The 70,810-nt window shown below is 48.2% G+C and overlaps 1 protein-coding gene and 1 non-coding gene across 5 annotated transcripts; one reads left to right on the top strand and one right to left on the bottom strand.

Moving 5' to 3' along the window:
* Window positions 1-37,072: 37,072 nt before the first annotated feature.
* LOC132319139 (U6atac minor spliceosomal RNA) lies at window positions 37,073-37,200 on the top strand. The gene has a single exon (XR_009484455.1). It is a non-coding gene; the product is annotated as a U6atac minor spliceosomal RNA (small nuclear RNA).
* Window positions 37,201-38,647: 1,447 nt separating this feature from the next.
* Window positions 38,648-51,601, bottom strand: WDR5 (WD repeat domain 5). 4 transcript variants are annotated; one of them, XM_009813091.2, is made up of 13 exons: window positions 51,419-51,601; window positions 50,410-50,518; window positions 48,972-49,045; window positions 47,938-48,027; window positions 47,182-47,271; window positions 45,874-45,957; window positions 44,769-44,824; window positions 44,576-44,622; window positions 43,682-43,757; window positions 42,261-42,294; window positions 41,413-41,487; window positions 40,721-40,808; window positions 38,648-39,735 (listed from the first exon to the last, which is right to left on the bottom strand). In XM_009813091.2, the coding sequence occupies exons 1-13, from the start codon at window positions 51,497-51,499 to the stop codon at window positions 39,635-39,637; spliced, it is 1,005 nt and encodes a 334-aa protein (XP_009811393.1). In that variant the 5' UTR covers window positions 51,500-51,601; the 3' UTR covers window positions 38,648-39,634. The 4 variants fall into 4 exon arrangements, with proteins under 4 accessions (XP_009811393.1, XP_059684755.1, XP_059684756.1 ...); XM_059828772.1 differs by having other exon boundaries at window positions 45,877-45,957; XM_059828773.1 differs by having other exon boundaries at window positions 47,947-48,027.
* Window positions 51,602-70,810: the final 19,209 nt, after the last annotated feature.

Genomic DNA, 70,810 nt, shown 5'->3' with positions numbered 1-70,810 from the left:
ATCAGCCAGGCAAGATGTTGTGATGGGGAGACAGAAGGGGCGAAAGGAGGGCATGGACTCGGTACAGAAACCACCACGCTGAGAAACCCAGCTGTGGCACAGAGCTAGAACATGCCCAGAGGTGAAGCCAGATGATATCAAGCGATTGGGACTGTTCGCTTCATATTACTGCCATCCTTCACCCATTACTTGTCCTAGGAAAGGGGGCAGAAGCTTCTAAAAATGTACTAATGCTATTGCTTGTGATTGCCTGACCTGCTCCTAGTCTGACAGCCCGGAGCAGACTGATCCATGGTGTGACCGTACACCCCATGCTCTGCTCTGGATATCTGGATATTGCACCGGGAAGATGACTCGATCTCACCTAGGCACTGAGGACGAACTCAGGTTGAATTACTTTGAAAGATGATTTATTTTTTCATGGGGTCCATCAGCGTGATTGCTCCCACATCACACACTCTCTCTGCCGTTTCCCCACTCCCCTCGGCACTTCCAGAAGCAGCAAGATGAAAGCAGATGTTGGCAGTTTGCAAGACTTTTCTTTCTGAGCCAAGCAAAAGTGACTTTGATTTTCCATGCTGTTCCAGCAGACTTTTCTGAGTGAGTGCATGAGTGAATATGGCTAATGGTGAATTTACCAAATGAGTTGGGAGCTATAGAGTCGTACATATATATGGATATCAAATGCCTGATTCAAACAAATATCCCATGACTGTTCTTCATAAAACCAAGAATTTATACATGAAAAAATGTTAACATCACTATGTTTCGTACAAAGAGAAAGTTTCATAGAGGTTGGGTTTCGTGGGCGTACGTTGCCTACATTTCAAAATCTGCCCACAAATGTTTTCCGTCTTAAACACATCAAAAACTTCCCAGCAAAAAGTGACAGAGTGTATCTCTCTGCAGTCTGAAACGTGATTGCATCATGTGTAGACATATCCAGGCTAGCTTTAAGCTAATTAGCTGCGATCCCAATAGCAGCATTGCTTGAACAAAGCTGTAAGAGACCCAGGGCATGTATCCTGGTAGTTTCATTATGGGGAGGTCCATGCCTCAGAGGCTGGGGTTCCCTGGAAGGCCACGCTGCTGCCACCTTGAACATTTCCATGTACGTCAGGGAAAATTCTTCCAGTTCCCCAAACATTAAAATATCAGTTGGGAAAATATTCCAAATCTCTTTTCAAAAGTGAAAAAAATAATTAAAAAATAAAATCTGGAATGTCTTCCTAAATAAAAAATAAGAGCTTTAAATTTTATTTTATTTTAGGGGATGTCTCAATTTAGTATTTTTTTACATTATTTGATGACATGACAGAAATTGTAGTGCATAATGGAAGTGTCGTTGCTAACGAACGTGTCATGGCATAATGTGGCATGTCAATCTGTGATAGAATAGGTGGAAGCTTAATACTCAGGGCGCTGCTGCCTGGTGCTGGCTGAAGCCTCCTACCCCAGCTTCCTCGCAAAGCGTGGGTTAATGACAAGGCAAGAGCCTGCAGACCGGGTCCTGCGGCACCGCAAGCTGCAGCTGGAGGTTCATGGTGTCAACGGCTGATGAAGACGCTCTGAAGATGCTGCTACGTGCAGGGAGTTGTGCTGGACCTGAGTATGAAATCCAGTGCAGCAGCAGCCTCCAAGTGCTTTGTTACATGGTTAATATGAATGAAAAACTCCTGCTGTCTCCAGCCAATTGTAGTTCAATTGTAAAAAATTTGCTCCAGGTGGCAATTTGGCATCTGCTTTCATTTCACCCCTGCACTGAGGGATTGCAGGCAACGCTAACGAGTGGCTAATTTTGCACACAGTGGGCCAGATCCTCAGCTCCTACAAACCAGAGGAAGCACCATTAAAAGTGAAGCAACTCCGTCAGCTTACACCAGCCGAGGAACTGAGCCCTGCGTGTCCGTCCTTCCAGCCAACCGCTCTCGGTGGAAACAGCTGCTTAAAGCCGCGAGTTTTGGGCTGTAGCCTGGGACAGGTCGCGGGGTTGCTGTTTGCATCCGCAGCCCCTTTAAACGTCTGCTCTCGTGCGGTGTTATCGCTCTGGCATTCCAGAGCGCTGAGCCCTGGCCTCAAGCAGCCGGAGGAATTTGCTCCCCGAGCACTAATTCCTTTTTTTACCCCAGAAGAAGCTCATGGGACGGCTCCTGTTGTGCAATGAGGATGGGCTGGTCTCCTGCCAGTCTCCAGATCCAGGCTCTGGGCTCGGTCCCCCCGCTGCATCCAGCTCCGCAGCATGAGCTAGGTGATGGGACCATCATGCTGCAGCCATGGTGGGACTGGGACAAGCCCAGGGTGAAGAAGGGCTGCAGGACTGGGCGCTGCTGGAGGCCAGCAGCCTCCTCCACCCCTTTCACCCCACGGGTTTGCATCAGCTCATCCAGAGGCAGAATTGGGACCTGGTCTGGGGGAGATGTGTCACGTCTCAGGTCCTCGCTCCTACTATTCCCACTGATTTTGAGGACAAAAGGGAAGGTTTCTCCGCGCAGAGGGTAGCTCAGCTGCGGGACTCCTCACCACAGGGCGAAGCTGCCGCAGAGTTTCAGCGTGGACTGAATTCACAAGGGATAATAAGAAACTGTACACATAGGGAGCAATAGTTTAAAAAATAAAGATGTGGGGAAGAGATAGAAAAGCTTCAGCACAAAAACCAGGCTAATTGCTTGGGTTAGGAGGAGGCTCAACCACATCTGCTTACTGCAGGGTTTTTTTTGCAGCTTCTTCTGCTGCAGTCGCTGTTGGTGGAGGGAGGCTTTGGGACTAACCAAGCTCTGGGGCTGGTGAATCATCCCGGGCGAGCTCCGAAGGAGCCAGCGAGCTTTTCCAGAGTCTTTTTGTTGACAAGAACATTGTGCTGACAAAACAGCCCATTTTCCCCAGTCTAACCTCCTCCTTATCAGCCATTCGTTACAGGAGTGTTGGCTGACACGAGATCGTGGCAGACGCAGATTATTAAGTTGTTGACAGAAAGCTCATCCACTTTGAACAGTTATCATCGCAGGGAGCATCCACCACGCAGGCTGCTCCTGACAGACTCTCTCATCAGCCAGATGCCATGTGTCGGGGAGACTCCTTGAGATGCACACCCCCATTTTCCCTCTTAATGTATTTAAATGAGTTTCCCAGCAGTGTCACGGTTGATTAGCCCTGCAGAGCAATTTATGAGGGGACACAGCGATGAATAGACCTGGAAACGCTTCTTACCTGTCCCTCCGGATGAGTATATCTCTGCAAGGGAATAGTTACGGAGGTAGGAGGGGGCATTAATTCGGGTGAATACTGTTGTGACTGTTGTCCTAATGAAACAGGGAGAGGAAGGAGTGCTGGACCGTGCCTTCACGGATGGGGAAATCCCACCAGGCCAGATCTATGCCTTGCCAAGACCTACATTGCTTTACTGATTTTGGTATAAGTCTACTGATTGCACTAAGTGGCTGAAAGCCATGCCAAAAGCTGGGATTAGAAAGCCAAAGCACTGTTTGGTGCTTTTTTTCCTGACCCCACTATATCTGTCCCCTCCTGGAAAGAGTGCTCAATGATAACAGGTTTACTGGATGGGCTCGGCTGTCTGGGCAACCTCTCAGAGCAGGGTAGGAAGGAAGGAGGCGGGAAGGATAGAAAAGAGCAGGGCAGGAGGAGGAAGACTTTGGTGAAATGTCCTCATTCCTGCTCCTCTGCCTGCTGGGCCACAGCGCTCCCGCCCCGCTGCTTTGCCATCCGGGCAGCTCATCTGCTAATCACAAGGAAACAGCAAGAACACCCCAAGCCCATGATGCAGCGCTGGAAAACTCAAGGTTTCACTTTGATGTCTGCCTGAAAGATGAAAAGTCTTAATCAAAGCCAAGAGCATGTGAAACAGCAGACTCTAAAATAATTGGGCACTTCAGCCTTCTTAGGTAAGTGCAAATGGGAGGATTATTGTGGCATGGCTAGTCAAACATGTATAAGTTTTAATCTAACTGGAATAGGACACAGGCAGTGAGAGCATGGTGATGCAGGCTTGAGCACACACCGTACAAGACTTGCCAGAAAGTACTATGGTCTCTCGCCTGCCCGGGGATCGTGCTGCTCTTTGCTCTTCCCCCTGTGCTGGCTGCATTAAAGCTGCCTGGGGCAGGGCTGCCAGGTTTGGCCAGCGCTTTGTTTGCAAGCCCCAGAAATAGCTGGTTTTGCAGAGGGGATTTGTCTACCTGGGGAGTCCAAGTCCTTTGCTTCATTTCCCTATGTTAAAGGGTTTCAGAAGACTTTTAAAAGGCTTTAAACTGGTCATTGCTGGTGAGATGAGGACAAGACTGGACATGGGTTTCATAAGAGAATTGTCTTCCCATTGCTCTTAGGACAATGTGGCAGGGAACAAGGGACAACCGCCACGTCCAGATGGGCCAGACCAGTGCAAAGGGCTGCAGAAATCAGGAGGGATGGAGAGGAGAGGGCTTGCTGCAGGCTGAGCTCTCGTTGGGCTCCAGTGATGCGCTTGCTCCTTGCACTCGGCGCTTGAAGAGAAAGCATCAGAGCTGGCTTGGCAGAGGGTGGCCTGGGCCACTGTTTCAGGTGATGATGTGGGGCTGCTGGAGCAGAACCCAAACATGCCCATTTCTCGTCGCAGCATTTGTGTCACGTTGGCTCCCAGCACTCCACAACCACGCTCCATGTGCAATGATGTGCACACGTGAACAAGCGCTTTTGGTGCGGGGAGGTTTCTGCCATTGAAATGGTGCTTTTTCCCTGATTGGAAAAGTTAATTAGTAATTAAAGAGGAAGGAGCATCACATCAACTAGATTTGCAGGTTCTTTTCTAGCCCATCAGGTTTGCAGAGAGCAAAGGGGCAGCTTCTGCGAGCCGGCAGAGGGGACGGGGGGGATGGACAAAGAAGAGTCTTTAAGAATGAAGAGACATGAGACAAAATGTTCTTGCTCAATGTTGTAAACAACCCTAAAGTGTTTTGAAAGACTCTGTCAATATAAATTACTGAGAAACAAGACACTGGAATTGCAAAAGAGGAACCCAGCTGGAGAAAGGCTGCTTGCAGAGTGCCTCGCCGCCATCCACCTCAGACACTCAACGGTGCTGGCACCGCTCTCCTCTGCCCTCACACATTCTTCTCTATTCTTCCCCCTCTCACATGGAGGAGATGCATCAAGTGCTCTGCGCAAGATGAGTGCATTAAAGCATCCTTCAGTCCCAGCTCCTGTGGCCTTGCGAGGAGTGGGAGAGCTCTTTGCGCAGCGCTTTTCTGGTGCAAATGTTTCGGGATAATTCCCTGTGCAAGCCCTCCCCGTGTACAGCCACATGAGCACGCTGCCGTGGGCTGCACCCAGGGTGTAGGTTTGCGAGGTTTGTGAGGTTTGCTCGGCAGTGTCTGTGTCCTGCTCCTTCCCCGCGGGCAGCTCATCCCCATCCCCGCTGGGCAGCCGATCACGGAGCTCTTTGCATTCACCATGGGGTAAACGTGCACTCAGACCACGGCCAGGGAGCAGCTGCTGTGCCGTAAATTCACACCCTGGGTTACCTCGTGTTAACTTTCTCGTGTGGCCGTACCTTCTCCTGGGACAGCAGCCAGAGCTCTGCGAGAAACAGCCATGGCAGCGCCTGCCTGACTCAGCTCGGGTAGCAGACAGCCCAGGCAGTAGCACTGGCAAAAAAAGCCCAAACCAGAGCAATGCGGTCCTTTTAACCGTGGCCTGGAATGATCTGAGCTTGCAGGAAATGTGGTGCACACTCCCCGAGTGCATTGGGATGCAGTGATGGGGTGAAGAGTGGTCGCACCCACACAAGCCATGCTTTGGTACAGGTTGGGGCCAAAAGTCCTTCTTTTGGGGTGTGTTAACCGTCTCCTAAAGAGATCAATGGGAAAAAACCCTTGCAGGGGCTGTCAGTGCGGTGAGCTCCCAGTCCAGCCCCAGCACCAGTCCTCTTCCCATCAGGGCTCTGGTGGTAAATCTCAGGAGGATTTTAACTATACCAGTGGGACTTACATTTTCAAAACCTCTCTGGATCTGAGCTTAAATTACCAAAGCAAAGGCTCCAAAGCCCACTGCAGTCCCTCAAATTGTCTGTTTGCACCTCTGATGTTTAAATCTGGTACCTAATGAGTAAGAAAGATGAAACAGATGAAAACCAGGAACTTCTGCACCCAGAGACTTTCTACCAATTCCCAATACCACCCCATGAATGGCATGCATTAAGGCTCTGCACTTTTTCTTTGCTGTTTAAAGCCCAGTCGTCTAAGTAAAGCGCCAGGAAGAGAGCTCTGCCTGGTGCAGAGCCATGGCATGCACACGGTGGTGGTTTAAAGCCATGTGGGATTTCCACCGGGCTCTACTGCACTTGGGCCCCGAGTTCAGAGCAAGGGGAGTCCTGCCGTGTTCCTTGTCTGGAGGGGCGGCTTTACCAGCTACATAAATAAACTGGAGCATCTTCATCCACCACTGAAATACAAACACGGCCGGGATGGCAGCAAGCCAAGCAGAGAGATAATATTTTTCTTAGATATTAGCCTAGTATGAAATCAGAGCAGAAGTATACTCAAAGAAAGTCTTGACGGGTACTAATGAGAGTTTCAGGTGGGCTTTTAAAATTTAACTAAAAAGCTGAGAAAATGATGAATTCTAACAATCCTCCCTATGATTAAAGGGTCTCAGCGCTACCCCCCCGGAGTGGCACTGGTAGGAAGTGCTTTTCAGAAGGATTTAGTGGTTATCTCTGCTTCTGCTTACATTATGGGAGGCTCCAGGAGAGCCAGCCACGCGGCGCCCGGAGCTCACCAGTCCTTTAGCAGCGGTGAGCCCAGCTCTGCCAACGGCACCAGTGCCCACCGAGCCCTGTCCCGGCACAGAGGTCACCGTGGGGCTGGGAGAGCGTTGGATTTCTCCAAGGAGGAGAAATCAAAGCCATTCCAGGATTCAAGCAAGAACCAGAGAGAAGGTCTTATCCATGTGCATATTGCTGTCGCTCAGTTGTCTCTGCCTCCCCTTGGGACTAAAAATACCTCACCGAGACACCAACGGGGATCCTAGAGCAGAGCTGAGGCAACAGCCTGACCGGGGACGAGGAGCTGGGGGAGGCAAAGGGGAAAACAGAGAGAAACCATGCGTTTTCGCTTCCACCGAGATACTAGCAATGATCCCGTGCAGGGGTATTGCTCCGCAGCCAGCCTGCGAGGAGCGTTTTGGCTGCCGTCTCTCCCTGTCAGCCTTCAGAAACATGAGACGATGGACGGTTCGCAGGAGCAGAACTAACAAGCCAACAAATCAGGCCGCTGCCATCTCCTCCACCCCTCTCTGTCTGGTTCAATAACAGCCGATGGGGGAGGCTCCCAGAACTGCTGAATGGCTCGATAACCGGGAGCCAAAAACATTCAAAACCACACGTCTAAATTAATTCATCCCAAAGCATCCGCAGACAGCAAAGGGGAGGGGGGGTGGGGAGGGAGGAGGTGGAGAAAAAGAAACAGAAGAAGGAGAAATGACTTGGCCTCTTTTCAAGCCCTTTCTAAAAATGCTGAAAGAGTTTGGCAATACTAATAAAAACCCTGTACAGCAGTTGCCCTAATTTCTCCAAGCAACATCACCAAGATGCAGGCGACAGGATGGCTGTGGCATGTAAAATAATGGCTGAAAAGGATGAGAAATGGGTTTGGAGGTGCTGGATGTCAAAATGACGGTGGCATGCTGGAGTCAGCAGGATAGAGGGAGAGACCGAGGGCGGCCGAGCCGCTGGAGCCCCACTCGGATGACTCCCGGCTCCGTCTCTGGTCCTCCACAGCTCACCCCAAACCCCCTCCCGGGTTTTCATGCCGTAAACCACTCTCCATGCACGTGGCTCAGCCCAGCACGCTCAGCTGACCAATTCGAGAATGACAGAGGTGGATTTTAACATCATATAAAAGAAGCCTACGATGTAAGACTATCTGCTGGAATGAAATTCAACAGAGTTTCAACGAGAGGCCAGCGAGCACAAAAGCAAGGCGTTAGTATTCAGAGCAAGGGAGCCCAGCAGCCAGGCAGACTGCTTGCCCATAATGTGGTGTGGAGAGTATTTTTTCTTTGACCAGCATGAAATCCGTACAGGAGAAAAGTTTGAGACCACGCCAACTCAGCCTTCAAACCCCCTCCTAGGGAGGCGAGGGCTAAGGAAGCACTTTAAGATTCCTGCAGGCATGGGCTGAGTGGCCAAGGTTTTGGGAAGCGCCACCAAAGCTGCATTTTAGGCTTAATTTCTATGACAAAATGTCTGTCACTCCAGAGCAGCGCCGGTAGCATGCCGTGTGGTCATACCCAGCTCGTCATGGCCAAAGCAGGATGCTTTGGGGTGCCTTTGAAGTTGACTTCATCTATTAGAAGCTCTGGAAGCAAGGTCTCTTAGAAATTTCGAGCTCGATAACTTATATTTTAGGTTTCCAACATTAAACATTATGTTAGTAAGGGAGTTTAGATGACTGCATTCCTAGAGGTGCAATCTCAGACTGCCGGCTGGTTTTCCCAGATGGCTTTTCTAGGACAGTGGTAGACCCAGGTACGTGTTAGAGGTTGATAATTTGAAAGGCTAGCGCTGATGTTAGCAACACAACATTTAAGGACTGTAGCCCATCAAACCATCAGAACAACCAAGGTCAAAACCATTTTTGAGTCATCCTGTCAAGTCTTACAGGGATATATATAAATAATTGTACAGGCTAAAGCTAATGACTGAATGCAAACACTTCCACTGCTGCAGAACTTGGTGACATTCAGCCAAAAGGTCAGTTTTCTCATGATGGTATTTGCATTCTCCATCTACATACTTTAGAAGGAAAGCAAAGAAACTGAAAGAGGCAGATGAATGGCCTAGAAATGATGACACATCTCTGGTTTGAATAGGGCCTTGCATTTATTTTCATCCCTTTAACTATTAAGGCTGAGCAACAAAGCACCTCCTGGCATGTTGGGTCCTTTACTCCCCCTGACCAAGAGCCCCTTAGGGTGAGGACAACGGACCTGTGTGGGGCCAGGAGCCCCAGGAGAGCAAGCTGGGAGATTGAGGCTACTATATAAGACCATGCCCTGCTCCAGCTGGGGCTTGCTTTCTGGGAAGATGCTGGGGGCTCTTGTAGGGACCAGTAGAGAATGGGACAGCTCAATAAGGGCTACTTCAACTCAAGAGAGGGGAATCTGGAAGAAGAAAACTGTGAACTCAAGCTCTATTAGGGTATGTAGCATTTTTAGGATGCCCCTCATCTCAGTAGTAGTTGAGGGCAATTAAAGATTGCAGAGGGAAACTCACAGCCTTTGGGCAGGGGACCACTGAATCCCCATCTGACTCCAGGCCAGCTGTCTCCAGTCAGGACGAGCAAGAAACAGGGCTTTTCTGTCTTTCAGAGCTGCTGTTTGTTATCTGGGGAGTGCGGGGAGGGAAGAGGTGTTAGGAAATCTCTCTGACTCAGTCTTAAAACTTGCTCAACCGAAATGTCCACTGCAATGCAGTGTGCTACATCTGAGGGATTTCTTCCTCTGAGCCCTTCCCGAGTTGCAGAAGGAGGTATGGCTCCAAAAGTTTAAACCTCCAGCTAATTGTAGACGGACTGTCCTATTAGTCTCCAAGCTTGCATCAGTTAAACCTTGTTTCTCTGTGATATGGGACATAGGAGACATCTGTACCAGTGAAGATAGACTTAGTCAGAGCATTTCTGAAGCCTGAGGCTTGCTGTACTAAATGGCTGTTCTTAATGCAGTTTCTGCTGGTGTCTGAGGCATCTCAGACAGCAGAATGTATCTTTTTAATCAAAAAGAAAAAGGCTGCAGCATACATGAACCTTGTGAACCATGTCCTCAAAGTCTGATGAAGGATCAAAGTCGGGTAACCCTCCTCCTTGTTCCCCAGACCAGGCTGGTACGCTGGCTTGTTGCACCACCTATACCTGAATTTAAGTCCCAGTTAGGATTTTAACCACAGCAGATGGTTGAGAAGAAAGCAAAGACCCTCCAGAGCAGCCAAACCTGGAATATGGGCTGGACTATAATAGAGTAGACCGATGGTGCGGTCTGGCTTGCTCCGCTCACAGGTACCGGAGGTTTTGAAGCGTGTCCTAATGCATCTTTATGAGACTGTGTGCATGGGGAAGACATCCCGCCCCGGCTTTGGGAGGCGTCCGCTCTAAGCCCTTGGCTAGGGGAAACCATCAATAAAGACTCAAAATAGGAAATGCCTTAAAAAAAAATAGGGGGAAAACTAGTCTTTGCTGATCTTATCAGAGGGGAAACGGGAATCAGGCTTTTGGGAGGAGACATTTCCCACCCCTGAGGGCTGCCAAGCACCCTGTGCTGCAGCAGAGCCCTGGCAGTGGTGGTGTGCAGGATGCAGGAGAAGGCCTCTGCGACATTTCTTTCAAAAATAGAGCAGGGGTTACCCTTTCTTTCAAAACTCCTCCCGGGAAGGAGCCGCCCTCTCCCCAGTGCCGCGCCGTCCAGTTGCTCTGTGCGGGTTAACCCCAGGCTCAGCCCCGCTGGAGGGCTCAGCTTGGCTCTTCCCCACACATTGGGGCTGTATTCACTAGGAAATTCTGGGGGGCAGGTCCCACTTCTCCTGCTGATGGTTTCCTATATGGCCCCAAAAATTTCAGGATAACACCAGGGGAAAGTGGGGATGTGACCACCTAGCTTAATAACGGGCGCTCCTCCATGCTGCAGCCCCCAGCAGGGCTGTAAGCCAGCCAAGCAGGAGAGCGTCCAGAGCTTATGGTGGAAGAGGAGCTACAGCAGAAATTTTAGGAAAAACACCAGAGCCCTGCAAGTCATCAGCATGAGACAGCCCCATGCTGCTCAGCTCTTTCAAGACAGATGTTTCCAGGTGTGGCCAGCCCAGACCATCAGACAGCTGGGCTACCTTAGAGTCAAAAGGATGACACTTTCAGAGTTTTGGTGCCCAGAGGGTTACACACCAGTTCAGCAGGGAGATGAAGGGTGGTGATTTGGCAGATTACAAGTGGCAAAGTCCCACGAGTCCCCTTTAACGGGCTGAAGATCGTTTTGTGGATCCAGGCCATCTCTGCTCCTGGGTTCGCGCCTGTTTAAAAATCAATAAAATAATACCGGGCTGCTGGAGGGTGTTGTGACACTCCGTGGATGTGGCTGGAGTGTTTTTAAGTAAGTTCCTTCTCTGCGAAGAGCTCTGCAAGTGCAAATTGAAATTACTATTAACCTTTTCTTGGGTTGTGTACAGACCAGTTTCGCTCTAGCATCCAGGGGCTTCAAGCTAAGAACTTCTGCACAGTAACAAAACATAGCCAAAGGCCATGTTCAGATGGATTTGTCACCCAAACAAAAAGGAAACGGGGAAAGAAGAAATCACGAGCATCCCTATGGAATGGGTGAGGGGATGGGAGAATGAGCCAAACTGCAGCCAGAGAAGGAGCTGAGATTTTACCTCTGCTCTCTGGAGTCCCAGCCCAGAGCTCTGCTCTCTTGAGCATCCCTCCTCGGTGCTGCCGACACTCCTCTCGCTGTGGGAGGGATTGCATCTACTGCGGCTGCATTACCTGCAGGGCATGCAGGCTAATTACCAGCCGCATGCTCCAGCAAATGGCTCTGCCATAGGAAAGTGTTATTGACTGAATAAGAGTGCAGGAAAATGGCCCGATCTCTGCTAAGGTAACCTCCTTTTTCTAAATGGTTAATCTCCAACATTAGAGCTAGTGTGTTAAAGGAGGTTTAGGACAATTTAATAGCTCATAAAACTTTATGGTCCCAGTTGAAATTGGAGTGATAACTCTGGAGTGTAAAGCTATACTTTGCTAAATGTCTCCCTTAGATTTTTTATTTTATTTTATTATTGGAAACTTAACATCTGCTACAGCAAAATAAAATGGAACAATTTTCACTGTTGAGAGACGTGAGCATTCTGCTCCTCTTCATTCTGTTTGTATGTTTATTGCTTAAAACTTTGGCATTGATATTATCCTTGATTATTAAGATTTCAATCACTTCAAGGAAGGGAGAGATAAAATAAGCCAAAATGGACCCATGATCAATTTAACCTGTGAGCAGAATAGAAACCAAGAGGATGTTAAATCATAGAAATCAATATTGTCTGGAGTCCTTTTACATTTCAATTAATGATATGGTTCCTTGGCCAAATTTTATCTGTAACAGTGCTACATAAAGAAACATGCAAATCATCATAAAAAGGGAAATGGGGAGGATCTGGAAGGTGTTTGACCTCTAACAGTCTTGGTACGAGGTGTGGCAGTGCCTCAGTTTCCCCAGATGTCAAATGACTCTTCTCCTCCCGAGTAGAGACCTACAGCTGAAAGGCTCATCCCAAAGTTTAGGTGTCATTGCTGCCCTGGGCAGTAAAGCTGGCCGTGGTAAATCCTTATATCTTTGGCAGAACATGCTCTTCGTGAGTCCCAGCATTGGGGGGCTCTCTATAATGCCCAAAGTATTATTTTTTCCTCCAACAAGTACCTATTTGCTATTCTTTCCCAATTCTTTTCAGCATAAATCTCAGTTCACACTTTCAGGCCACATGTTTAAGGGGAAAAATATGTTTCTAAAAGAGCCGTATGAGAAATGAACCGGTGACATACGAAGCCAGAACAGCCAGAGCGTGAGCAGCAATTCACACGGAAAATGAAACGAAAATGTTAGTGAACTCCAGCAAAGGGTGCTCCAGCGGGGAGAGGGTCGGCGCAGCCCAGCTCAGGCTCCTGCGCGGCTGATCTTTGGTCCCTGGGGCGTATTAAAAGAAATTTGGGATTTATTCAAAGGCTCTGGTGTAGAAGCCAGCTTAACTCGGTCCGAGTCCCAAAGCAGGGCTGCTGAGAGCCTGGAGGTCTGGTTTAAGCCCGGCTCTTACCTGGTGTCCCTTGCTCAGCACGTCGCCCAGTGCTTCATTACCCGGGGTCACTGGTAATGACTGGGTGCTCCTGGAGCGCAGAGTGGCAAGCTTTCCCCCTGTTGCCAGTGGTCCCCCAAAGAGGCTTCTCTATAATTTTGTGCATTTAATTGCCACTTGGAACATAAGGAAACTGTTTTGGCACGGACCTGACAAGAGCAGGACATCGTGTACAGGCTTGAAAAGGCTCGTTCCTCCCCGACAAGCCCCAGCTCTGGTATGTCCCCGTACGGGCTGGACGCCGCGGTCGGTCGGGCTGTGCGGCTGGGCTCAGCGTGGGAGGACACGAGTGGGTGACCCGCTTGTCTTGAAGAGTCGGTTCCTCCACTTTCCCCTGACGTGCTCTCCCAGGCGGATGGTGACATGCACAGATGTCCCCATTCCTTTTAATTCCTCCCCAATTTCTCCTCGCGCAGAAGCCCGCAGCTTCCCTGCCTCTCAGCTGCTTCCCGTGTGCAGGGCAGCTTTGCACGGGTGCTTTCCCAGATAGTCCATGATTCAGCAAATGCTAGGGCAGTGGATGAAGAGTTAAAGAGCCTCTTGCTAAGCTGCCCCCAGGGATCCCTTCCCAAGCTTCAGTCTTGGCCTTTGCTGAAAGATTTCCTCCTTCCATGAGATGTCATTTAGGCCATTAGGGGATCTTTTGCAGGGAATAATGCCTATCCCTTACATGTGGTCCCCTTAATTAGTAATTAGGATAATGCAATATTGAAAAAGCAAGGCACAAATTTAATTAGTTGTGTTTTATTAGAGTAACTAAGGAGAAGGCCCCCGGACTCGGCTGGAGGAAAGAGATCAATACTGAACATCTATTTTCACTAGAAAACAATTGCAGCTGACGGCTGTCTGCGGAGCCTGGCGTGGTGTGATGGAGCGGCTGCCCACCGCAGCGGTCCCTGCCCACCGAAGGGGAAGGGGAAGTGCAGGGCCTGGTAAATAAATGATCGATACCTCCAGAGAGTATCTGTGTATTCTCAGCTAACGTTACAGAGCAGCTAATAGGAGCTGACACATAGCTATAGGGAGATGGCTTCCATTGCTCAATTAACTAATTATCTTTTAAGCTGTTCTGACTCAAATGGGAAATAATGGCAGAGGAGCTCGGCTTTTGCATCTATTTTCCTTTTTGGTGAGTTGGTTGGTCTGTTTTGCAAGCAAAGCCCTTCTCACGGTCGCCCTCTCGTCCTCCAGCTCGCCCAGCACGGAGCCACGCGATGGCACCGACCCAGCGTGGCTGTGCCACGGCACCTTCATGCATGCGCGGTGTCAGCCCGCACGTCTGCTGGGAGCAGCCACCGTGTTCCTCCCGTGCCGGTCCTCCCCGCTCCCTCCGCAGAGGCTCGCCGCACGCCTCGGTGCGGGCTGCGGGGGGGCTTGGCGTGTCTCCGTGCTACTGAGATGAAATAACACGTTTGTTTGCTCTGCAAACCCTTCTCGTGGAGATATGGTGAGAGACGTTTCCTCCTTGGCAGGGCTGGTGTGCACACAAGCTTGCCTTTATTTACGCGCTTTCTTCTTGCTATGAAAACCTCCCATCTGGGCACACGTACGCCACGTTATAGCAGTGCCAATGAGTCAATAAGTGCCATATCTCTGCACGACTTAATAAAGCCACCAGACAGCTTCCAGCCTACCTTTTCCTACCTCTGCCTCTGTTCCATAATTGTTAGCTAGTCTTTCTGCCTTTCGTCAAGCACCAAGAGCGGGGCCCTGCTGTGCTCGGAACTGTACAAGTACGTGGTAAGATAAAGGGACTGCATGCAGGCACTTGTAGCTCAGATAGGAAGATAAGGGCTGGAAGAAAAGAATGATTCTTGTGTAGTTTAGTCGAGGGAGAAATAAAAGGATTGCTGAGGGTTGCAGAGAGCAGTGATGGCCACCGCTCCGAGGGTCCCAGGCCAGCGCGGTGGCCACGAGGGCAGCCGAGAGCCGGCAGCACGATGGCGAGGTGGGCAAAAAATTAGACTCGAAACTACAGGGGCTTGAATGGAGGTCAGGCTTCAAAAAAACCCAGTGGCAAAAATAAAAGGTGAACTCACACCAATCTCTCAGCCCGGCTGATTGAATCACCCCAGCCGATGCTGCCCCGGTCCTTGCCGGAGAGGGGAGGCAGCGACACAAAGGGAGATGGGCTGTGAACCCAACCTCCCCGCAGACCAGTGGAAGCGGAGCCTTTCACGATATTTAATGCTCTCCGGTGCGATTTCGTATATAGAGATCAGTCAGGCTTTGATAAGATCATATCAGGAGGACAGGAGGAAATTGCAGTCTTGCCCAATGCTTGATCTTATGCTGCTGAACTTGCTGTATCTGGGACATTATAGTCCAGCCCTAATAGCATCATATTAAGCTGAGACAATGCAGCCCTGTGACCTTGTGATGCTCGATAGCCATATGTGCTATTTTAATGAAAAATTGGGTCTTAAGTAAATGGCCGCCCATCGGCAGAGGGCTGTTAACGGGATCTCGCTCTGAGCGAAGCCCAGGCCAGGGGGAGGGCAGGGGAAGGGAATTGGGATGTAATAGCCATAATCATCCCTCAGTGAATGACCTTCAGCCTCCTCTGATCATGGTCCATGATGCTCATAGAGATCCAACCCCAACAGGACCGCTACCCCCCGGGGCTGGACCTGGGCTCTGCCTTCGGCGTGCACCCGAATTTGGTGATGGGCCTCAGTTTCCCCCCACCGGAGCCGAACAAGCTGCCGCTGCCACAGGATTTGGATGCATTAAGGACAAATCGCAACGGGATTCCCAGCCATTCCCCCTTGCTCCGCTCCAGCCTCCCCTGTGCCATCACCCACCGCCAGCAAGCAGGGACTCGGGGCGGACACCCCTTCCAGGCACACGCACTGGTTTCCTCCCCCAACAAATTGAAGCTGTAAATATTGATAGCCTTCTCTTCCAGGGCTTTTTAATGCCCTCTGATAGTTAGAAACTATTAAGCGCACCCATCATTACTAACCTGCGAAGTAAATGCGTCCTAATGGGCAGGCGAGCTACGCTGGCCCCAACAAATCATTTCTAATGAATAGCACCTGGCACATCCATCACCCTTAAATGCCAAAGCAAATCCATCTGCGTTAGCCGCTGAAAAGAGCCAGGCAGATCTCGCCCTCCCTTTCTTCCCAAGGTAGGGGAGGGTTTGGCTTGTAACACGTAAGTGTGACTGTTTCCAATCTTTTCCCATTCCTGCAGTCAGGATCTTCAAGGCGCGCTTCTCAATAGCCGGGCTGCTCCCGCACACAATGGCGAGAGGTCTCCGGCAGTGGGATGAAAGGTTTTAAATAGAAACCAGCGTTTCTCCCTCGCGCACACACAATGCTTCCCTGACCCTTTCCCGACCTCACCCTCAAATCTGGGGTTCACAGCCCCAGCCTTGAACCCGGCTCTGTTTTTTCATGTTTGGCCTCTCTATTTCCTGAGGTCAGGCAGCCCACCGCTCCATTAGCATGAAGCAACTCAGGGCTCATTTGCCAAAACTGACATCCTGGGAAAGTCCTGATGAATTTATGAGTTAGAGGCTACAGATGCCAGTGAAGGAATTAAGGACGTATTTATTTATATATCTTTTTTTTTAATTATTTGCAGGAAATCAGCTGGGATGCTGCTGTTTTCTTTCTCTGAAAAGCGCCGTCAGCCTTGAGCGTTGCGAAGGCTGTGTCAGCAGCAGTCTTCTTTTAAAGAGGAAAAAACACATTTTTAAAGGTCTGTTGGTTTTTTGGTTGCTCTTTTTTGTTTGTTTTTTTAAAGGAAGGGCCAGAGGAAGAAAGTTCGGCGAGCAGGAGGGCGAGGTAGCCGACACGGCGTCCCCGCAGGGTGAGGTGCTCTCACCTTGCAGAACGTAGCGATTGCAACACCGAAGCAAAGAGGTAAAATTTATATCCCATAAATCACATGTCAAGTGCCTGCAAGGAGAGGTCATTAAACAGATGTATGAGGCAAGAGGCAAAGTCCATCCATTTCAGAAGACGCTCCCACAGTCAGCAGCTCTCCAGAAGCCTCCAGAGGCAGGGATCCAACCAGCGCCGCAGAAGCTTTCCTGATGGTCTTATTTATTTCCTCCTCTATTTATTTGATTGCATTTTCTTTATTGGAATAACTTCCTGGGCTTTCCCCTGTCAGAGCCGCCCGATGCGGGGGATGCGGAATGGGAGAGCGGAGGGTAGCACATCAAACAGCTCGGGAGGCACGGAGGGATGGAGTGATGGATGGAGGCCGCCCTGTGATTAATAATCAAACCGAGAGCTTTTACTGGGAGTCATGTGGAAAATGTGGCTTTGGAAACATTTGTCTTCATCCCACAAACAACAAGTGGTGTTTCTCTCCCTTTCTTTGTTTCTCACCCCCCTTTCCTCCCTCCCTCTCCCTCTTTTGGCTTTTCTTGCCCAGATTCACTGATTAAAATCTTTTCCATCCTTTACCTGCTCCAAGTGGCTCCTGTTCTGGTTTGATTTATGCTTTGCTTATCTCAGGCTTCACTGGAAAAATAATGACCAGATAATAAAGAGCACTAAGTAGCTTTTCAAATGACATGGCATCCGCTGCTCGGGACAGGGTTTTGCAGGAGCAGGGAGGGAAACGCTGCGATGGCTTTGGGCCAAAGCGGAGGGAGGATAACGGAGAGAAGCTCTGCTCCCACGGCGGCCGTGGTCCTGCAGCATCTCACCGGGTGAAAGCCAGGGGCATCTTCCAGCGGGGCCTCAGCCAGCCCCTCCGCGACGTGCCGAGGGTCAGGTTAGAGGAGAGCAGACTCTGCATTTCACTTGGCAAATTGATGTTGTGATTTTTTCGGGGGCTTCTGGCAGTATTGCAGCAGCTGTTGGTCCTCCTGGGGAGCCACAGGGATACACGTGGTCCAGGACACCACTTTCTCTCCAGCAGACTCACCAGGATGCTCTTTCCCACCTCCTTGTTCATCTCCTGGACAAACCCTGCCAGCGAGAGCGGAGAGCCCCAGCTCCATCCTTCGGCTGGCCCGGGGTGCCCAAACCCCGCTGCTTCCTGCAGCCTTTGGGTCTTGCTGCTCCTGATGGACCCGCAAGGGCTCCAGATCCATCGGGCTTCACCCACAGCAGTAGGGATCAGACTTTACTATAGGGTTGGGACCTATAGGTTTCCCTGCTTTATTCCTTGCCGTCTGCAGGGACACACAGCTTCACTGTTGCAGCCTTCCCTGTCCCCAGCCCCTGCACCAGTGTCATCTGGTTAAAGAATTGCCATTAATTTTAGGGTGGGAAAGACCCATTGTTTACCGTGCGATCAAGGAAAAGGGAATGTTTTTGTTGCCAATAAACTATTTTTAATTGTAATGTAGATCCAGTATGGCCAGCAAAGTAGCTGCTGCGTGGGAATAGCGGGTTGTTTGCAGAACAAGTTGGGTGGCAGACTGCAGGGAGAAGCTTTGCAGGGACAAACGCTGCTCATCGTCCCGCAGCAAAACCTCGAGACGCCTGCCCTGCGCAAGCGTGCAGCCAGCGCGCGGTCATGCACCGCCGCGCTCGCTCGGACCGGCGGGCAGCGGTAGCCAGCCCTGTCCCTTCCACTACACGCTTCCAACAAATCATCCCCAAAAATGCGCTGCTGGGTTCAATTGAAAGGGGAGAAGAGATGCAAGCCAGCGCAGGACTTGCAGCATGGAATTACTGTAGAGGAAGGATAGCAGAGGTCCCTTCTGGCTTTAAATAACCCTAAAAAATAGATGTCTCTGGATTGCTTCCTGGCTCCTTCCAAGAGTAAGGGGTGCGTGTGTGAGTTCGTTGGGAAAGGGGAGGGATGCCTGTTTATTTACCACTCTCCTCTGGCAGGGAGCCAGCAGCTTACACCTAAGGCAGCACCGGAGCCCACTCCGCCGAGCATACATTCCCCGCACTGTATGCTCTATAAATACGTGTGCATGACAGATTTGGCACCGCATATTCCTGTAAGTGATGTAATCTTTGGGAAGTTACTTAGCAACCATGGAAAATGTTTTGGAGGCTCTAATTTTTCAGTATGGTAAAATCGTATATTTATGCAGTGCAGCTAATCAGCTTGCTGGCAAGTCAGTGACGATGATCTCATTTTCTTCATCATTATTTTATGTGAATTGGGCTTTTAGCACTAAAGAGACCACAAAGATTTAATTCAAAAATGTGATTGCTTTATGTTTCCAGGGTATCATTAACATGGCATCCACGCAAATAACCATGGTAACAAACTGGTAATTAGTACATATATGGCACTTATTATTAATACAGAAACAGGACAAGTTCCAAATCAGCGCAGATTACAGTACATTATTACCATAGTAATTACCTGCAGTAACACACACAAATTGAACTAAATGGCCAATTGAACTAGAGTGAATGGCTTTTTATTCCAGTCCCTAAATAATGTGCATTCTTGGCTCAGTAGTTCAAGGTAAATAAAACTGTTTTAAATTTATTGCCAGCTTTTTTTTTTTCCTTTGGTGGGGAAGGGCTGGGAATGGCAGGAGTCAAGAACTTTTTTTGCTGTGCATACAGTATAATTATTGTAGAGACTAAGCCATTCCTGACTCCCATAGAAAGACAAAGAGGGTAAAAGTTATTAGTTTCTATTTTATTAGCAGGTTTATGTCTGTAATTTCAGCCATGAAGTAATGTTCAACATATCTAAAAGAGTCAGTGCCAAATAACGTAGGGTCCAAATGCAGTCTTTTGGTTTCTGGGGGTTTTTTTGAGAGAGAAAGAGAACTAATAACTGCATTTGGAGGAGGCTAGAAAACTAGACTTTTTTAAAACCATCACATTTATTAAAATAATGGAAAAACAGGGTTTTGACCTAACCCTTCCCCCATGGTTTGAGGCCTCAATATAAAGCTATTGAACCCACAAACCCCGAGTCAAACCCAACACATCAAATGCACTGGCTGGAGCCAGCAGTGCTGAGACGAAGCCAACCGCCGAAAAAAGAGAAAAGCTGCGAAGAGCTTCTAATTCTCCCCATTTTGCTACGTTACGTTGGTGCCCTGACACCTGCCACAGCCCAGGGAGAGCCAGAAAGCATCTCTTTCTGGGGTGCTAAAAGATGCTGAAGCCCCAGGGCTCGGAGGAGCGGCGGCGGAGCGGGGTGAGCCGGGAGCAGTCCTGCCGGCGGGGTGCTGCCGGGGAGGAGCCCTGGAAAGGTGAAAGCCATCTATCCATCCTAATTTTTTTCTTTCTAAATGGAAATAACATTTAGAGAGAGGCTTTCAAAAGAAACCTCTGTCTGTCCTTGCAGTCTGCAATCTCTGCAGAGCGGGGAGCAAGCGCTCCGGCTGTGCCACAGGAGTGCACACGCGTGTGCAAGGCATGCTCCGCACGCTCACGGGCAGCAAGCCCTGCAGGTGCACAGTTCAAGACCTCTTTTTTTCTTTCTTTTCCAGCTTTGCCTCTTGAAACGATTCTCCCAGGTTCTCTGTATGATGATGATATTACCATTCACTTCTTATTTGGAAGGGCTTTCTTCCAGCTGACCTTTTTTTTCTGTCCAGAGCCCCACTGAACAAGTTCTTGGAGTGCAGAAGTGGCCCCAAGCCCAGCAGATGAGGTGCCTCCCATCTCCCCTGCCCCAGCAAGCAAGAGCAGAATTAAAATTGCAGTTATTCACAGATTCCCCCCCCCCCCCACCGCTTTCTCCTCTTTCCTCTAGACGAGCATTAATATTTCCGCTCGCTGCTGGTAATTCAGACAATACCATTCCTTGAGCTGACTGTAGAGCAGCACTGGAGTGCACGTTCATGTTTAGTGATGAGGGCAGGCAGAACAGGAAGGCTTCGGCAGCCAGCTCAGCCGTGGAGGGCATCCTGCACACGTATGAGGGAAAAAGTGGAGAACCTTTCCCACCAAAAAAACTGTTTTACTGTGCTCTTTACCTGTGCGCTTCTGCCAGGCACACTGGAGAATCGTTGTTCCTTTATCAGGTCCATCTTTCATTGTACTTTACCTTCCTCAATTCGTAAGAAAATTATTATTTTAGCAGACAAGCACTTAATTAAGTTTCACTGTGTTTGCTTTGGCTCTCACAGCATGGAAAACCTCCTCCTTTTAACAACGACCCATTGAGCGTGGGTTCCGATAAAGCCACATTGCCTGTAACCCACCTTTATGCAATCCCCTCTCTACTCTCATGCAGCTCCCTTTCTCCTTCCAAATCCCAAGCCCACCTAACATCGCTGCGGTGCTCTCGGCCCGGCCTGCCATGCCAGAAGCGTACGTAACCCCTTTCAGCACGCAGCAGAAGCAGCAACTCTTCTCATCCCTGCATCGTGCCGCCTGCCCACTCCTCCCCCTGCACCCCCCGCCTGACTCACAAACTTGCCACTTCAAATTAACACCCATTAGGGCTTATTTCCATCACGCTCTTCCTACGCACCCACAGCAGAGCATTACCTGGGTTCAAAACAGGGGTTAAGCCTTGTTTTGATGCTGAGTTGATCCCAGTTTTGTTTCCTGGGGGGGGGGGGTTGCCCTTGTCGGAGCCGAAAGCATCATTTGGGAGGGTGAGAGCACAGCAGGGCTGCCCCTGAGGAGCAGCTCCACTCCTGGGCTCAGTTATTTAATCCAGCAAGTCCATGGCACATCAGTCCTAAGGGGTAAAAGGCTTCTTTTCCTTTGCAGTGCCAACAGCCATGAGCAGCTCATCTCCGTACAGTGATTGTGAGCTGCTATTGAGGACTGTCCCTCCTGTGCTGGCCATTTTTTGCTGTAATTTTCTCAATAGCAATTAGGGGGGGGAACAAAACCATGATGGGCTTGGTATCGTCAGCTCCCAGCCCTGCTCCGCTGGCGATCATCATGAGCTGGGACTTATCATCTCAGCCCGAGCACAGGCTCAGGTACCCCCAGAGAACCACAGCAGTCAGCCCTGCCCCAAGGACAGCCTGGGAAATGCCATCACCACCGCCCCGCACCACGGCCGCTGCCTCACTGCAGCCCCTTCCCGGCTCCGGAGGCCAAACCAGGCATCCCAGGACCCTCCAGGACCCCAGCAGCCGAGCAGAGCCATGCACAGGTCGATGCAGGACCACGCAGCCAGCCCCTCGCATCAGCACCCGGCCCATGTACCGTCCCACCGACCTGGGATGCAACATCCCACTTTACCTTAAAAACCCCTGAAGGACAGAGCAGGGCTTAATTTTCTCTCTCCCCTCCTCTCTTCTTGTTACTGTTTTGTTTTGCAGCAGTTGCTGCTGTTGCCATGCTATCTCCTTTTGTTGCTATGGATTAATAGTGTTTTTTACTTATTTTTATGTATGTCCTGGGAACATGATTGCTTAATTTGCCCTGCAGGTTTATGGGCCTGACAGGCATTTCCACATCGTCCCAGCGCTCACCTTATCTTAATCCAGTTCTGGGCTGCTCGCAGGGTAAATAACCTGCAGAAATGTTCACTCAGAGGTTTGGGACCGGTATTTGCCCCAGCAAGCGGCCAGGGTGTGAGCGGAGGGGACGCGCTGTTCCTACAACCTGTGCTGTGCCCTCTCTGCTGTCATGGGGCTGTTTTTCATCTAACCCAGAATAACAACTCAGAAGCCACCAGTGTAACAGTCTACCAAGCCTAGGCAGAAGGATGGGCTCCAGCTGTCCTCCACGAACCCAAGAGCCCAAGGATGACACATCTGAGGACTTGCATAAAATGTATTTCTCTATGTTATCATAACCGGCAGCAGGATTTTACCTCCAGCTTTCTCTGTCCCTGGAAAATTCTGGTCACTAGAGCGGGGACAGGAGTCCCCGGGGAGCATCCCATGCCATGGGAGAGCCTTTTGTCTCCAGCGTGTAACGTGGTGATGGGAGCGAGGGTGTCGGAAAGAGAATAGGAACAAAGTGTTTTCCAGTGATTTTAGGAGGTTTGTTTGTATGCTGTGGAGTCAGAAGACTCAGCATGGAGAGGGCTGAATTCCTGAGGCCATTTGCTCAGACCCTATTTCATTCACGCCCCACAGACCCCAAGGGCTGGTCCATCGTTGCCGACTGCAGCAGCGTTCAGCAGTGCTGCTCGAAGTACCCCTGGCCACCCCTGCAATGTTACTTGCCACCAGCCAGTCCAAGAGGAGGACTTGCATAAGGAAAACTCTACAGATTGTGGTTTCATCGTGTTATACAAATGTGAAAGCACGAGGGGGGATCAGGAGGGATCTGCTCTGCGTCTGGCTCCACTGCACACCCCTTGTGGGGTAGTCTGCTTTATTATGTTAAGACAGGCCTTTAATTGCTCTGCATCTCCATCCTCCCCACATGAAATGGGGAAAACAATCCATGCTTTTGTCCCATTATTGAAATCTTCAGGGAAGTGACTTCGTCCTATTGTTATTTTTGCATTTGGCTCACCACAATGGCGACCGAGCCCTAATGCACTGATGAATATGGATGCAGGGATCCATCTCTTCCCTTCCGTAATTAATCTTGCCTCCATCCTACTGGGTCATCTAATGAGCAATACTCAGACAAATATCCCCCCGGAGCTGTGAGCCTCAGCGGTTCCTCGGTTGCACACATCAAAGGGGAGATGATGACATCATGGAGATCACAGAAAACATCAAGTCTGTCTGTCTGGGGGGGGGGGAAATAGCTTCTCGCAGATCCACAGCTGGTGGGGCTTTTAATTACACAAGGGCCGAGGAACATTCCAACCATAACATCCTGCAGCCTCTCCGCCACCAGACAACGCGTCTTTTATTAGCGCAGGAATGTATCTTTAATAAACTGGAGGTTTTTAACTTGTCAGAGGGTGCCGAGGACTGGATCCGCTGCGGTCTTTTTTGTCCTGGCTGTTGCATCGGCAGCCGGGCAGGTCATCCCACGGCTGCCCTGGTCCCCTGCCCGTGCTGGTGTTGAGCCGGTGCAATGCTCCTTGCTCTCCACGCACCCTCCGGTCCCAGGCACCTCCCACTCTTACAAGGGAGAGAGTCGCCAGACGCTCCATGGGCATCTCACAGCATCTTCCCTGCGGTCCCACCGAAATCCATCCACCCCCTGCGAGGAGAGGGGCTGGCAGCACATATGAACTGTCAGGGAGGCTAAAGTCATCATGGCAAAGGAGAGGGTCCATTCTGCAGCTTTAATTATCTCTGCCATCAGTGCCCGTGTGTTTGCACAAACTGGGCTTGGGGGGGGATGTTACATGCAAATAAAACTGTTTTCTCCAATTCCAAAACTATTGTCGCCATCTTCCTCACCACTGCGTGTGTATATATACGTATAAATGTATGATCGCATGTAATTCAGCAGGGTTTGGGGCTTTATTTGAGGGTTTCCTTAGCCCTGCTTAAAGTAGGGCTGGAGGGAATGTGACACTGAGCGGTTGCTCCACCAAGTAACAAATCTCCCATATTGTTCCCTTTCCTTAATTTATCCTGAGCGGGCGGTAGCAAGGCAGCCGGAAAAAGTGCGCTGTGTTCCGAGGCGTGCAGCCCTGCAAATGGCTGTTTGCTTTAATCAATCCTGGAGGAGCCCGTGGGGGCCGGGAGAGGTGCGATGCCGGAGATTTGTTCTATTGATTAACCCAGCGCCGGGATGGGAGGAATCAAACACCGGGAGTGGATAAAAGCCTGGGAGGTGAATAGGGCTATTGTCGGGTTTGGTTTGCAGGTTATTGGGTTTGGGGGATTTCATTTTTCTTTTCCTACCTGGGGGCTGAGAGAAAGCAGAATAACTTTTCTAATATGCCTCCCTGCTTCCCCATTTCAACTTCCCCAGCTAACGCCACATGCCAGAGAGACCCCCCCCCTCTGCCTGCCAGCCAAAAGTAAGATTTCACATTATTGCATCTGACAGCTTTCATTCCTCAGGCACTTTCTTTTTCCTTCCTCAAAGGAGAGAAAAAAATATCAAAGGTTTCAAAACCTGAGCACCTTCTGAGACTGCAAAATGCAGCCCCTCGTCAGGAGGGATGCTCTGAGCCGGCGAGCAGGAGGGAGGGTCGATGCGATCCGGTGCAGCTTGGGAAGAGTTACATTTGTTTGACATTGCGTTTGCCTTGGGCCCTTGGAAGATGTTTGTAGTTTTCATTTAATCTCATTAGTTTGGAAGTAGATGGAGAGGCGGGGAGGCAGGGAGGCGAGGCGGGAAATAAAAATAATTTCATGGGGAATTCTCTTTAATGACTTTTTAAAAACATGTAATTGAAATCAGTGCTGGTGGAAAATGTTTTAATAGTGCTGAAGCTGGCTGAGGGGATGCAGCAAGGGATGCTCAGAAAAACCCATATACGATGGATCTGCCGGGACAGGGCTGAGCCGTGGGAGCTCAGGGCTGCGCGGGGGGGCTGGCACGAGGACGGCGGCGGGAGCGGGACCCACGGCCGGGTCCCCCTGGCCTGGGCTCCGCAGGTGAGCCGTCCTGGGTGCTGCAAAGCCCTGGGAGAGCCCTACTTGCCATCATCGAGTGAGCGTTCAATTTCCTTTTGCTGCTCTCCTGAGGTTGAGTTTGCAAGTCTGGAAATAATCAGCGATCCTGCAGCTTGCCTTTGCCTCGCTCGCCGACGAGGTGCCAGACCCCACGGGTGCGGGCAGCCACTATTTACCCGCTGTGGTGACACTGGGATGACTTGGGGGGTAGCCTGGGGTGAGGACAGGGCACGATCTGGATGGGCTCCAGCCCCTCCATCCCTGGAGGGATGGCCGGAGGAGGGATGGAGCCTGCCCATGCACTCAGGGCATAAAAACCTCTCTGCCTCCCGGTAACCGCCCCTGGCATCGCCCCTGCCCACCGGAGGAGAGCCCAGCACACCTTGGGGGGCACGGCACACACTGAGCATCCATCCTACCGGCCAAATTCACTGCATCCCAATTCACCACACATTCACCGGAGAGGGAGAACTGTTCAGTGAGCGAGGCATCGCTTGCTTGGGTTTCCAGGAGGATCCTGTGGCAGAGACCCCCAGCAGCCCCCGGCAGCCCCCCGCACACCCAGAGCTGCCCCCAGCCCCACGCCGACCCCGCACAGCCATCCCTTCCCGGCCGCCTCGCTGGCAGAGGTGTGTCCTCCTCTCCAGCCTCCAGGCTGAGCACTTAATTGATCGGATTATCCCTTATTTACTAATTAGCAGCCTTGTGCTCAGACGGCAGGAGCGGGGGCCAGCAGCGCTTTCCCTTTATACCGAAGCAGTTGGTGTTTGACGGCGACAGAGGCTCCGTCAGCAATTTGCTGTGATTCATTTCTGCCGTGTAAAACTGAAACTTGGCACGGCACTTTCCCGGGAGCAAAGCAGCGCCGCCGGGAAGAGGCAATGCCAGACTCTGCCCACCTTTTAACTTGCCTTATTTTTCCTTATTCTGCACCAGGGTTTGGTTTTCTGTGTTTAACGAGCTCTGTAATTACTGTCAGAGATAAAGTCTGCTGCTCCATGGAGGTAGCACTAATAGAGAAGATATAACCCAAGGGGAAGGACAGGACACCGGCAACCAGAAGACCTGGCTTTCATCCCAAAAGAGTTACCTGCTGCGAGGACACATCCTCTTGTCCATCACCCACCCATCTCCATCCTCCTCCATGCTGCTGCCCACGCTGCGGTCTCTGGTTCTGGGCGTTCATCCATCCTCCCCCAGGTCAACACTCACTGGCTAATGCCACCAGCAGTCAGGAGAGTGAATTTGTGTCCGCATGCCTGGGGAGAGGCAGACTACAGGAGCAAGCTTATTATGTCTCCAGACGGTATTATTTTTATTCCCCCTAGTTCATAATTAGTGAGAATTTGGGGACTTGGGGAAAAAAAAAAACCCACCCAGAACCGTAGTGTCTTCCCTTCCCTGCCTTTGGAAGGCTGCTGTTTGCCGTTACATTCCTGCCACCTTTACCAACCACCTTCGCTGAAGGACAGAAAAGAGCAAACTATGACAGAAATATCCATGCATCCTTTGCAGCAGAACCTGTGAGGTCAGCGAGAGTGGCCCAAGGGTGTAAGATGCTGAAACCACAGAGTCGAAGGAAAAGGCTTAAGGGTGTGTTGCCAGGCTGGGTAAACCAGACAGCTGGGAAGGACGCTGGAATCCACTGATAATCCATTAGCAGGCTCCATAGGAGATGTGAATCTAGCTTCTGAGCCAAAGAGCACACCTTCTGACTTAATAGCAGCCCAAACCTTGTGTGCATTACTTAGAGGTGTCCCAGGGGCACACACGCCCCAATGCCTTTCCCTACCAGTCTGCCATGGGAGAACATCTCAAAGTACATGTCCACGGGTCCAGGTTGCTCTGTGCTGGGGCTTTCGAGCACGGAGGGTATGGGGCAGGGGTGCTGGGGCTGTGGGATGCACGTGGTGCCCAGGATGGAGGACAAGCTGCTGCCGTGTGGCTTCATCCCGGCGATCAGACAGCACGACACGGCCACGGTGCCGCCGGCTCCCGGCTGACCGGGGGGTGATGCCGGTTGGGTACAGCGGAGCAGGTCCTCCCCCCACTACTGCATTTGCTCTCTTGCCAATGGATCAATTGTGTTCAGAGAGCTCTGGGCTGTGTATGTAGGTCAGGCACATCGCTGGCTCCGGCACTGCCAGGAGGTTGTTAAAATGAACAAGGATCCCCCCTTCTCCCTCCATCCAACCCCCCCCGATGCCCAGCCCTTGGCAGAGGGCAGCTTTGGCTCTTATCCCAGAGAAGAGCATTTCTTTGAGGCTTTGGGCTCATTTGAGCAAAGCCAGCATGCATGCAGCTCCTGGAAAAGTACAGACACTGTACAGCCCCCCCTGAGCAACGCGTTCCCTGTTTGTGCATGAGGAGAGCTCTGCGCTGGGAGGGGAATGGGCAACACGACCCAGTTCATGGTTTTTCTGTCAATACGGCTGGCACTGCTCCCTCTCGGCTGTGTGAAACGGATGGGGCTGAACCAGCTCCCAGAGAACAGGGATTTCTCTGCTGGGACCCACTGCAGCAGCCCCGGGGCAGGGTGGGCAGCCCCAGGGGAGGAGGGAGCTGGATGTCCCACGCGTGGTTGCTCCCTTGCTTGTCTCTCCACGGGAGGGAAGCAGATAAGAGAGCGACATCCTAACCTTCAACCCCGGGACCTCTGGTTTTGGCCACCCAGCTTTGATTCCCCCCCAGAAGCCTTTATCACTCAGTGAGGAAACCCAAATCCTCTGGGAATTTGGGCTCCTCCCGGACTCGCTAGCTGGAGGGAGGGGGAGGCATGGTAAATGAGAGAGAGAGCGCAAGCAGAGAAGAAACTTTCTCAAATAAAAAATACTCGGTAGTTTAGAGCAAACTTTGCACTAGCTGAAGATTTGACCTTGTGTTCTCTCCTAGGAACAAACAAGAGAAGAACGAGGATCGTATTATTTTGCCTGAAATTCGGAGCGGATCAAACCCCTGCTGTTCCGAGCTCCTGCAATGAACGGCTACAAACAACGCGCATTTCCGGAGAATGAATTAAACAGTGAGCCTGAGTACTGACTGTATTTTAAGAGATGTTTATTTGTCCTCACTGCCTCTCTATAAAGAGTTGCACAAGGACTTAATAAATTTTAACCCCATATTGTTCCTGGGTAAACACTGCCCTTTACCCAGCGTGAGGAGTGCTGGCAGACCTCTGGCAGTTTTCTGCACTTTTCTGCCAAAAAGTTTTTTGCAGGAAGGTGGGGAACAACCTTGGCCTGCAGAAGCGTAGCTGAGCCGGTAACTTACACCTCAGCTCCTCTCCTTATTTTACATTATGGAAAGGGGAAGGGTGAGAAACCATGAACGCTGGCCAAAGAGCTGTGCTGTGACTCTCCACCAAGTCAAGTCCCAGGCACAGTTTTGTCCCCAGGGCCTCCTACCCCAGCTCCCACCACTCACGGAGCAAGTGCTGCGGTGGGCGCGTGTGCCGTGGTCCATCCCTTGCCTGCCCTTCCCGCAAGCAGCGATGGAGAAAGTGAAGCACTGAGAGCTTCCTCCTCCCGAATTTGCACTCTGTCACACCCAGGATCTCCGGTGAACACGCACAGAAGGCTTAGGGGGCTTGATACCACTGCATATGGTATCATATGGCGCATATGGTGATAGGGCAAGAGGAGGTGGCCGCAAGTTGCGCCAGGGGAGGTTTAGATTGGATATTAGGAAAAATTTCTTCGCAGAAAGGGTTGTCAGACACTGGAACAGGCTGCCAAGGGAGATGGTTGAGTCACCATCCCTGGAGGTATTTAAAAGACATGTGGATGAGGTGCTTAGGGACATGGTTTAGTGGTGGACTTGGCAGTGTTAGGTTTAAGGTTGGACTTGACGATCTTTTAAAGGTCTTTTCCAACCACAGAATCACAGAATCATTAAGGTTGGAAAAGACCTGTGAGATCATCAAGTCCAACCACCAACCCAACCCCACCATGCCCACTAAACCATGTCCCACAGTGCCACGTCCACACGGTCCTTGAACACCTCCAGTGATGGCGACTCCACCACCTCCCTGGGCAGCCTCTTCCAGTGCTTCTCCACTCTCTCCGTAAATAAATTTTTCCTAATATGCAGCCTAAACTTCCCCTGGTGCAACTTGGGGCCGATTCTATGATTCTTTACTTTCTGCCTCCTTTGATTGCCAGGGTCTAAACAGCCTGCGCTTTCAGACCATCCGCCGGCATCCAGCGGGGTGGGGAGATAGGTCTGCACAGCCATCGGCATTCGAGCAAGAGCAGCCTGGAGTGCTGGAGTTGTTGGGGGGAAAAAAGTGGGTTTGCTGTTCACAAGGGAAAGGCTGAGTAACCAGCACGAAATGCAAAGCCCAGCGCCTTGGCATGAAAGCCGGGCCAGATCTCTCTGCCTTACTGGGAGCCCCCGAGAAGTCCCCACCTCCCTGTTTTGGGGGTGTTTTGGGGTGTTTCCCCCACTTTGGGAGGACATAGCCACAGGATGTGAGATGCTGAACGCGATTCTCCAAAAAGAAGAAGGATCTGTGCCTTGTAGAAATGTTTCTGAACTCATGTTTGTTCCCTCTCCTGGGTCTGGGCAGAATGTCAAAGCCTGCTCTGAGCTGGAAATATTTTAAGACTAGCACTCACTGGAGACTGAAACAATGGCAATTCTTCAGCTACTGAGGCTTTTATAAAAGGGCTTTTGACATAGAGGCTGCTTAGGGTTGGGGGGTTTTTTTGTACTTGGTTTTTCTCCCGGAAAGCACTGTGCTAGTGTCTCTGTGTGTGTCTGTGCGCACATTTTCGCATGTGCAAAATCATCTCTTGGCTTTCAGCGGGGAAGTTCGTGTGAATGCCCACGAGGATGCCCACAGCCCCGCTAAAATGCAGCCAGCTCCGGCGAGGAGGGAGGCAGCGCCGCTCACACGGGATGCCACGCAGTGATGCAGGAAGAAGACATTTTAGAGTAAATGTCAGCTTTTGCGTTTCTGGGTTTGGGGCTTTTTTTAAACACGTGGGTGGGACTTCTAATGCCCACATGAAGCTGAGACGGTTACAGTCTCCAGGGCTTTTCCAGAAGATTCACACAAACACTATGGAAAGTGTCTCTTTGCTTAGGAGGATGAAATTTGACACTGCAGAGATTTTAACCCGGTATTCCAGCAAGGAGCCTCGGTGGTTAGCGTGTCATATCTGATAAAGGCTAATCGGCCCTCCTTCAGGCACCATTCAATTCTTATTTTCATCTGCCTCCCGTGCATATTGCGTTATCTACGATACGTACTCACATGCAGGCAAACCAGCGCAAATTCTGCTCAGCTCTGGTCTTCCCTTGACACGAGACCAACAGGCAAGGGAAAAGGTGAAGGAGTACACGATGGCCCTCCATAACCAGAGCCCTTGCAAAGAGCCCCGGCAGCTCCCAAGCATTGCCTGGAAACCAGCAGCGCCCAGCACCAGTTTGCACTGGTGCGGGGATGGGATCCCAGTGGGGAGCAGGTTTCCTGCCGTCGGCCGCCTGCCCCGGGCTTGGCATCCCTTGTGCCCCGCTTGTGCCGTCCCGCCGAGTCTCCTCTCCCTGCTAGGTGTCTGCAGCCTCCTCAACAATTATCCCCGTTGCTGTTTGTTCAGGCGATGTGGATTTAGCTCTCCAGCCTCATGTGTAGTGTGTGTATAGGGAAAGATAGATTGCGGCTACTTTCCAGTATAAATCACGTTCCTTACAACACTCCAAAGTAGCATTTTCAACCTCAGGGTGCTAATAGGATCCAGCAGGAGAAAGAAATGTCAGCTAAGTAGCAGGCGCTGTTTGGAGAGTGCAATGGAGCTGATCCACAGCCCCGGGGCAAAAGGAGCAATCCCAGGGCAAAGGTTAAAGAGTTCAGGAGCACTTCAGCCTACTTAATTGCAACAGGCCTCTTACACAGCGCAAGATGGATGGCTCAAGCCGGGCAAGGGGGGCAGAGCGGGGCCAGCAGCATCACCCCTCGGAGGCATGCGGGCGGCCGGGGACCGCGGCGGAGGGGACCGCGGCAGCGCCTCGCCCCTCGCTTCTCCCCAGGATGCTGCTGGATGGCAAGGTGGCCCGTGCCACACCGGGACCCCCGGCCACCACCTCTGTCCCCTCCGCTGAGAGCCCGTCCCCAGCCTCGGCCAATAAATGGGAATTTCTAGGGGAGCGGGCTGATGCCGTGGAGGTTGTGTTGCAAGAGCTCAGCACAGCACTCATCCAGCCAGCTAAATAACCGGTAGCGAAAATAACTCCAGCTGCCAAGGAAATGTCTCTTGCTCCCCTGAAAATCATAAGGAACGTTTTAAGGGGAAAGAGGGGGAATTGGTTAGTGTTGCTGTTCTTGTCGTTTTCCCAGGATTTGTTTTCTGATTTCCTTTTATTTTGAATCTTCAGAATCTGAAAATGTTTTGTATCAGCCCCAAGGTGCTTCTGTAGGGAAGGTGCCTCAGATAATATTTTCAGTAGAGATTTTACTTGTTTTCTGGCACGCAGCTGATAAATGTCATCAAAAGCTGATGTTTTGCATGGAAAAGGTCTTTTACATTTTTTTTTAATCTAAAGAAAAAAAAAATTAGAATAAAAGTATTTCATTCATTTCTCACCAGTGAGGTTTATGCTGTTTCCCTGGTGATAAAAGCACACGGCTGGCTCTTCAGACATGTGCGTTTAATTCCCAGCTCCACCGCAAACCCCCGCGATGACCTTGAATAAGCCACTTGGGCTCCGATCCGTACAGGATGAGGTCTTTCTGTTAAAGCTCCCGCTTCGCCTCTTCCCTCGGGATAACGCCTGGAAAAAAACCGTTCATTTCACGCGGGCAACCTGTTCCCCACCCCAGGGCCCACCCGTCCCACGGGCCCCCGCCGGAGGTGCTGCCCTGCGTGGGTGCCCTCGGAGCGAGGGCTGAGGATGCCCTCTCGTGGGAAGAGCCGGGCTCGGCCGCCCACCCGGCGCCCCGCGGGGACGTGGGCAGATCCCCACGCGTGGCAGTGGGTACCCCTGGTCCTGCGCTCCCCCCCTGCCCCAGGCTGGTGCGGGTACCCCCAGCAACCCCCCCCCCCCGAGAAATGTGTCCCCCATCCTCCCCGGGGTGCAGCCAAACCGCCGGGGCATCACCGAAACCTTTCCAGGGCGAAGCGTTGGGCACCTTTTATTGAGGAGAGGGGCGAGGAGGGCGTCCTGCCCGCCTGTAAGAGTGGGGATGGGGGTGTCCCTGCTCCCAGCACCCCCCCCCGAGGGTCCCCCAGCCCCCCCAGCCCTGGGGGGCTCAGGAGAGGAGCAGGGCAGCGAGGACGCAGGGCAGCAGCAGGCAGGCGCCAGCCAAGTCGGGGGGCAGCCGGGGGGCTCTGGGGGAGCTGTTGCAGAGGTCTGTGTCGCAGCAGTGGATGCGGACCCCCGGCAGCTCCTGCTGCTGGCAGTGACGGGAGGTGGCACAGCCGCTGGTCAGCAGGATGCCCAGGACCACTGCAAAGCAAGCACAGCGCCGGACGTCAGGGATTGGGGGACAGCGGTGACAACCGGGGTGGAGGGGGATGCTCTGCCAGCCTTACACCAGGGCCAGGGCCCGTTTGAAGGCTGCAAGGTTTGCTCTGGGGTGCAAGCATCACCGGCTCGATCAGGCACCCCCAGTCTCCCCGGGCAGACTCACCGCTCTCTGTCTTAATGCAGAACCGGTGTTTGAAGCCCTGGTGGGAGTGGGAGCAGGTGATCACCTCTGGGTTAGAGCACCCCATGTCCACGTTTTTGGTGCCAACGATGATGTTGCAGCCATAACACTGGAGTCCGGACACTAAACAAGAACCATGTGAAACAGAATTGGCTTTTTCCAGGGGGAAAATACTTCAGCTCCTTCCTAGCTGCTCTCTAACAACAGCTTTGCAGCGCTCTCTGCCTCGCCAAGTCGCATTAAGCACTGAGCCAGAGCCCGAAGCCACTTGTTTACCCAGTGGGCCCAAAAAATATAAAAGCATCTCCCACTAGAGGTCAGTGCGAAATCAGAGATTAGCCAGAGATTTGAGCTGGGATCAAGTAGTGGGAACAAGGGAGCTTTGAAACAGGGTTTGCAAAGAGTAGGTGAAACCTCCCAATCACAGACATCACCGAGCCAAGGCTCGACCACTGTCGGAAACAGCTTTTGCCTGTTTCACCAAATTCCTCCAGTTTCAGCCGCGCTGATGTTGGAGTCATTCATGCCCAAGGGGTGGTTTCATCGGTGTGGTTTGGTTTTCTCTCTGAACGCGGTCCTGCTTTTATCGCAGGGTCTATCGGGGAGGCAAAACAACTCAGAAACAGAAGAGAAATCCTCGTTCAGAGCGACTGCGAACCAACGTGTCCGTGACCCCAGGACAGCAGTGTTGGTGTGTGTCCCCAGAGCTTTGCACACTGGCAGCAGCTTGATCCTTCCCTGCAGGGTCAGTGGCTGTGTCTGAAGATTGCTTTGCCCTAAACCAGAATGGGAATTAAGCCATTTCTTAGCTTTCTTTAAAAAACAAAGCCTTCAAAGGATATTCATTTACATCATCCAGAGTTTAAGGCAAACACAGTACCTGATCTCTGTGTTGATTAATCGCAGCAACAGAAATCAGGTTGCCCTTTCTGCTGCCGTTACCTTTCCCTGCCTCTGAATGCCGACCTGGAGCCCTTCCCGAGTCCAGCCTCGTCTGCTCCCACGGGGTTTTCGGGAGGTGGGTGAGCACCCTCGCACAGCCGGGCACGGCGAGGGGAGTCCCTGCCCCAGCAGCACCGGGGAAGGGGAGCCCAGGGGATCCCGGCTCCTGGCCCACACTCCTTTACCCACATACCCTCGTTTTGTTCTAAATGGGATGATATTAGCTCCATCCTAAAACCACCAACACCCGGCAACACGCAGCTACATCGCTTGGGGCAGGAACACCCCCAAATTCATCCCAAGGAAAAATCACACCTTAACAACCAGGGCTTGGAGAGGATGCGAACAACCATAACTTCAAAGCACGGGCACACTCCACATCCCGGGGACGGTGGCACTTACCCTCTGGGAGGACGAAGACCATGGTCATCAGAGAGAGGATCCCATGGGCACCTCCAGGCATGTGTCCTGAGAGCATGGGGGTCGGCTCCCGGAGCCCACCCGGGGCTCGGAGGACGAACACCGGCGTCTGGGGGAGCGGGCAGCGGCCGCCTCTCCTCCCAGCTCTTCCCCCCGGCCGTGCACGCCGTTGGCTTTTCACCTGCAAAACCCTCCACCAGAATAAAAGGTGCAGCAGAGATCTGGCTGCTCCCCGCTTCTCTGGCCAGCCCTGCGGTGCCCAGTGGCGTTATGTCGATGCTTAATTTCTCCCTTTTCCTCTTGAGAAATTCTCCGATTCTTTCAGTTCATGCACAGACATGAGTGCGTATGTGCTACCCTCGGTTATTTCTGTCCTATTTCCTCTGTCCACGATCACTTCCCATTAATACTACCGTGCAGCAGCTCTTGGAGAGAAATTCTCCCTAATCAAGATTTAGTTTTAAATCCACTTCGAAATCCTCTAATTCAGTTGGATTAGGCAGAAGGGGTTTGGGGAGATGTGTGGGTTTACTTTTTTTTTTCCCCTCCTCTTTCTCCTCTCTGAGCTGCCTCATCTTCATGAACAGGCCCACTGGCTTTCTGTGACATATTGTGCTATTTAAATAGGGCAGGAATAATTTTATTAAAGAGAAGCAGTCAACTAATTTTAAATCCAAGGCTTGAGATTCTCTAACAAAGTAAAGCCCTGGGGATGGCCGTGGGGTTAAAGGGAAAACCTGACGGAGGGAGAGGTGGGTTTGAATGTGTCGCACAGATCCGCACACAAGAAAATAGTTGCCTTAATAAAGCAGCGAGAGGCCAAACGGGGCCAGCCCCCGGTTTGCATCGGCTCCGGAGGGACCCCGGCTGGGGCTGCCCGGGGCTTGGGAAGGGGGCCAGGGGCGCAGCAGAGGAAGGCACCGAGCTGTGACGGCTCCGAGCCTGCGGGGCCAGGATCAGACCCGCAGCCACGTGGGGCATCACGGATGTCACCGGCTGCAGGATCAGGCCCCCAGCTAGCTCCCCCACCCATGTCCCCACAAGCAAAGCCCCAGCTCTCAGTGGAGCTAATGGGACTTAGGGAGCTAATGCTTACTAATAAGAGAGCGCGACCGAATGCATGGGATTAAAAAATTAAAATGACAAAATAAGCTGCTTATGTAGCCCATCCAGCAACCGCTTGCCAGCAGCACCTGAACCCCCCCCACCCAGCACCCCAGCCCGCTGGGCAGACCATGGGCACCTCCTCTGCCAGACCCCGCTCCCGGCCAGGCAGGGGCTTGGACCCCGTCTCTGCACCGCGCCTTCCTTAGCAAGCACGCTCGTTAATATTTCACTGGGAGGCAGCACAAACCTGCCCAAGTATGGGCATCTACAGGTCAGGAGGGGCAATTAGCACCTGGGAGAAGTGCCGAAGTGATGCAGCTCATTTATTCAAATCACTTAAACCACCCACGGTGTCTCACTTGCCTCAAAACAATGTGATTATAACAAATGTCTAACACAGCAAAGCCTGAAAGCCTCAGGGAGAAGGGATAAAACGCAGGAAATAGGATTGATTTAAACGCGTGCATAAATCAGAGCATTCAATAAGGAGGGGAAACTAACTTTTAATCCCTTAATAAACTCATGGGTATCTGGAAGGGGTGGCCAGGAGCAGCCTGGGCTCTGCTGCAGCAGCTCCGCGCAGCCGGTGCGTCCGGGGCCATGCACACCTCTGGGCGCAGCACCTGGCTCCGCGGCCTCATCCGGCAAAGCGGCTCCTCCGCCAGCGGCACATGGCACCGCCTGGCCCTTCCCGCAGGGAACCGAGCGGGAATCACAGAATCACTAAGGTTGGAAAAGACCTGTAAGATCATCAAGTCCATCAGGCCCAGGGAGAGCCGGTGGGGCCAAGGGACAACGCAGTGTGCTAAACCTGGCATCGGCGGCGGGATGCTGGGGTGGGTAACCCCGGGGGGAACATCACCCTGGCCCCGAAGCAGCTCCCGGGGCCGGTTTGGGGTGCTGCTGGCGCTGATTTAGCCAGACGTTTGCTTTGGGTTTATTATTCCTTTGGGATGCAGAAGACAAAGACCTTTAGAAGAGGGGGGGAAAAAACCCACCTCTGCAACTGCTTCCACATCTGGAACCCGTGTACATTTCTTTCCACTTGTCATTGGCCTTGATGCAATGCCGAGAGATTTATCAGCCCAGGGGCACCGGGAGCACGTTAGGCAACGGCCGGCCTCCGCCGACCGAGAACAATTTGATTAGCAAATCCCCCGGTACACTCGTGTTCCCTCTTAAACCTTCGGGATACCCAGAAAGACGGCTAAACCCTGCGCAGATTAGACGGGTTCGCCGGCAAATCCTGCTTTAGAGCTCATCCCCGCGGGAGGCAGAGCTCAACGCGCGGCACCCACCCCCTCCTCGCCACCCACCGGCGGCGGCGGCCCCGCGTTCCGGGCCGGTGCTGCCGCGGTACTCAGGCCCTCCTGCCGCCATTAGTGAGGCGGAAGCAGACGTGCCCTCCCCCGGGAAACGCGCCCGCGGAGTGGCGCGCCCGTTCGTCAGGGCGGGGTCTCAAAGGCAGGCGAAGAGGATCCGGCCGCTGAGCTTTGATTGGCTGAGAGTGATGAATACATTAAAAAGACGGCAAAAAGAGCGCGTCTGTGCTATTTTAACGGGGTTCTAGGGTTTTTATGTACCACAGGGGAATTAGAGTAAAAATCGCATATCGGGATCAGACAGAGGTGTCAAACTGAGGGGAAGAGAACATAAATTTCTCCTCACCATATCCGATGGAAAGCTGCTCAGCGGAGGTTTAAATAGCAACGGGAGCAGACGCTATCCTGTGTTGTATGAAAGGAGAGAAGGTTAGCACTCCCCTTGATAAGGATGGAAGAGGCCCTCGTGGCCTATACAACACGCATACGGTTAAGGCACTGCCACCTACTTCGTGGCATCTAACCATGGTTTTTTCCGGGGTGGGAACCCTAAAAAAAACCAGCTCCCTCCTAGTTCGTTTTTTCACCCAGAATCTTTTTCCTCAGCCTAAAAGCGCCCACCAGAGCAGAGCCCCAGGGTGAGGGCTGACGTTCCCTCAGGGGGTTGCAACATACTCCAACCCCTACCAGCCTGCACCTACCACAAGCAACGCTGTATCTCTCCTACTACAGCAGGGCAAGCCAACCATCACAAGTAGCTAATCCAGACCCTCAAACCAGCCCTGACATGCCAGGCTGGATATACCTATAGCTAAGTAGAGCTCATGCCGAAAGGCCTCCGCGTTATTCCCGGGTGGGATACCAGGGACTTAAACACCTTTACAAAGGACAGCCAGAAGAGTAGATCCTTTACAACAGGGCTCTTCAGTTTGGGGGAAAATAGCTCTGCTGGAGAGATTTCCTCCTGATAGCAGGGAAACCACTTCCCTTCATCGCAGCTCTTTGACTCGGATGACAGGGAAAGCCATAGCACAGCTGGGCAAGCAAAGCCACTCACGCAAACACAGTTACACGGGAAGTACCATGCTACAAACCATTACTGAATCTGCATGAAAATGCTGTGGTGGGGTAATATACCAGCTTCTCCACACCGGTAAAGCAGCACAGTGACATCTTGCAATTGAAAAGTTTCATTGGCCTGTGAGAAAAAGACTGAAAAAAAACACCCCACAAATTTTAAGAAATTGATTATTTTAGCAGTGATGCTCACTAAGTCTAGAGACAGAGTGTCCTTTCCTGGGGGTAATGAAAAACCTCAAAAGACAGTGGTATTATTAATAGCCATTTTAGCACCAGCTCAACATGAACTCTATTTTTATATTTTAAAAAGAAAAGCTATACCTCATGTCTTGCAGCTGTCGTCTTCTCTATGGGTAAAGCAAGGCAGTCTCTGAGCAGCCACTGGAGGAGAGGTTTGTACTGTAATTGATTTCCGGCTATTATCCAGCACATGAGGTCGATACCAAAAAAATGGGCTTTTGCTTCACCAGGAACAAAACACCCCCTTACAGCAGAACTCCCTGGGTGCAATAAAACTTGTGCCTCGATGCAATTCTTAACCAGCACAAGCTAAATCCTGGATCATCACTCAGCCTGCCCTGCCCCTTCTGCATGGAGAGGGCAGCAGGATTCCTTTCCCCTTAGCTAAAGGTCTCCGGGAGGGTTTGTACTAATGTTGCCTCTGCTGAGGACACTTTCAGTTCAATCTTCTCACTTTCTTTAAACAAATTTTGACTTGAGTTATGCTCCTCTTCTTTCTCCACAACAGATGTAAAGCACCATGATGCTGCTCCTCTTCCTTGCTTCCTCCTCTCCGCCTCACTCAATGGAGCTGCTACAGAAATACTTCCTTCTAAAGGTGTTTTTAAGGGAGGCTTCTTTGGACACAGACACTTCACATCAGTACACTCTTACCACAAGCATACACATAAAATCCCACCTTTTTATTATGGCATATGGTATTTTTTTGGATGTGTAAATACCACATGGGTATGACAAAAAGGGAAAGAAATACCAACGCTGAAATAGATACAGAGTCATGCCATTATCAATACAGTTTCATACGATGGATTTTCAAGATACAAAAGTCTGGGTTTTTTCTTTTTACATTGAAATAACTTTACAGTGTTCTGTGAGCTTGCTTTATAACCGGAAGAGAAAAAAATTAAAATATGCTGAGAACAACTACAAGCAGGATTCATTTTAATGGTTAACAGAAGAACTGTAACTTTGCTCTAGAACAGCATCTATTAAACACACGTAACAAGAGGTAAGCAACTATACAGAAGGTAAGAGGAGATTTCACCACAGGAGTCAAGTCAGGGGCAGGAAGAGGGAAATCTGGAACTGCATGGTTTTATTTGGTCACAAAGTTTGAGCTGAGTGTTTAAAATGAAGCACCCTTAAAGATGCAGTACTCCTATTTAAAACAATACAGAAACTTCCCAAGAGACTAGAACCTACAGTCTGGAAAAAAATAAAAAAATTAGACATTTAAAAAAATTCCACACATCTCTAGGCTCGTGACTTAACTTACTGTTACAAAGTAGACTGGCAGCTCTTCCTTAAGCAGCAACAGTGCCCAGAATTAATGCCACCATAATGTACAGTATCTTTGGGGTGTCCAATACAAGGCTGACACTTCTAACGCGATGTCAGAATGATCCATTTGTCTGCCAAAAGATTAGGCAAGAAAAGGAGACACTGCATCTTTTTTTTTTTTTTTCCACCACGTTGCCCGGTTCTAGCAAAGAGCTAAGACGTTTTCTTTGGGCCAAGACTAACAGAAACCACTTTATCAAATATTCTTCAGGTTTCCTGCCAAACTGGATTTATTATTCTCATGTGGTTTTTTAATATTTTTTTAAAAACATTTTTTCCTGACAGTCTCTAAAGTGATACTGGAACGTTTAACAGTCACTCTTCCACAGTTTAATTGTTTTGTCGTTTTCTAGTGCCGCTGATGCAATGATGTTTTCTGTTGGGTGACAAGCTGTTGAGATTACAACATCTAAGCAAAAAGAAAAAATATACAAATATTATTATTTACAGCAATGAAATCTGGTTCATAGAGGGCATTTTGAAAATGAGTGTGTATTGCTCTGCATTTTAAAAACAGCATAGCCAAGTTACTGTTTCCTTGTAGCAGAATTACAAATGCATTATTCATAAATATTTTCCAACTATTGCTTCTCTGTGAGAGGAAATACTAGCAAAAAAGAATTGAGAGTAGTAGTTGGAAAGCGTTTGACAGGTTTCACAATGTGAGAACTCTCTAGATTCTAGTTCTTGCTTACTTCACAGGCAAGTCTTGGCATATTATTTCAGACACAGCTAATAAAAACCCAGCTCAGTTTTTTCTTTCCATTTAAGGTATTTCCAACATCCTATTCAATGCCTAGATAGCACTTCATCTTCAGAGCCTTGCCCTAGCCTGAAAATGAAAATCTGCTGCCGCTGCCCCCACTTACAGTCCAAACCAATGGTCCTGCAAAGGAACAAGCATGCTTAGATTTCACAGCCCAATTCCTTCTAGTCGGTACAGTGAACGTGCTACTCTCTTACGGGATTCAGACTGAAGGATCCATCAGGTGACATCTCAATAGATGTTCAACTCTGCCTTCAAGAACAGGCATACATACAGACATTTACAAACAGCAGGACCACATCAGTCCTCATCCTTTCAAGAGCTGCAGCTTTGGAAGGTATTAATAAGCAACACTACTAATATTACGCTTAAGTATCTCAACCAGTTCTGAACTCAAGGAAATCTCTTTTGTAAGCTGATGTCAAAGTTCTCGCAGTGAAAGAATAAACACTTGCAATGCCCATAAAAAACCCTTCATAAAAAGGAGTGAACTCCTAGGGTTCAATTAAGCTTCAGCCAGTCAAAGATTTATGAGTCCAACAGTCAAAACTAAACATCAGAGAGAGAATGCCCAAGCTAAGCCCTCATTACAAGCTGACATCAATAAAAACAAAATCCTTTTCCACACCTGTGTGTCCTTGTAATTTCTGTACAATCTCTTTTGTCTGAAGGTTCCAAATATAAACCAGGTTGTCTTCTGAACCAGACACGATCCACTGGAGGGGCAGAGAAAAAAAAACATAGTTATTTTAATCTTTCTCATCTATATCTAACTGCTATTATTCAGCAAACATTTCATTGTCATCATATGAAAAGGAACTTCCTGCTTGATGCGGTTCATTCTCTCTCAGGCTCTATTCAGTGCACATAGACAGCAGAAAGCTTTGTTCCACCCTGCTTATGTCGGAGCAGGAAAACTAACGGAGCGAAAAGGGCTACGGTGGTTCTGTGTAAGGACTTAATCTCTGCTGATTTGTTCCATCATCTCAGCCAGAACACTCCAACCTATCGTCTGATGGCTGACTACTGGGTGGCTATGGCGAACCGATACACAAGCAGCCACTCTCCTGCTGCAGGAAAGTCATTTTCTACCGCTGCAGTGGCAGGACCCTGATATGGGACAGCAGGCCCGCCTAGAAACACAGACATCAGAGGTGCTCGGAGGGACTTTCCTAGGACACCCTCTTCTCCTACTGCACTATGGCACCTGTGAACCAGCACCCACCAGAGGAGGTTTCCATCCCCAAGCTACTATTTCTTCTACACAGAAAAGGAGTAAAAACTGCACATCAGTAAAAAGCATCTGAAATAAACACTAACCTTTCCACCAGTAACGGAGAAATTTGCAAATATGCAGTACTTCTCATTTTTGTGTCCTGTGTACGTCTTCAGGCACTGAAAGTGAAGAGCCACAAGACATTAATACAGCTGGGAGGGAGTTCTCTCAGACAAGGACAATCTCTCTTGGCAGAAAAGACCAAATATATCTGCCTGTGTTTCCCACCCTGTCAACTTATCTAGAGGATGCAGAGGGCATCTCTGCCCTAGAACACTAAACAATTTTGAAGCGGAAAAAAAAAAGCCCTAAATTTGTCACATTACCACAGAGAAAGACAGCAACAGCAATTCATTGTTCATAAAAGAAAAAAAGCAGAAATAGAGTTTTACTTAATGTGTCGGGGATATGCAGGAGCCCAATACTTTTTTTTTTCTTCTCCCCAAAGGCATCTTTAGTCATAGAATCATAAAACAGCTTGGGTTGGAAGGGATCTTTAAAGGTCATCTAGACCAAACCCCCCACAATGAGCAGAGACATCTTCAACTAGATCAGGTTGCTCAGAACCCCATCCAACCTGACCTTGAATGTTTCCAGGGATGGGGCACCTACCACCTCTCTGGGCAGCCTGTTCCAGTGTTTCACCACCCGCATTGTAAAAAATTTCTTCCTTATATCTAGTCTAAATCTATCCTCATTTAGTTTAAAACCATTACCCCTTGTCCTATCGCAACAGGCCCTGCTAAAAGTTTGTCCTCTCCAATAACGGGGTCCTAACAATTTTTTTTTACAGTACTCATAAAACATTAAGCAAGTTTAAAGAGCACATATGAAATCCAGATTTTCCTGTAAGCTTAGGTAAGTCTACATAGTGAGACAGGATTGTTTTTACCTTTCCTTTGCTGTAGTCCCAAAGTTTAAGAGTGCTAGAAAACAACATAAAAACAAAGATTTTAGTTCTTGGGTTTTTTTCATCTAACAATTTCCTAGCAGCAGTAGAAGTTTCTCCATACCAGAGTTCTTAAAGTCTACATGGATCACTTTAGCCTGGCTTTGGAATGCCACGTTAGTTAACCCCAAAGTATCAATTTTACTGCCATGCCATTCATATCCTCATCCATAAAAAAGGGTGTATTTAAATATTTCCCCACACCTGCAAGTTTCTTTATAAATAATGACCAGACAACTAGGGAAACGATGGACAGGATAACAGACAAATTACAGTGAGGGAGGATAAGGTGGTTTGGCAGACATCCCCCAACTCCCAATGCATCCAAAAGATTCATACACATCTCATTAGACATCATCTTTCTCAGGGGGAGAAACCCACTAGAATCAAACTATCCCCTTTCCCCCAGCTGTTTTAAAATCAAATCCTGCTGAAAGTAGATACTGACCAAAATACACACACGCTGCCCTAATTTTTCAACTTGCAGTCCTGCACCAGGGTGTTTCAGGGGAGTAAACACTGGACTGAAGCATCCTCAACCCATTCAAGCTTAAGCCAGTGCAGAGCAAGTGAATAAGCACGCCACTGAATACAGTTTGGACATGAAGCGAGTCACTTGTTTCAGGCAAGCACTAGGCTCTTCCACAGACTAAGCAAGCCCCATGCATGTCCAGATACAGACCATCTGTACTGATACCCAGGCTACTGCCAGAGCTTGCAAGACAGTCCCCTTTCTCTTCCTCAGGGAGCCTAACCTGGCTTTTCTCTGCTTTTCATTGACTAGTTGAAAAAGGCAGGCAACAGTCTGTGGTATCTTTTGTACAAAGATGCTCAGACAGGGAGGGCATCAACCTCATGACCTAGGAAAGGAAGGTCTCATGAAAGCAACAGCATCATTACCGTCTGTGAATGGAGATGATAGACCAGCTAATCCCTTCTTAGTAGCTGCATGGAAATTCTCCAGGTGAATCATTCTCAATACAATCAGCCCACCTGCACTGCTTTTATGCCTTACACAAAGTTATTTATATATTGCAGCCTTTTATAAGCAAGATTTTCAGTTTCTCAATGTTACAAGAGCATCATACGATTAATGCAAGGAAATGCTGAGGTTTTGAAAGGTACAAGAAGGAATGAATGGGTGTTGCAGTCACTATGCAGTGCCAAGACTTTAAAGTCCTGCCTGCGCCATTAGCAAAGCACAAGACCTTGCAGGCTTTTCAAGTTTGATAGTATATACAAACCTGTGTAATATCATTACTACAACAGCTAAACAGCAGCAAAATGAAGTTTTATCTGATACTCAAACATTTCAAAGTCTATGGGGTTTTCTTCTTTTTTTTTTTTTTTTTTTAAATACTTACTTGTCCAAAGTTGCAGCTAGTATGTATTTGCCATTTGGGGAGAATTTCACAAAAGACACAGGAGGGTTATCATCATCTACAGTGAAAATAAAAGTGATATTAAATAGTGCACAGTTGCATTGTCTCATTGACAGAGAATTTCTTTTGACAAGAATTTGTTGTTAGTTGTTTCACTGAAACAAGCTTTCAGTTTTGTCATCCCTTGGTACTCCAAGAAAGAGAGAGGTGTAAGAAAGGTAATTGTTTTCAGTAATTTTAAAAAAAGGATATTAAGCATTTTTCTCACAAACATTTTTAAATAACCCTTTGTAACTGAACTTTCCTTCCTTACATCAATACTTACCAGAGCACGATTGTATCTCTACCTTTCAAAAATCATTGTATTAGAATACATGCCACTGATTTGCAGTGCCCTATAACTTGCCCATGTAACGCTCTATAAGAATATGAAGGACTAAGGAACACATGCCTAACAGGTGGTTTCCTTTCATTAGCTATATTCACAAGATGCCTCATGCATTCTGCAATAAAAACAGACAGCTTCTGTAGTCAGACTACCTGTTTTCATCACATCCAACAGCACAAACTACTTTGTCGTTGCCATTTTGAACTGCTACACAGCAAGCACTACACAGCTGAATGGTAGAAAATTTTTGAAAACTCTCATTTGCCCATCTATACTACACAGCACTCAAAGCTTAAGCAAGTTTCCATTCATGTAAGAGGACAGTTCCTTATTGCAATAAATAGGAGGACAACCGCGTACTAACAGAATGGTAAGAAGACAGCAAAATAGAGTTTAAGGAAGCCACTGTTCACAGCAACGGTGCGGAATATTTACGTCACAACTTAACAGTGAAGAACAGAGCACAAACAAGAAGTATTCCTACTTACCAATCAGTGTTTTCAAGCACTGGCCTGATGCTGTATCCCAGATTCGACTATTAAAAACACATGAGAATCATCACTATTGGTTTTGAAGTCTTTGTTCTAATTTTAACATTAAAAAGACAAGCTTTTGAAAAAAGTCCTTTTGTTTAAATGCAGAAGGTTTGAACAGTGCCACAGACAAGAAATAGCCACTTACCAGAGTCCATCATAGCTACTTGACACTATCAGGGATCCATCACGATTAAAATGCACCTGTAATATCACAGAAGGGGAATAATAACTTTATCGATGTTCACAAAGATCAAATTTTTAAGCCCCACTCAAAGTACTTATCTTCCATTACTGACACTGCAATTCACGTGGATAGAAGCAGAAAGTCAAACAATATGCACAAGTTTAGATGGGTAACATGATCAAAACGAAGACTCTTCCCCCCCAGTCTGTCTGGCATAATTATAAAGAGGAATGGATGTTAACTACAGCTCTTTATTTAAGCATCAGGAACTGGAACACATGTTTCTTCAGAAGCTAAGAAGAACACATGAACACACAGATACCCTGTTCAGACAGCATTAGCTGCTCAAATAACAGCAGTATTAAACCTGGAGATAGTACTTTATAGTTTTAAGGGCATGGAAGTTACACATGTATGTTTTAAGGTCAATTTACTCCCTTGAACTACACCTCAAATACTGCTATTTTAAAGAATAATTACTACTAACGGTCATTTTTAAGGGTGAAATATCTTCTACACAAGCGCATCTGAGGCTCAAATTTTTTTTCAGTTTCCTTAATTTCAAAAATATTAAGAGTTGAACACCCTCTGTTTTTCCTTCATTTGGATGGATACTGCAGTATTCCAAGCTCCTTTTACCTATTAAATGAATGAGATTTGAAACGGAGCGTATTATGGAACTACCCTGCTCTGGACTTCAGTAATAGCTTGGAACAACACGAAAGCAACAGACGTAGAGGCTGTTCTCTGATCCTCAGGTGACCACAAATCCGTGCCCCAGCATCAGACTGCTAGACTCAGGCATGACTGGCACACCCCTATTCACTGCTCCCCATATTAACATCCAAGACAAAACCGGTATCGATCTTACAGAAAACGCTGCTCATTTCATTCTCCTTGAGCAATGACCCCCGGCAAATCCACCACAGCCCACCCACTACACTGTGTAAGGGCTTGATAATAAGAGTTAGAGCACAAACCCACTTCTCTACAAACAGAGGTAAGAGAGGAGCTCTGCTAAACAAAATAAGCATGTTAACATGTTCGTTTGTCAGAAGGGACTTACAGCTGAAACTGGGTCAGAATGAGCAGGCAATGTCTTGAGGCACTTCCCTGTTTTCACATCCCATATCCTCACGCTTTCGTCAAACTGAAGATTGAAGAAATGCACAAGGTGGTTTAATGATGCACCTATTCAAGGCATGCAAGGTGTTATAGCTTGACTAGATGCACGTGCCTTCCTCCAGCTGCACTGCAGCTGCATGAGAAAGCCTAGGACACAAGCACCACACAGGGCAAAAATAATAGACAGGGAACATAGCTCCCTGAACTCTTCCTCTCCGTGCAGGAAACCTGCATGTGGAGGACGGGTTAAGGGCTTGACTGTGTCCCCAAGCACAAGACAGCAGTGGCACTGTACAGTTACCTGACTGCAAGCTGTGTTTGTGGAGGGAGACAGAAAATTGAAATAGTAAAGGGGTTGTGAGCAGTACCCCCTGCTCCCAGCCCTTGGTAACGTGGCTAGCATAACTAATGCCATTTTATAAGGCAAGCAGCCATTCTCTGTGACTGAGCAGGTCACGTATTCGTTCCCTTTCCCTCATTATTGGGTGCTGAAGGTCCTGCGAACCAAGCAGACAAATCAAACAGATTTCTTTTTCCCTTCCCTATCGGCCTCAAGATGCCTGGGTGCCAGGCCAATTGCTCCCTTCCTCACCATCCTTGAAGGTCCCAGGCACCTGGCCAAGTGAGTGGTTGTGACCACCCCATCACAGAACAGGGAAGCGTAACAGCATACAGAGCCCTGTCTACAAAATCAAGCAGTTACAAGTCCTAAGCAGGGAACCTGGACCAGAACTGCTGCTGGACAGTGAGACCATGACCACCGCGGTAGCCAGGGACACCCCCACCATCACCTGCTTCCTCCAAGGATTGCATGAGTGACTTGCATTCTTTTATTTTATATGATTTTCGAGTCTAGATTATGACTGTTACATTGATACAGCTAAACATGTATTAAGATCTGACCTGATCTGCGGAGGGTCCAGGTGATTAGCAGTCATACTTCGAGTTAAGTTAGAATCTAGGTGATTAGAAATTTTAAGTGCTATCATTAATTCTGTATTACGCTACCTATAAATTGTACTACATTGATTCTGCTTATAGAAACCCTCTGCCATTCTAATAATGAATTCTGTGCTATACTGATCATAATATCCTGTTAAGAAAATAAAGCTTTAATTGTAACTGCGATTTAGTGCCATCATCATTCTGCCAAGGATCCCTTAAAGAACCTGTCTGTCCCCTTACTGCTGGGTGACAGGGGTGCGCAGTACTTGCTTTGAACAAAGAAAAAAAAAAATTAATCACTTACTGATCCAGAAACGATGAGGTTTGACTGAGGGTTGAAGTTGCAGCAGAAAACGTAGTTACTGTGCCCTTTCAATGTCTTTAAGCACTTACCCTGAAATAAAATTTAGCGGAGTCAAATATACAGCATCCTTCAACGCCATAAATGCATTCAGATAAGCTGCATTAAGGTTAATCGCTGTGCAGTACACAAAGAAACCATCTCTAACCCCAGATTTAGATAGGCAGAGAACCAGCTACAGCAAAACAACAGGAAAGAAAAAAACCCCACATTTTTAATGACTGCAGCCAAGTTACAAACCCTTTGGGCAATTAAGGAGAACCAAGCAGTTTAACATACCTAATCAAAACTCAACCAAATTATCCAGTTCTCATTGTAATTGCAGAAAAAGAAGGGGGAGAGAAGCAAAGACAAGTGAAGCTATGATAAGAAGTTACAAAAAGGTTTCATCTGAGAGGCTGCTTTCAGAAATGAAGCCTGCAGTTGCACTGCCACCATAAGGCTTAAGCGCTCTCAGAAGGTAACCAGACTCCTCATGGTACCCATAAGGATCCCCCTCTTTCCAAAAGCAGACAGCATAACTCACTCATCCTTACAGTCCATTATAAGCAGGAAAGAGTGAGTATTACCCAAAGAGGAGCCAGTGCTTAAAACTCTACCTTCTCTCATCATAGCACATCAAGGCTGTCTCTTAGAAGAACATGAGTTAAGATGACAACGCTGGGGAAAAGAAAGGTAAATAATAGTTTCTGCCCTTACCGAGCTTACATCCCATATTTTGAGAGTTTTATCGTCGGAGGCAGAGACAAGAAGGTTGGAATCTGATGACCAAGCAACATCAGAGATACCCTAAAACAAAAGGAAAACAATTATCTCCTCAGCTCTGTTCACTGACACAGGAAAATGGAAAACACAGACTGCACATTATCTTCACAGCTGAAGCTTGAAAGAAAATTCAGCATTGAGAGTTGGGAATTCATTGATTTGACTGGGCTAAGAGCTCCTTTGACATTTGTTCATTTTAAGCTGAGCCATATACTCCAAAAACATCAATGGCTTATTCACATAGCTCTTACTGTGGCCACCAGCACCCTTTCTTGAAATTCATAAACAGTATGCTATCTAAACTAATCTGAGTAAGCGGCTTCTCTTCATGACAAATGGCTTGCTCTTTAATGTCTGAGCCCCTAAAAGCTGGAGAAGAACAAGATTCTACTGGTTTTTCTTCTGGTGAATCTTCATTTTTGCTTATGAAACTTCAGCATGTAAAAAACTTTAGAAAACAAAACCAAAGGGTTTGGGAGTTTGCGTTTTCTTTAGAACTTTGCAGAATGAGTAAGTGTTGTGTTTATGTAGGCAAACCCACAAGAAAAATTCAATCTCCTTAAAAGGCAAGCCATTCTGCTCCACATACAAAGGAAAGATGGAACAGGACACAGCCTTAAGAGTTTATAGGGATTTTCACCCAAGACGGCACTGCCCCATGTCTGAGGTTGGTGTTCCCAAAATGGAGGGACTCCAGAAAATGGCTAGGTAGCGTACACTGTAGGTACTCCATTGTCAGCCTGCGCTTCACCCATATTTCCAGCCTGACCTGGTATTACTTCAGCAATTCCAGTCCCAGGCTGTTGCACAGGACTGTATAAACAAAGAAGTACAAAACGAGAGTAAAGAACAAACCTTCTACACAAGTCAAACCAACCAAGAACGGAAATTTCTGGATGAGGAAAAGAAAGCAAAATTCTTTGCAAGTAAATTCGTATTCAAGCGCACAGTAATCTCCTCATACTTACCAGTTTATGACCAGATATTGTTTTTTCAAACTTGCCATCATATGCTCCCCAAATTTTAATGAGTTTGTCAGCAGCTGGAAAAGAACGTGCCAGTTAAGAGATTAACAGCACTAACAGATAGAGCTACCCCTTCCTGGTGGAAAGAAATATGTTAACTACGTCTCCGCAAACACTGGGTAGCTCTCCCTCCCCAAGCAGACAGAAGTGTATAAGGTAATATGTAATTGGTAAAGAACATTTTTGTACATGCCAAGCTGCAGCAGCTGAGATTACATAAACTGCCTGGAATGCAGAGAGTCTCCAGCCGCTTTAGTTTCTCTGATGACAACTTGGGTTTCTACTTTTGTTTCAGATTGCCAGTGGTAAAAGTAGCACTGTTCCACGAGGAATGCTGAAACGCTTTTGCTCAAGAAGAACAAAAATTACACCACGAGCTGGACTGAATTAATGCCTGCAAAACCCCAGACATATTATCCATGTTAACTTGCAAAACACGCCAAAGAAAAAGGTTGGTATTTGCCAGAGGTAGAGGTTGGAAAACCTGGGGGGGGGAGAGAGGGGACTTTCATTAGGATATTTGAACATAAAAATGATTTATATATGATACACTGCACTGGTCTTATTAAGGCAACTTGCAGTTAAGCCAAAGACCTAAGTCATTCCCATGGCTGGAAGACGTTTGAGTGGCCCTCACCATCTTATTCAACCACATTCTTCTTTCCAATCTCCCTTTCCTTATATATGGATCCTGTCTGGCTCACTGAGGGTCATATAAACACATTTTCAAAGGAAAGCTGTCAAGCAACATTGACTACCAAAAAAATTTTAGGAAATACCAAAGCTGACAGGAAGAGGACTTGATCCACCGCTTAAGAGAGCAAGTAGTGAAACACTATTTATAATAACCTTCTGCACACTTCACCAGGGTGATCGAAGGCTCTGACTTACTAAACACCACAGGCACACCAGACAGAAGCGTGGGGCCAGTCTGCCACACCACACTCTACAGTCCAGTCTAGTAGCGCAAAGCTACCTTCCTTATTTCCCAGAGCGAAGCTTTTGCCTGCAGATACTGTACATAAAGTTTAATTTAAAAGCTTAAGCTATGTCTTTAGCGATACAAAAAAGCGCAAGGGTTTCCTTTGCACAGGAAAAGAATCCTGTGTTTGCTTTTGCCCGTTTGCTCAGTAAAGAAAGCTGAACAGGTGAGGACTCTCCAACTTGGCAACACATAGAAGATCCAGTGTTCAAAGTAACAGAACTTAAAAAGCTTAAAGCATATTATCTCAAAGACTGACAGCTTTGGTATTGCTCCTTTTAAGAAAAACCATGACACTACATCCCTCCTCCATCTGATGAAGGTAACACTAAAGACAGGCAGTTCTCCAAGGCCCACATTTGCATGTTTTAGAAGAGATAAAAAGAAAGCAATACTTACAGGAGCTGGCTAGCCACTCTCCATTAGGACTAAACTTTACTGATGAGACTGCCTTGGTATGTCCCGCTAACGTGAACTTTAGAGCATAGTTTGGTTTTACTGGTGCAGGCTGTAAGAAAAATATATATGAATGAATTGAATAAATTCCAAATTTAGTATCTCAGTGACAAGCTCTGTATCAGGCTGGGTCAGTACACAGTAATGGACTGCATGAATGCTCACTGTAATAGAGATTCCAGCGTCTACATTTCCCCCCCCCCCCCCCCTTCTCCAAATTCAAACAAACAACAAAACAAAACAACCACCCTGGCTGCCTGGGCCAGCAGTGCCTTACTGCTGCAATGTACAACAACAACAACTCATCCTTGGTATGAATTTCATCCAAGCCAATAACAAACAGGTGAGAGTAATCCAGTAGTCCAACCATAAAGTGCTTGGTAGATCAAGATAATATTCTTGGTACTGATCTGTGTAATGCTTTTAAGTGTTTGCAGTCTTCATCCTTATCATAAATTAAAATCGCAGGTGAATTCCTCCGTACCCCTAAAATACCTTTTTTTTTTTTCCCCTTTTCACCCTTTGTGAAGGCTTCATGGTTAGACAGTAACATCTCCTTTGAGCATCTGCAGGCTTCAAAGAATCTGAGTAACGACTACCTCCCCACTTTGCAACTATGATCATGGATTCACCAATTCTCCAGTCACCACTAGGCACTCCAAGGATACAACAAACCTGCCCTTCTAATGCTCAAAGTGACAAGAAGTATTTCGTTAGCAAGAACTTCCACTAAACCAAAAAAACCCTAGCACGACAGAAGAGGCTGTACTCCATTCGTTTTCCCCATAAAATCCTCAGCACATTTTCAGCTCGAGACAAGAGCAGAAGCAGAAATCTGGAGAAGTTCTTCATCTATATTAGAATTCAATTCTCTAATTCCGGTTTGCCCGTTGAATATGCAGGTAGTTGCCATGTATATTTACATGGATATTGTTCAGAGCCCCACACACACCTTGCTCTGATTGGTTGAGGAGGAAGGAGTAGATTGTGTTTTGGTGGATTCTGCATCTGGCTTCTTTTCTTCTGTTGCCATGGTTCTGAAGCTGGCAAATGAGACTTATGGTGCTTGAAGGGGAGAATGAATGTGCTGCTTCAAAAGGCAGCCCCTGCCAGAGAGGAGAACCGCACTGAAATGAAAGCCTGGAAGAAAAACAAAATATTCTCATTAGCTGTCAAAAAGATTCTAGAAGAATGAAATTAGCCTAACTGCAGGTCACCAGAAACCAGTAAGAAAACCCACATTCTGTATCTGTTCAGCAACACAGCAGTATTTTAGGCCTTCAGACCCGCTAACGTGCAAGACCAAGAGCCCAAGCCATGGCCTTTCATCACTTCTTGGAAAGCTTTTCTCCACTCTGCTCCATTCCAAATAGAAATAAAGCAGAATAGCCTTTAGGTGTGGCAGGGTTCTTTTCTATCATACTCCCCAAAATCCTTCTAAGTACTTAGTACACAGTAAATATAACAGATTGTACAAAAGGTGGAAGGAACAGCCCAAGGCCTTTTTTTCAGATTTGTTAAGGTACAGAATACAAGATCATAATGAACACAAAAAATAACAGGCATTTCCACAGCTTAAGACCCAACTAGATTCTTTCCACCTCAGAATTCAAGTATTTCAGTCTCACGTTTCCCTCCTAAACGTTTTGAGCATCAAATCCTACCCTTCTCCGCCTGAGACCACCACCTGACTGAAAGCCAGCCTTGTATTAGTCTCACCAGACTTGCTTTCTGTAACAAAACCCGACAAAGTGCTGTGCCAGTATTCGGTAATCAGGGCTGATGCTGCAGAGGGAACAATCTCCATTGCAGCTCAGCTACAGTTCAGCTTGGTAACAGAATAACCTCCCGCTCAGACTGTAAGGATTTGTCTCCAAAGTGCGCTCACAATATCCCACCACTGCTACCGATCTTTTTGCGGGTGGCAGCGGATTTGGCAGCAATAACATTTGCTCTTCCAGCCACTACTGGCATTTTAAGCATCTCCTTCTCAGAAGGGGAAGGGAGGGCGCAGAGCAGAGCGCTACCATTGCCTGCGTGCTTTAATAAGCCCTCTCCCCAGCGCCGATAAAACACTGGTCGCGGCAATAAGAAATTAAAGTTTTCTGATGCAGATCAGATTCTCTTCATCCGGAACCCATCTGGGAACTTCGGCGAGCACGCATCCTGCTGCCCGCGCTCAGCGCCGCCTGCACCGCAGCACCCTCCCGCACCGACCCGAGCGCCAGCACCCCGCCGGCACCCGGCTCCCCCGCCCGAGGGCGAACGCCCAGCACCGGCACGGCCCCCGCCGCCGGGCAGGCGGCACCGACACGCCCACCGGCCACCAGCGCCCCGGCCGCCGGCTACAAACGCCCCTTCCCCGCCCGCCCTCGCCCCGCCGCGCTCGGGGGAGGCAAGTTCCCCGCGGGGACCCCAAACTTTCGCGGGGGGGGGGGGGGGGTGGCGCGGAGCTCCCCGGCACGCCCGCTGCAGCCCCGCACGGCTGCGGAACCGCCCGCATGCACGCGCGCCTGCACCGCCCGCGGCGCGCGCCGGCCCGGGGGTCCCCGCGCGGGAGGTGAAGGCGGGAGGGTGGCGGCGCGAGGCAGGGCCGGGCCCGGCGCGCGCCCCCCGCGAGGAAGGAGGCGGGGGTGGGGGAGCGGGCTCCGCGCGCTGCCTGAGGGGAGGCGGCGCCGCGCGCGGGGAACGGCGGTGCGGGAACCCGGCGGTGAGGAGACGGGAGGGGAGCCGGCCCGCCCCCGCGCCTCTCGGTGACTTACCGGGGGAAGGGGGAGGGAAGGGGGGCCGGCGGCGGCAGCGCCGCCTCCTCCGCGGCGAGGAGGAGCGCGGCCGCGGGAGGGGAGGGGGGGACGCGGCGGCGGCAGCTCCGGGGCCACCAGGCGGGGGAATGTGGGACAGCGCATGCGCGGTCCGGGCCAAAGGCTGCACAATGCCGCTCTCTCCTGGGAGCGCTACGGCGAGGCCCGAGAGCCAAAAAGAGGCGTTCGCGCGCGCGGGCGGTGCCTCAAAGGGGCAGGCGCCGCCTTCGCCTCGGCCTTTCTCCCGCCCTCCCCTCCTCCGCTTTCCGGGGCTGAGTGGTAGCGGTCGGCGGGGAGGAGGCTCTGAGCTCCCTGTCGTGGTCTGCCTCCGCTACGGGTAAGGCCCCTGAGCTGCTGCCCGTGCACTGGGTGGCTCTGTGGGGAGCGGGCGCCGAGGGCAGCAGGAGCCAGGGCCCTGTCTGGAGTGTGGTGTGGAGCGGGTCTCGGCCGGACCCCGTCCAGCCCTGCGTGACCTTCCCGCATAGCACGGATCACCCTGGGCACTGGCGGTCAGGTACACAGCCACCTAACACAGCTCTGCCCATGTGCTGCAGTTGTTCAAAACCCGTGAAACCTGGCTGCAGCGGGGTTAGATGTCGTTGGGTCGTAATATGCGGGCCAGCCCCGTTGGAAGCATACACCGGTACCACAGATAAAAACCATTACGAAAAGACCAAGCTAATTCACACGGCAGTAATGTATGTAGTGCATGAGCCTGATGTATGAGCCATTTAACACCGTAATATTTGCCTGGGTGAGAGTGTATCTGAGGCGGTTCTCAGTGTACCGGCATACAAGGGCCCTGACTCTCAAAAGCATTTAACTTTGATTCATTAAGGCCAAACAGCCAACTTAAGCATGTGTTTAAGCACTTTTCTGGAGAGCAGTGTTTTTTTTTGACCCGCAACCCAATGCTGTACAGAACGCGTTACAGTCTGCTTTCAGTTAAGAGGGAAGAAAAAGAGACACGTGTCATTTACTGGCCCTTTAACACAGGAAGACCTTTGGGCTCCAAAAATTCTAGTGGCAGTTGAGAAAGGAAAAAAAGAAAAAAAAATCTGTGGTACAGTAAAGCCAAGGCCCTTCTCCTCCAGCCTGGAAACCCGCAGCAGAAGTCTGTAGAGAATTAACTCTGCTGTCTAAACTCAGGGAGGTAAAACACAAGACAGTTCTAAAGCTGCACAGTCCCCTGAAGAGTATTAGGAAACAAATCCAGTTATGTTCCTGTTGCCGATTCTTCCAGATGGTTTTGGCTTAAAGTTTTCATTCTTTTAAAAAAGAAATATGAAATAAAATGAGACAGCACAAATCAAATCAGCAGTGTAATGCTATGTATGTATATAACTTTCCTGTGACAGGGATAGGGTGGTTTTGTTTCTTTCATGTTGGACATAAAAGTTTGTATCTTGCCTCTCTTCTCAGTGTCTACTTTGGAAGTTTTTGCCTGATATTTACATGTATATATGTATAAAATAGGCATAAAATAGATACATATATACACACATAAAAATCCTTGTCTATACTGAATAATACCTCTCTGGAACCTGAAAACTGTAGCCTCAGCTACAAATTAATCGTAGTTCTAAACAACCCCTTAGCCTCTAAGTGTCCTGGATTTTTTTAAACAAGTTTATAATAAACTCCATTTGGCAAAGTACTCGGTCACATGCTAGATTGGGGTTTTGACAGCATGGCGCTTGCAGAAAAAGGCAGCTCAGTGAGCAAGGGCATTTCTTTGGGACTGCATAACTTGAGTACCTGGGGATTTGCACGAACAGCCCATTGTCTTTGGATGTAATGTAACTTGTTGGTTCTGAGTCATCTGTGAGGGTCTTTCTTGCTCCCCTGGCCATGCTGCCACAGCTGGGATCAGCAGGATGTGGTATCTGTCCAAATTCCCTCTCTGGAAAAGAGTGGGGCTTGGCAGGCTTCTCCCTCACAAAATCTTTCATTCCATTTGGTTCAAAATAGCCTGAACTTGGTGACCTGCCAAGTACACTGGAAAAGACACCTGTCTGAGGTTTTTTTGAGGGAAAGCAGCTTCCCATAATGATGAAAGGGAAAAAAAAAGTCCATGAGTGGCTCAGATTATATGGAAGTGACTGCTTTCAGTGCTGCTGGGATCCCTTTGGATGGCTTTAAGGGTGTCAGGAACAGAGCTGAGGCCATGGGTCCTGCTATGACTAATGTATACAATTTTGTCACAGGTTCCACCGAGACCAGAACTAATCCAGTCCTGCAGATTGAATCCAAAGGACGTTAATGTTTGTGGAAAAGCTCCCACTAACTTCAGTACATGCTGGATCTGCTCTTTAGACCTGACTGCTGCAAACAAGCTTGTGCTTACGTTTGCAATGGTGAGTAATAAGGCACTAAGCTTACAAGCTGTGTAAGCCCATGTTTATGTTTTGGCACAATTAGCAATCTCAGTTAGGACTTTTATTTGCTTGGGCCTCTCAGCAGACAGAGGAAGCACAGAACAGACTTACCGTGTGTTACATGCGTACACAAGAAACAGAGGGAGGAAGAACTCATGAGAGACCTGCTGCATCCTTTAGGCTTTTAAAGAGCAGCTGATCTCTGACATATAGCTGTTTCTGTGTGGTTGCTGATATGCTGCTCTGTTTTTTTCTAAATCCCAGATACATCACATGTTTCTTCTGGGATTTAAAAACAAACACTGAACCTTTTCCAGGCTGATACTTCTGCCTCCCCCACTACAGTATGAACCTTGCTTGCATCACTGCCAACATTTGTTCATTTAAATCTAGGAAATCTTACCCCAGTGGAGAGCAGGTAGGATTTGATTCATTCTGCCCTGGGAGGGATGTGTACAAACACTTAGCCTGGGCACAAGGGGCCTGTGGAAGTTGAAGAACTTCTTTCAAAGATCTTTGAACACTGCATGTATAGAGCTCCACGTTAGTAAAGACCTGTTAAGAAACAGTCCGTGTTTTTGAAGAGAAGGTAGGACTTCATGCAGGATTGGCGTCCAGCAATGTGCTATAGTGTATCATTCAAAGCAGATTCCCCCCAATGCAAGTCACAGCCAAGTTAATGCATAAAGGCTGCTGATTTGAGAGCCTCAGACTGAATCACACATGGTCTGACTGCCAGACGTGATGACAGCCTGCCTCTCCCAGCCACTTCAACTGGAGCAGCAGGTTCTCAGCACTTCTGTGAATGAGGATCTTCGTTCTTGGCTGGTGCAAATGGTTGCAACTCCAATGAACGGACAGTTCAATATGATTAACTCATACCCCTGAGATAGTTTTAGTGAAATCTGAATATATTTACTACTCACTGTAATTTGGAAATCAAGATGTTTGAAGGTGTTACTATTTGGTTAGAGCGTCTCTTTACCATTCTCTCCAATCTTTGTAAGAGGCAGGAGGAAAAGTAAGAAAACACAGGAATCCATTAGGGCTTTAGCCAGCTGAAATCTAGCATGTTCTAGTATCTGTTAGTTTAAACTGCCAGCTCAGTAGCACACACTGTTCACAAGCTTGCTTACCTGTGCAAACCACTGTGTTAACAGCAGGTGCTAGGTCTCTACAGCACGCTGAATGTGTAACAAAATCATTTAGGTGCAACTAGTTTCCAAAGGAACGTATTTACTGTGGCCAAAGATATGTAGCTGTATTGGCTGTACAGTTTCTCTTCACTTCCTAAATTCTGTGGTCATATCCCTTTCTTCTCTCCTACAATTGTTTAGGCCTTCGCTCTGCTTCTTTCCATACATACAAATCTTAGCCCATTGTATCCCAGCCTCCAGCTCCTCCAAGTAATGCTTCTTGCTACATCCTGATAAAAGACACCAAGGCCAGACAGAATATTTTGTGGGCTCTTTGTGCCCTTCTTCTCCATAGCAGGGAAAGCCATTCATCTCTGTTTCTCTGGTGTGAGAACTGCGAATCTGAAAGGACATTATTTAAATCCACTTCGGACCCTCCATTGGATATTGGCTGTCTCCAGACCAGCATTTAGATCATAATCAAAGCTTATAGTTGCAGGCGAACACTTACAAGATCCTTTGGGTCTTGGATAGCTCAATTCTTTCCCACCTTCCCATCAATTACAGTAGTGCTGTGCCTTTGAGGGCTTGTAGACATCCTGGCTCCTGGGTTCTCTGTTGGGGGGCTCTGCTCACCCTTTTTCAGATGAAGAGTGAACACTGAAGAGACAAAGGTCCTATAGGCACTGAGCAGCCAGGGTGGCTCACCAACTGATGTGTCCAGGCTCTCAGAACTACAAAGTATGAGTCAGAAGAGCTGAGTCCCAGTTCTGGCTTTGCCCATGATTCTCTGCATCATCATATTCCCTCTCAGCTTCCTCAGCTGAAAAACAGAGCTCATAATATTTCCTTACCTACAAAAGCTGTTAGGAGGATTATTGCATTGTTGTGAATTCCACAGATGAAAGGTACTACAGAAGAACAAACTGCAATTATTGTTTCAAACCTCTGCCCTAGTCCTGTCATCCTTACCTCACTGAATAACGCTTACTCAATTGAGGAAATCCTGCCACTACAGTGAAGAAAATCATTGGTAAAGATGACTCTCTGTTGCAATAAGAGCATTTATCCCCTTGTGTTCAACACCCTTCTCTCTGCCACTGGGATGATCGGAGTCATATAATCCCAGACATTTACTACATGCTCTTAAGCAATCTGCTGTTTGGGCACTATTATTTCTTTATCCCAAACACAAATTACTGAATAAATTCTCTTTTTGTAATGTATAATGACATCCACTCTCTAATAGCAGCTGCTGGTAATAGGCTCTGCTGTGAGTCCACTGATACATGAGGTCTCTTGGAGCCCGTGGTGGCTGATGGCTGACAAAATGGTCAGAATGGCCAAATTTGCCTGCCTTGAGGCGTGCGGAGCTCGAATCAGCCTTTCATGCGCATGTAAATGTACAGCGAGCCTACAGACATGCCCAGAGATGGAGGTCAGAATGCATTGCTGATGCGATATTCATACCCTTTCAGCAGCCTTCTCCACTTGCAATCCTTTGGTAATTCCCAAGTACAAATACTAACAAAGAGCTCCCCTGCAGCAGGGAACTATGGTTTTGATGGTGAAACAGGCACTGAATGGAGAGGTAAAGAATGAGAAGCTTACAGTTAGTACCTCTAGCAAAGTTCAGAAAAACTTGGTGCTCCGGGTTAGTGTTCCCAGCAGTCCCTGATTACTGTTAAATACCGTTGGGTGCAGTCATGCAAGGTACTGAGTGTGGCCAGTTCTCACAAAACACATCGGTCCCACAGAGACAAGTATCTCCCTTTTCTGCTTCCGTCCACCCTTGTTTTCAAAAGACCCAAGTCCTACCCTGGACACCAAGAATAGAGAAGCAGAAAGTGTCAGTGTTTAGCAGCCCTGAAAATCACTCTGATTTTTGCACAAATAAGGTTTTTTTCTTGTCAAAGCCTATGCACAAAGCTTCCTAGAAGGATCTATGTACCACTGTGCATTAAGGGTTAAAAACAGTGCAATGGCAAGGAATAAATACAATGCAGGTGTTAGTTAACAAGGTACTAATTGGGTAACTGGAGGTGCAACATAAGAGACCACAGAGGCTAATCAAAAGGCTTTGGGTGAATCTAGGATGCTCCTCTGAGCTTGGGGAGGAGGAGGAGGAAGTAAAAAGCTACTGCTGTAGTCTTGTGTTTTATGGAAAAGCTGGAGTTAAGATATCCTGGAATAGGCAGACTGTTACATCTTGTGTGTAAAACTAATATGACAAAATCAGTTCAGAAATTCATTTAAAGATTGCAATTATCTTTTTCTCAGTCTAAGTGCTTTTACTTCGGGCTGGGTAACTTGTGCTTTAATCAGTCTGATTTGATTTCACTGTACCTGGGGCTTACTTAAACTGAGTCAGCCTATGCCTGTTTGGCTAAACCATTATCTAACCTCACTGGCTTGCATAAAGAAGGCTTTAAGAATCCCTAGAATATGTTTGCTTTCCTATTCCCTTGGAGGATGCAGCTGGGTTCTTCAAGTGCAAGTCTGCAGACCTCCAGGTAAGTGTGTGAGTGACTTGATTGTTACAGGTTGAAAGCTGATAGTGGTGAAATCTCTGGGGGCAGTTTCCCACGTGAATTGTTTTGCCTGCTCAGCTTGATGCATACTGAACGTAGCAATTTGGGGTGAAGCTGTCCTACACCCACCCTGGGTGAGATAAGGAAGTATAAGGTGTAATTGGAGATTGCTTTTGGATTGCAGTTTTGTCGTACCCTCTGTCACCAAGCTGCTTTTGAAACTGGATTTGCAGTGAGGGTCAAACTCTAGTTTTTTAACTTATACATATTCACTGTGAGGTGACTCTGCCCTCCCAGCTTGAAGGGCTTTATGCTCTTGCAGGGACCCTCCTAGCTTCTCTTGTCTCTGCCCTTTTGCCTGCACTCACCCATTTTGCTTAGCCCGCCTGTTGCACTTTGTATGTTGCTGAGGTTGCTGAACGCTTTGCATTATGAGCCCCCTTGTTCAGTTGCTTATAACTTTGCCAAGTCTTACACTTCAGCCAACACACTTTTCTGTTGCAGGAGTTTGTCTCAAACTAAAATATAAATACATTTAAAAATCAAACTTTCAGATTACGGTTCAGCTGAAAATGAGTCTTTAGAGTGAAAGGCATACATTTTCCCAAGTGTTCATAATGAATACTCTGCTGATTACTCCCTGCCCGCTCCCTTGGAAAGCTTCGGCCTGCCAACTTTTCCCAGCCCCCATGCCTAGAGTGGCAGTAGTTTTCATTTAGGGGCTCTTTGGACATGCTCATGATTTGGTGTCTGTGTATGTTACGGCATTCATAAATTTATACCCTGCTTATTCATGAGGATCAGACACGTACTGGAGCAGGACAGTGTGTTCAAAAGAACTGACCTGGTACTCTTCAGCTCTCAAACGCTGTGATACAAGTGTACTTTTCTGAATTGCCTTGAAAATGGGAATACAGCAGAATGATGGTAAAAAGTGCCCTGAGCTCAAAATCCAGTTCTTCCCTGTATGTCCGATATCCAGGAGACTCTTAGGCAGGGCAGAGTTCAGGTGGTGTTTCAAAGGGATTTCTCACTCAGTCTGGCAACGTGGAACATATGATGACCAGACATGGGGCAGGTTTAGTGAACACCAGCTTGTGAAGTGGGGCTGTTCCCCTTAAGAAGACCTAGAATGTACCTTTTTCTTACTGTTTGCATGCTCTGTGTTCCCACAGAGGTCATGCGCTTTGTGTGCAGAGGGCACTGAAGTGGGTTTTGGATACCTGATGGTCAGGTCAAAAGGGTCACCTTGCAGGAGGGAAGCCCAAGTCACGCACAGACCAAGTGTGGGGTTTGGCTGTTGACGCGGCTGCAACTTCCAATTCTGTCTTATAAAGTACATCCAAGAGAGGTACAGCTGTGAGTGAGTTTCTAGTTCCCCTATTTATTCGCACAAGCCTTGAAGTTGAGTGCAAAAAAGAACTTGGGTTCGGTTAAGGCATATGCACAACTGTGGTTTCATCCTGAGGCAGCCACAAGCCTGGCTAAGTGGAATTTTCCTAAGCATCTGTCCTCTTGCCCATGCAAAACTCAATCTTGCTGATTATATCAGACCTCCTGAGAAATTTCAGTCCCGTTGGTCACATTTTTCAAAAGCTAATCTTCTGGAAATAAGGTCTTCCAGTAAAACTGCCTTTACCTTATGGTTACAATAAACTGACTTATTAATTGGCATTACCGCATGGCTGTCTGTAACAGGCAGCGTGGCAGCCTCTGCTGGCATATGTGTCCACAGAGAAATCCCCTAACTACTTCTTATTTTATGTTGGCGCTCAAATGTTTCCCCTGGACTCGTTTATTTTCCAGCAGTTCTATTTTTTTCTTTCTTTTTGTGCTGCAGCAATTGATTCATATTTGGGGTTATAACAGTGTATTTTTTTTTAACTTCTGTTTGCATTCGTAGATTTGCTTCGGGATGTAGGCTGTGTTGGTCTGTTGTTTGGAAGTGTTTGTAACAGTGCTCATGTTTGTTGATGCTCTTATGGTGGGTGTGTTTGGAAAACTCATATTCTGTTTTTATTGTATACATTAGATTATTTTTCTTGCTGTTTCCAGCAGTTGACAATATTATGAAATGCATTAACCAGTGCAAACTACATCAGTTGTGGGTTTTCTTAATAGATTTCTTTTGCCACTTACTACTACAGCTTGCATCGGCGGCGTGCTATTTTTATTGCGGCTCGTATTAGTTGTTGCATAATAAATGTGAGAGCGCATTACCCAATGCCAACCGCGACTTAAAAAAAAAAAAGGAGGGGGGGTGGGGAGCAGCAAACCAGCTCCCGCAGTTGTGATTTAAAACTCGGTCTCCCGCAGCACGCGTGACCCTGCGTGGGTTCCGCCGCGGAGCCGAAAGAGACCCGCACATCGCCACTTGCACTTTTAAGGGCTCTTGTTGTACCTTTAGAGCCCGAGCGGCGCGACGGCGGGCGGAGAGGGGAAGCCGGGATTTTCCCCGGCAATGTCTGCCCGGGGGGGGCCCGCCAGCCGCCACCTCCCTGCGGGTTTTTATCGCGGGCCCCCCCGCGAAACCACGCGAGGCGATTTCCCCGCCGGGGGGAGCGTGTTTACCCGCCCCCGTCGCCCGCTGACCGGGGCATCACCCCTGCTGTTTCTCTCCCCTGCCCGCCGGTCCGGGGAGGCAGCGGGGGGCCGGGGGGGGACCTGCCGGCTTCTGGGACTTGTAGTCCGGGGGCCGGCGGCCGCCTCTCCCCCGGCCCGGCCCGGGACTACCGTCCCCACATGGCCTTGCGCCCCGGCGCATGAGCTCTTGGGCGCCTTAGCGCATCTATTATACTGCCTTGCCGAGGATAAAAAGAAGAGCAACTGGAGGGACTATAAGGCAAACGTTGCTGGAGCTGCCGGGGCAAAGTAATCTATTTAATCTTTCCCTTTATTTGTTAGATGCTTGGGTGTGCATTGCTAGCACTGGGACATGGTTTCTGGAGGGAGGGGGGCCGGGGAAGAAGGGGGAGGAAAGCAAAACCCACTTGGGAAAGGCCAATGCTGATTTTTATTTTTTTTTTTCTTCCCTCCTCTCTTCTTCTGCTCCTTCTTCTTGCGAGAGCCCCGCGTCGCTCCCCGCGGCCCCGCAGCCTTTGTGCGCCGCGACAATGCAACAAAGCGCGGCGGGGCTGGCTGCAGCCTGGCCATTGATTTCCTCCCGGCCCCGCCGCTCCTGCCCACCCTTTTCTTCTTCTTCTGCCGCTGCTTCTCCATCTTCTGCTCCCCCCTCCCCTTCTCGCCGAGCGCCCGAAGACGCCCCGGACGGGCGCAGCCCCGGCCCCGCGGAGCCCCGCGCCCCCACGCAGGAGGGGTTTTCTTTCTTTCCTGTATTTTTTTTTTGTTTTTCTTCTTCTTCCCCCTCTCTCGCTCGCTTTCCCTCGCTCGCTCTCTCTGCCCGCCATCTTTTGAAGGGGAAAATTAGGGGCGAGGAAAAGGAGGGCTCCAGGCGCCCTTAAAAAGAAGAAAAAAGAGGGGGGGGAAGCGCAAAAAAAATAAAAAGCGGGGGGGGGGCACGACTAGGCAGCAGCAAGACCCCGCTCCCGGCGGTGCGCGGTTCCGCGGCTCCGGCGGCAGCGAGCGGCCGCGCTCGGGGCGCGGAGCGGGGCTCGGCGGCGGCCCCGCGCCCTGGGCGAGTGCCGGGCTGCTCCCGGCCATTTCCCTCCGTCCCTGCCGCCGCCTGGGTCGCTGGCTTGTGAGCTGGAAAAAGGTCTGAGCAGGCTGCATATGATGCGCTGAAAAGTGCGCGTTTGGTGTGTTGTCCGTATGCGTGTATTTGTGTATATATGTATAGATACAGCTTCTTCGCTCGTGTAAATATCTGGTGTTTACCGAACTTTCGCAAATAAATGGAAACCAAGGGTTCGTTGCCTAAACTTGATACGCTTTATAGGTGTAAAAAGAAACGCAGATCACAGATTTATATATAGAAGTGTCACGCTATAAATAATGCTGCCGATAATAAAATGTAAAACTTCAAAACTCAGCCGTACTTTTCCTGCGTTTATACTACTTGTTTGCTTTTTGCACCTCCCAGGGCGCTGGGGAATAGAGCATTATTTGTAGCCTGCTTGGTTTCACTTTCAAACAAAGCTGTAGTGTTCAGGTCGCAGATCTGTGCGCGTCTTTAAGCTACGTGGTTCAGTCTTGCAGGGTGTTAATAGGGAATGTTTTTCCTACAGAAATGACTTTTGACAACGTGTAGCGTGCATTCTGTAAGGTTCATGCTAAATGTTCTGTGACAATTCTGTAGCCTGGATATACCTTTCTGTTGATGTCTTCAGGAATCAAATGTTACTAAAATAAACTTTTTTGGATAAGCAAGTATGTTGGCTTCACTAATACTTTGATGTTTATTTTTTTTTTTTTTTTTTTACATCTTAAGTTTCCTGACACTAGTAAATAGTAGTTTAGGGGGTAACACAATTAGCAAAGCACACCTGCTGTTCCTTGCTGGGAATAGAGAAGTGTTTTTTTTTTAATATGCTTGTTAGTGTTTTTAATGCGTTCAGTATATGTGAGTGTGATGAGGGGGTGTCTCTAAATTAAACTGGAAATTTAGGTTTAAAGCTGAAACTCTTGTCTTTAATTCACAGTGGTAAGTCAAGGTATTAGAGGACTTGGTGACTACTATATGTGCTGCAATATATGGGTGAGAAGTGCAGAATAAATATGCATCAATCAAAACAAACAAGAAATCCCCAAAGCAGTTTGGTTGCTTTACAAGCAAAAAAACCCGATCTGTATTGCTTACAACTCCCCAGCCACTTGAGCGTACTGTAAATGCGGAGAGTCCTGCCTCCTAATCTGCAGATCACAGCCCCAGAAGGCTACTGTGTGTCTTATTTTGTTAGCACAGAAGTTTAGGGAGTTTTTAATAATACACTGGGAGGCTCCTACTGAAACAGAGTAACTCCTGACCTCAAAGCCTTCCTTTCTGGAAAGACTAAATGCTAAGATTGTGTATTTCTTTCTCTTTAGTCCACACTGGTTAAAAATACTCACTCATGCATGTATTTAGGGCTTTGAGACAATGCTTAATGAAAGGGTTGGGCAGAGGGTAACAGTCTTATTCAATGTTCAGCATAAGCTTGATTGCAATATTGTCTCCTATACTTGGTGCCTATATAGTGCTCAGTGCTGAGACAGTAGCTATTCCAATGAAAGGCTTTTAGTGACCTATGCATGCAGCGTTTAAATTAAAAAAGAATGCGTGTGCAATGTAAAGTGTCTGAGGCTTGTTCTCAAAACTGACTTTGGAGTGTTAGTTCCATTAACTTCAAATAAAGACGAGGCTCCATTGCTTTTGGAAGTAAAAATTCCATCATTTTAGCACTGAGGTGCTTTGAAAAACTTTAGTTCTTGTCATTTAAAAAATACTGAGAAGAAAAGCATATTGAAGAAGTCTGATGTTCCAGCTCGGTGGTCTTGCTAGGCAGCAGTGCTCTTTCACTATCTGTCTCTAAAGAAGGCTGCTTTCGTTAGTCAGCGTCCGCAAACACAAGTATTTCGGTAGGCTTCGTAGCTAGTGATTCTTTGCACTGTTGTAACTGCACTGTGTACAATGACTTAAATCACAATTCCTAATATTCTTGCAAAATACTTATTTTCTGAGTTAAGAACCATGTGTTTAAAAATTTACCCTTCAGTCATCTCCTAAAATGGTGGGGAGTCTAATGGGGGTTCTTGATATCCACAAACCATGTCTGCAGGCCGGGGATGCAGCCTGCCTGACCTAAGGGTCTGTTCCCTGGCTGAGCCTCAGGGAGCTGAAGGCAGTGCACACAGATAAAGCAGTTTGCCCTGGTGAAGGCTGGGGCTTCCCGTAGTTTTTACAGATGTGTCTTTTAATTGGTCCAAGCTCTGAAAGATGCTGTTTAATATTTACCTCTTAACTTTGGGGGGGGGGACGGGGGACGGGGGGGAGGACGTGCTTGTGCAGTGGGTTGTTGGTTTCCAGCCAAGCCCTGCTGCACTCCTAGAATCTTGCTCCTTCTCCCTGGAGTAATCTGGGAGCCTGATCGCTCTCGTTGACAGCACAAACAACTCGGGAGTCAAATCCCTCTCCTCTGCAGCAGCTGAGTGATGTAGTGAGGTCTCATGTTTCAAAGGCTTAATTACTTTTACAAAATGTATTACTCTCTGCCTACTTTGGTAAGCTATCAGGTGCTTTCAGTGCAGACAGAACTACACTTTGCTAAATAAATGAACAAAGAGTTTTGCATCTCAGTGTTGTTGATAGTTTCTCTTTGATCCTGGTTGCTCCTTCTTTGTTAATTTGCAAAATTCATTAATCTGCAGTGGGTTTCCCAATCGTTACTGTGAACCGTATGTTTTGTTTTGTTGTGTGTTGTTTTTGTTTTGTTTTTTTTTCTTTTTAAATTGCCACATTATTCTCCAGTAATAGCCCAGAACACCATTGTAAGCAATAGAGTTCTGGGAATTAGGAAGGAGCCATTGTTCACTGTGCTGCTCAGTGAGCTGTCAGGACATTTTGGAAGGATGTGTGTATCTCAAGCTTTTCATTCCACAGTATCTTACAGCGACATTAGTGTGGTTTTGTCAATCATTAGTGCTTGTTGGAGGTGAACAACTTTCTTTGGAGCACGCTAACTCTTTAACCCACTTGTTGCTAAAGCCAACATTGGAAGGATTTAAATTTTTCTGGAGAGCAGTGTGGAAATTCACCGTAACATGCTGCTTTTTCTAGTAGTCCTTATTCCTTCTCCTGTTCTTACTGATAAGGTACCGACTGAAGAAATGCTCGCTCTCTATTTTGGATTCCTTTTGCGCTTTTCCAGGCCTCAGTCTCTTTCCAGCTTGAGTCTTTTAAGAAGACACCATCGTGTCTGGAAGTATTTCAGTAACATGGATAACCTGGATAGAGGAGAAGATCTGAGTGTCTCACTCCTTTGCTGGGACCAGGGCTCGACATTCTCCTCGCCACCAGCAATGCAACAGGTGTAGCAGAGACAACCTGAGGTGAAATTTCTGTGCATGGGGGACCAATCTGGAACAAAATACCCTGGTTGAACTGATTCCATTCAGCTTCAAACTTTGAGATTTAGACTCGGTTCTGATTGACACTGGTCTGCTTTGGGAATGATCCTATTTGCTCCTCTCTTTCCTTTATAACAAGAGAGGCAGAAACAGAAAAGGATTGCAGATTTCCTTCCTGGCTTTGAGAGCTGTTCCACTCTTGAAGTTTACGCTTGGAGCACTTTACTGATACAGCTGCACTGATATGCTTGCAGAGGATTTCATGTACTGACAGAAATACATGAGCAGAGATGCACTTCGTGCGACTGACTTGCTTGTCATAACCAAACCCAACCTGTACTGAAGGAAAGGCGCATTTTTCCTTGTGTAACTGTGTCTTTTCAACTGCTCAGCTTACCCTTGTGTAACATTACGGAGGGTGCCTGATCGGGGATCACGCTTCCTCACAACCCACCAATGTGGCCATGCCAAGATAAATCTGTTTTCTAAAACTGCGCTGGTTGATAGGTTTGGCTATAAGCAAGTGCAAAGTTTGCAGTACTGTGCTGTTTTGCTGGGAGGGGACGTAGGACATAGCCTTTTTGCTTACTAAGGCTGGTTTAGGAACTGTGCTGTACTGTGGGCTATAGTGAAACTGATATTCTGAGCACATGTGTGTTCTGTACTGTATGTGCAAGAATTGTGTGTGAGTATAATGGAGAATGGCATGCCTTATTGGAAAGAATTGCCTTTTTGCAGCTTCTCTGTTGGTGCTACAGTTCTGTTTATGGTCTGTGAAATAGCGTTGAAGTGCAGCTCCTCAAAATGCCACATGAAAGAGGGTATGCTCCCCTAAGTTTTTCCTGGTGTAAGTGCTTGTCTGAGAGTGGGTACTATGGATCAGCTGGTCTGGCAAAAGCGTGGTCCTTGTCTGGGCAGGAATAAGCCACATGGGAATAAATTAGGATACTTGTGTCCACACTTTCGCAGTCGTACTTCCTTTGACTTGAGCTTCATCCATATGCAGGAGCTTTAAGAGAGGCTTAGGGCTTGTCTGTTCTCAGTGCGCAGGAAGCTAAGCCGTGGGTGCTCTTAGCAGGAGCTGTGCTTGGGGAAGCTTAGCTCCTCCTGTTAGGAGCTTGTCTGTCTGCCCTGAGCAGTTCATGGAGAGAGCAGTGTTGCTCTGGGTGTGTAGAGGGAGACCACCTTCCTCCCTTGGGTGTGTTAGGCAGTAGGAAGCACCTTCCCTTCTAACCCTGAATTAGCAGCCTCTGCTCCCTGCGTAGGGGGAGGTAATAGATTCTAAGATCCAAATTTTACCCTTTCTCACATGCTGTTTGGGAGTTTGCATCAGATGCATAAACTCAGGCAGTGGAAAGTGCTTTGATGCCCTCTCAGGGAGCGACAGCAGCTTCGCTATCACAGTTTATTCACACCTTAGCTGACCTGCAACTTCCTTGCATAGCTGAGCAAATTTATGGATCTACTCAACCTTAGCAAAATCAGTGAGGCACTTTTCATCTGAAATAGTAGACCACATACAGTCTTTTGCACTTGTTTGGCTAAGTTTGCTTTAAGATAACACATTGACTTATTCTGGAACAGCATGCTTGTTCAAAGACAAGGCACTTAAATTGGTTTGGAATCGGATAAAGCTAAGTTGGTGCAACCCGTTTAGGGGAACATGCATAGGGAATGAGTAGCGGTCATAAATGGAAGGGCTACTGCAGCGTAACAAGTTACTGCTCCTCTGTCGGCTAAGCTGCAATAATTAACTTGGTAGGTGGCTGTACTTACCCTGTCCCATTACCAAGTATAATGTTACTGTGGCTCAGCTAACAAGTAGTATATTTATGTCATGGTAATTCAATCACTTTTATTTCATTGTTCATCCCCTTAAACTAACTTGATTGTCATATATTGATTTAGGTAGACTTTGCATGGAAAAGTTGCAGTACTGTAGCTGTAAACCCAGAGCATGATTTAAACTAGTGGCAGCTCATCCGTTCTTACTACACTTGCAGTGTGTTTTGTCCTAAAACAAACCTGTTCTTTTTCAAAATATTAACTTTAATCATTTTAATGTATAAAAATAAATTAAAAAATTGAATAGGAGACAGCGTTGGAGCACAAGAAGTGTGCAAAGGAGGTCTGTTAATGAAGGAAGGTATTTTCTCTAATAATCACTTTGATGGTTCTGCTATGTACTGTGAAATGCCTGTAACAAGTTAGCATACGGATCTGCATCTGTTTATTAGACCTTTGTCTTCTCTGTCGATGTTTGCATGGAGCTGCCCCTAAGGATAACATCTGTAGCGCTTGTACATGGTATTAATAATGCTGATATATGGCTATGCAGTACTGGTGATGTAAGGGAGAATTGCAGCACAGAGCAGAAAACAATCTTTTAAATAGGTAATACATAGGAATTGAATGCTCTTTTCAAGGACTCTGTATTTTACTTTGCTCAGAATACTTTCTGTACTTAGTTTCATTAAGAAAAAGTAATCTTGATGTTATATGTATGCTCTTAAACTCAGTTGGAAGTAGAAATTGGCTGTATCTAAACTCTCCTCCCTAACAGGTGTCACGAAGGACCTCTTGGGTGTTGTGGTTTATCTTTTAGAAACGTGTTTAAAGAGCGCTGCAGTACAGGGAAAGGGATAAAGCAGATGGCAGTTTTAGCTTTGCAGTTTCTTCAAATGACAATTAGCCTTGTACTTAGTAAAGAACAGTTAAGTGTTTCCAGAAACCTAAGTTACAGTATTTGAACACCTTGCAAATATAGGCTCCTCTGTGTGTTTGGGTTTTTTCTTAAAATTTGGTATAACCATAACACTGAGAAGGAATTAATGTATAAATGCATGGGAAAAGACTAATGACTTTAATTGTAGATGGTAGTGGAAATATTCATATCCCCATTTTACAAGTGGGGAACTGACAAGCCTGAAGCATGGGATGTCAAGAACTGAGCTGTCAGCATGCTGTTTTGTAGCTGTCTTTTTTGCTGTTCTTTGCAGGTATAGCAGGAGCTTGGAGATGCTCTGCCCAGCAGGGAAGTATTTCAGCTCTTGGCTTTTTGTTTTTTGCCTTTTCTTCAAAATGCTTTGTGTCCAATAATCTCTCTTTTTGGAAATCAAAGTGCAGAAAAAGAAGCAATCATGACAAAACCTGTTGTGGAAAGACTATGTGTAATTTATTCCCTGTATGCCGAATGAAATTGAGTGAGTTTGAGCTTTTTTCTTATACTGTAAAAGTACACAGAGCACCATATGCTGATTAAAAAGGGGAAGGGAAGACGCTCTTTTTCAGAACACAAATGTTTAACTGTGCACATCACATCCTTTAAAAAGCAGAAAAGGAGAATCCTGCGAGGGTGTAGATGTACAATAATCCCATTAGGAGTTCTGAAGCCTGTGCGGGTGTTGCCACGTTATGCTTTAATGGGTGTACCTAAATGCTTCTGTTATGCACGTATTATCTGAAACTTGAGTCAGTGCCAGAGTATGGGTTTTTTGTTGTTGTTGTTGGGTTTTTTAAATAATTTAACTGAAATACGGTTTGCTGACCTGAAATTGGCAAAACTCATATTTGCAGTCGTAGGATGAATTGGCAGTAGTATCATGTGTTGGATAAGTCATGCTTTGGAGAAGGTAGACTGAAAAGTAATAGATGAACAGAGGGGAATTAGGAGACAGAGCCTTGAAGGAGGTGGGTTGTGGTACTGACCTGCGCTGTAATTTCTTTGTTTGTTTGTTTTTAATTTTTCTGTTTAAGACCATTACATCTTGCCAATTTTTGCCTCTTTCCTGGCCTGTCTACACTGCTCACTCCTTAGGGCAGAGACTCTGCATGCTGCACTGTCCTTGCTCCTAGTCAGGGCAGTGGACCATCTTGGTCATAGTGCGGTTGATGTCTAAGCCCATCCTGATGAAACAGGGTTAAGTTGAGGTGTTTAACCTGCCGATTCATTGCCTTAGCAATCAGTTAGGCTCCACCTTTTATTCCATCTCCCCATCTCACTTGCAATGTCTGGTCATGAGCAGAGGCTGGAATCTCCTACAATGTGTACTGTCCTTGTATAGTGTCGGGTGTGTGGTTGTCCGTTCTGTGTGTTGCTGCATGGCAACAATAATGGTGACTAAGCCTGGATGAACCACACTGGGGCTTCTCTCCCCTTGCTCTAGTCTGTAGTTCAGAAAAGTAGAGTGGATGCGTATGATATAGCATTTAACAGCAGCCTGTGGTCAATCACATTTTCAAACTGCATGAAATGGGAAGCTTTAGCTTTCTATCCCCTCAATCTGTTCATTCTTCCTTTCTTTTCCTGACTTTCTACGTTTTGTTTTCTCCCACGGGATGTAGGTTAGCTGCCTGTTTCCTCTTCCAGTTTATCTGCTCAGTAGTATTTGTATCTGTTTCTTTCCACCAATTTTGCTTTCTGAAGGAAAGTAAGCAAAAGGAACCCTAGGCTGACTTCTGCTGAAGCCAGTGAGCATCAGGTTAAGACTGCTCAA

The sequence above is a fragment of the Gavia stellata genome, chromosome 24 (assembly GCF_030936135.1).
Source record: "Gavia stellata isolate bGavSte3 chromosome 24, bGavSte3.hap2, whole genome shotgun sequence".
Taxonomy (NCBI): domain Eukaryota; kingdom Metazoa; phylum Chordata; class Aves; order Gaviiformes; family Gaviidae; genus Gavia; species Gavia stellata.
This window is presented reverse-complemented; position numbering and strand designations above follow the sequence as displayed.

What these genes read in the sequence shown, in the direction of transcription:
- WDR5 (XM_009813091.2), bottom strand. Translation starts at nt 51,499, where the DNA reads ATGGCAACAGAAGAAAAGAAGCCAGATGCAGAATCCACCAAAACACAA. An exon ending in ACCTCATCGTTTCTGGATCA is followed by an intron (nt 45,958 to 47,181) that starts GTAAGTGATTAA and finishes TTCAATCTTCAG; the next exon opens with TTTGACGAAAGCGTGAGGAT. An exon ending in GGGACTACAGCAAAGGAAAG is followed by an intron (nt 41,488 to 42,260) that starts GTAAAAACAATC and finishes CTTCACTTTCAG; the next exon opens with TGCCTGAAGACGTACACAGG.